Below are 72,089 nucleotides of genomic sequence, written 5' to 3' on the forward strand. Positions count from 1 at the left end.
CCCTTACAGTTACGGGTCCATTTGGTTCCATTTGTACACTCTCAGAGTTATGGGGGTTGTGGAAACCATTGTGCTAGACTAAATGGAACAGAGCCTTCATTAGTATCATTGGTAACACCTGTGAAGGAAGTGATAATATGGCTGCTGTGCATAGAGCCTATTAGGAAAGGTTGTGCTTTGGGGTGGATATAGTAGCAAATAAATATTTGATAGTTCAACTTGGATGAAATTGCACTAAAAGTGGCAAAGGTACCATATACGACCTACACATATTATGTGTAGTTCTTTAAAGCTTTATTGATGCCACATCTCTGCTGCTGTTCAAAAGTGTAGTATGAAGGAAATGATGATTAGTACTAGCCATATTGAAGTATAATAGAGTGCACAGACAAGTGGGAAAGGGAGATAATACTGTAACATTGATCAAGTGTTACATAATAAAATACACTCTAAAAGGGCTGGATGGACACGCCCACAATGACATCGCTCCATGAATTACCAGAAGAGAGACAGAGATGATTCCCAGAAAAAAGGTCATTTTTAAACTTGGCAAGAGTAAGAAACATTCTTCTGCATACTTAAATACAAGACTTGTGTAACAGGTGTGTCGAAGAGAAGTCACTTGAGAAAACACGTTCAAAAGAGAAACTGTGGCTGTGATTGTAAGGAAGTAGTTGTAGCTTTGTATCTGAAGTTGAAACCTGTTCAACTTTTTTGTCGTAGCAGCAAAGTCTGATGTGTCTTTGTATCTGCATGTCGCTTGGCTTCCAACTGAAAAATAATGGCCTGTATCTTTGTATAGATCTGCCAGTGCGAACGCAGCATAACAGGCCCTCCCTCAGATCAATGTAGCTTGTTTTGTATATTCCCAGAGAATCATCAGATATGGAAGTGGTCTGCACTGCATGTACTGTAGGCAATGGTGTAAAGTAACTAAGTACATTTACTCAAGTACTGTACTTAAGTAAACGTTTGAGGTATTTTTTACTTTACTGGAGTATTTCCAATTTCAGTACTTTTACTACTACTCCACTACACCTCAGAAGCAAATATTATACTTTTACTCCACTACAAGTATTTGAAAACTTACTAGTTCTTTTGTATTTTGATAATTATTACAAAACATACATTACCAACTTCAGTCCTATTTACTTTTCGGCCACTTGAAAATGGCCGATCTACAAGCTCACAATGTGTCGCATCGCAACCCATTGTGAGCTTGTAGATCTTTCTACTCTTGGTACTTTAAGTAGGCTACATTTGATACCAATACTTTTGTGCTTTTACTCAAGTAAATATTGAATTCCTGGATTTCTACATTGCAGTATTGATACTTTTTCTTAAGTAAAATGTTTGAGTACTTTTTCCACCACTGACTGTATGTGTATGTGTATGTGTATGTGTGTGTGTGTGTATACAGTTTTAGAGTAGGCGGGCTCTAGACCGGATTGGTAGCAGTTAAAAATGGAATGGAATCCACGACTGCGTACAGTCTGGTGATGCAAGGCGAGAGGAAACCACAGCCATTTTTAAATAATGTAAGCATGGTCACGTCACGTGGCTAGCTATGAGGCAGCAACAGTTTAGAGGGATTACATCATTCAGAACAGGGTGCCAAACGACATTAAAAGAAACAACCAGATGACTGAACTAGTATTTTTACATTTTGTTCCTCCTACCTGACTTTGAATTGATATTTATTTGACAAAAAAAGTCTAAAAAAAGTGTTTCTAAAAGTTATCAAGGATAACACAAAAAGTGAATTGTTTTATTAAGGTCCTGATCTTCATGTCTAGTGCAGGGGTCTTCAACAGGGGGTCCAGGACCCCTTGGGGGTCCTCAGAGTTACTACAGGGGTCCGCCAAATCTTTGTGTGATATGATTATTTTTTTGACCTTAACCACTTGAACCCTACCATCCTTTTTCTGAGGAGAACTTTAGCCAAAAATAGCCGATCTACAAGCTCTCAACGCCTCGCACTGCTGCGAGGCGTTGAGAGCTTGTAGGAGCTTGTAGGACAAAGAGGTATAGGTGTAGAGGGGAAAAAAGCAGACCAAGTAAACAAAAAAAGTTTAATCTGAAACACAATTTTATACAATATAGTGGGGGTCCCTGCTTCATCTCTCTCTCAGCTAGGGGGTCCTTGGCCTGAAAACGTTGAAGACCCCCATGGTCTAGTGAGATACAGTGCTTTTGTTTTCTCAGAATGGCTCAGGGTTCAAATACCAGGTCCAGGCAGGTGGTTGAGCCAGGGTGCCAAGAAATGCACTCCCTTAAGTGTGTATGAGGAGGATACACGTGCCTAGGACACTACCTATATAACACATGTGACTGTCTGTGTTTGGGCCAGGACAGGGGTTCTCAACCTGTGGTCCACATGAATATGGGGGGGGGGGGGTCCCTAGAAAGATGACAGTAAAGTGGCAATTTAAGGACTTGACAATGAGCATTACTGCATTAAAAGCAATCGACAAACTATACTATAAAAAACTGGTCAGACATTGGCCAAATAATATAGGAAAGAGGCAATACAAAATAAAAAAAAAGCTGATCTACAAGCTCACAACATCTGGTCTTGTGATGCGTTGTGAGCTTGTAGATCGGCTATTTTCACAATATAGATTATTTTGGGAGAACCCCTGGTCGAGAGAGAGAGAGAGAGAGAGCGCGAGAGAGAGAGCGAGAGCGAGAGAGAGAGACACACACACACACAGCATGAGGAAAGGAGCAGCTGCATGTATGCCTTCCTCAAAGAGTGGGCCTACATTCACACATAAACAAACACACAGTGGTGGGAAAAGTACACAAATGTAAAAGTATCATTACAACATTGTACAAATACTCTGTTACAAGTAAAAGTCTGTTATTTAAATATAAAGTAAAAGTACAAAAGTTTTGGCATCAAAATATACATAATGTGCCAAAAGTTCAAACGTATAAAATGTATAAAGATCTTTTGAAAATACACGATGCATTGTGAGTTTGTAGACCGGCTATTTTCAAATGGCCCGAAATGTATATAGGGCTGAAGTGGTTAATGTAGCCTATGTTTTGTAATCAAAATCTACAAAGTAACTAATTGTATTGGAGTAAAACGCACAATATTTGCCTCTGAGATATAGTGGAGTATAGTGGAGTAGAAGTAAAAGTACTGAAAATACTTCAGTAAAGTAAAAATATCTCAAAATTGTACTTAAGTACAGTACTTGAGTAAATGTACTTAGTTAATTTACACCACTGCAAACACATACTCCCTCGACGCATTCCAAGGGTCTTTAGTTGTTCCATTCTGCCCTCTGGTGGCTGAGCATGGCATTACGGCAATATTGGTAGGCCTACTCAGTGGTTCTCAACATTTCCAGGCCGCGACACCCCAAAATAATCATATTTGAACCGGGGACCCCCAAAATAATCATATTTGAACCGGGGACCCTCATATTTGAACCGGGGACCCCCAAAATAATCATATTTGAACCGGGGACCCCCAAAATACTCATATTTGAACTGGGTACCTGTAGCGGTCCCGGCTGGCCATTAAAAGGGTGAAGTCTGACTGATGATTTTTTGGTGGTTCTTTATTAAATCAACGTAGAAACTGGCAAAGAAAACATAAAATACATAACATTAATCAATACAATAATCCATAAACATCAAAGCTCAAATGGAACAATATATTTTCCCATAAAACTCATGGGCCTATCACACAAAATTAAACTTACAGAATGCATAAACCATCTTAATAGAAAAATACATGAAAAAGGTACAAACTATAGCAATAACCCTCAGACAATAAAAGCCAACAATAAATCACTCAGATAACAATAAGACCATATAAACAGTGCAACAAAACCATCAAACAGAGACATATACCTTGTTCCCCTTCCAGCTAGGTGCTATTATAAGTTGTAGACAGTGGCATGGTGGGTGGCTTTCATTCGTTCCATAGTTTGTCATTTTAACCTTCCGTCCGTCCGTCACGTCACCCATCCTTCCAGGGTCCATTGGCGTCCGTCCTTAACCCATCCTTCCAGGGTCTATTTGCTTACAAACATTTGCAACACTGCAGTCCTTTTTGCTCCTCTACCACCAAGCCTATTTTATTTGTTTTCTGTCAGACACCTGCAGCCCCATACTGGCCATCAGCACCAGGTGAACTTGATCATCCTAATTGCAGCTGATTCGCTCCTGTGAGCAGGAAACTCTTCAAGTAAAAGCCTCACAGACCTGATGTTTTGGCAGGAAGTCCTTCAAAATAAAAGTATCAGGGACACCACATTTTTGCTCAAGAAACCCCCCTTCGGGTCCGTTACAGTACCCCCAAAATAATCATATTTGAACCGGGGACCCCCAAAATAATCATATTTGAACTGGGTACCCCCAAAATAATCATGTTTGAACTGGGGACCCCCAAAATAATCATATTTGAACTGGGTACCCCCAAAATAATCATATTTGAACTGGGTACCCCCAAAATAATCATGTTTGAACCGGGGACCCCCAAAATAATCATATTTGAACTGGGTACCCCCAAAATAATCATATTTGAACTGGGGACCCCCACACTGACAAACACTTGGAACTGCAGTGAATCACATTTAGTTTGACTTGGTTCTTGGTTAAATATTGTGAAAATAGCAGATCTACAAGCTCGAGGCCTTGTGAGCTTGTAGATCAGCTATCTTCCCAACGTTTGCCTCTTTCTTATAATATTTGACAATTTGGCCAATGTTTGACCAGTTTTTAAAGTACAGTTTGTTGATTACTTTTGATGCAGTAATTGTATTTTTATTTTCTTTCTTTTTTTGTTGTTGAGGTATCAAAAAAGTCTAGGTGGGGAAGGATGACAACATTGCAGAGAACGTCTGACTATGTCCTTGACTTGTCCCCCAATAGGCTCTATTCACAGTAGCCATATTATCACTTCCTTCACAGGTGTTACCAATGATACTAATGAAGGCTCTGTTCCATTCTGGTCAAACAGAGTCAGGGTGCTGATATTGTGCATGTTGGCCCACTGGAAACACTCTGTTACACCAGTGGGTCTACAGTTGGGGTCCAGGGACCCTCATGGGCTTCCAAATGGCCCCTTGCAGGTGTGTAACTCTGAGAGTGGGTCCATTTGGTTCCATTTGTAGACTCTCAGAGTTATGGGGGTCGTGGAAACCACTGTGCTACATGGAACAGAGCCTTCATTAGTATCATTTGTAACACCTGGGAAGGAAGTGATAATATGGCTGCTGTGCATAGAGCCAATAACAGACAGCTTCATCCTGTTAAAACTGTGGGTACATTACTCTCCAGCACTGGTCTCAGGGAGTCTCAACAACCGCTAGCTGGAAAGAAATGTGATCCTTTTGGCGGTCAAACGCAGAAATCTTGGGGGCTTGCCCAAGATTTACTAATATTACTCAGGCTTGGGGACAGGTGTGTTACATCTCCCTATGGATAATAATAGCCTAATAATAATAATAATAATAATAATAATAATAATAATAATAATAATAATAATAATAATAATAATAATAATCTATTAAAAAAAAAAATGCCATAATTTGTTATTGAAGGGCCTTCATTCTAAATGTTTCGATGAATTGAGTACCAAGGACCCCAATGGAAAAAATCCATAGCGCTTTCTTGGGTTTAAGATCCTCGTATTGAACTGTACTTTAAAGGGTAAGACCACTTTGGTAGAGGTTTGGGTTGTGTAGTTACCTTGCCATGATGTAACTCCAAAGATGGGAAAGAAATAAAAAATAATTGCTCCATTGATTAGAAATTGATAATTCAAAATATGCTCCTCATTGACTTACATTGTACGGTAAAACAGCTCTCAAAGTCTCAAAGCATCACCAAACCCAGTACTGTTTGTTTTTTTAATAAAAATGTCAACTTCCTGTTGATTTTACTATTTGAAGATCTGGATCCGGATCCAGTCCAGGTTTTCTACTTATTAAAAATTGCAAAATCAACAGGAAGTTGACATTTTTATTTAAAAAAAAAAACAGTACTGGGTTTGGTGATGTTCTATATTGTCTGAATCAACTTTGTTTGTGTTTGTTTATGTGCTAAAAGAGTGACTTTGAGAGCTGTTTTACCGTACAATGTAAGTCAATGAGGAGCCTATTTTGAATTATCAATTTCTAATCAATGGAGCAATTATTTTTTATTTCTTGCCCACCTTTGGAGTTACATCATGGCAAGGTAACTACACAACCCAAACCTCTAACAAAGTGGTCTTACCTTTTAAGTATTCAATCAATTAATCAATATTCATCTGTCACTGTGGAGATGGCTACAATCTGAAATAATGTGAACATTGGTTCAGTAACAGAGAAGCACAGCCACCAGAATGTCATGCTACACTTAGCAAACTCAGTGTCTCAATAACCGTTGGGTTTAGACGGCAACTCAAAAAGGCCTTTTTGTTTGTCCATATCCATGTTATAGGGTGTCAGCGTATATGGAAGGGGTTTTGGGGGAATTCTTTGAACCTCTATGATTTGAACCAGGCATCCCTATTATGGGTAAACATAATTATGTTGTATTGTTTCCACATTCTGTTTAATACTGGTTTATTCTGGTTTTCAAAACTCTTGGCTCCTGTCCTTCGCAGAGAGAACACATGATAGGTGGCACATGAAGTGAAATAGTGTACTCCCTACAAATAATGTACTCCCAACTTTTTTAAAGGCAAAGTCCATAGACTGCGGTAGCAGAAAAGAATCAATAAAGTACACTGAATGCAGTGTACATTCATACATGCAGTTGAAAGCCATTTGTTCAATGGCAACAATCTACTGTGTTCAACATAATCTAGGTCTAGCTATTTAGGTCATCCAAACTTGATAGCAACTAACTAATTAGTTGAATCCATCTTCTACAAAAAAGAATACTCTCACTATATGTACCCGTACATAAGACATAACAATAAAGATCACCTTGAACCTTGAGTTGAAACTTCTCTGAAAAATCTCTGCTACTGCTATCCCCCCTAAACTCTCCATCAGCTCCTTCAGCTGAGGATGATGAGAAACAGAGTGTGAAGGGATTGTCACTAGATGGCAACCTTAGAAAGGAGCGACTTGGACGACAGGCCAGTAGCCACCAGGCTCCATATAACATATAATAAAGTAACTCCATTACTGACTATTGACATTTTGACAAGGATTCTGAGCATTTCACACATTACACTGACATATGCTTGTGAGGATAACTGCCGATGGACTGAATATATTCATACATATATTCACTGTTGATCAAATGTTGATAGACTGTACATAGCTACATACTGTATTCATTCAGAGACTCATTGTTGATAAGACTGTTGACTAAAGATTAGTTCTAGATGGCAAGTGACACGTCATACCATGGGGGGTATGCTTAATGAATAAATTATGCTTAATGAGGATTCAACAACACTTGAACCTTGGCATCACTATTCTGGGAGGAATATGATGAGTTATGAGCTTGTATGAGCTCGGCTATTTTTGGCAAACACATTTGGTGCAGAGGGAAAAAAGAACAGACAGAGCCTCAGCCAACCCCAATCCTGCAAGTATTAGTTAACTAAGTGTAGACGGTTTACTTTAAGTGGTTAAAGAAGGGGATATCATGTTTCAGGGACAACTGGGAGTGGATCGTTAAGCAAATTAATAGCAATTTTGGGGGCTCGAAAGAACACAGTGAGACAATTCTGTTAGCTCCTTTTTTTCTCTTCTCTTGCTCTTTTTTTCATCTCTTCATCCCCTGGAGATCTCACCTTATCAAAGTCCCCTTTTCCTCTGGAAATTCGCCCGTCCTCAGATATTCCTAATGTTCTCTCCTAGTTCTCGCTGAAATACTGTACATACAAGTCTAGGAGAGGAAGTAAGAATGGGGGAATTCCATCACCAACTTACCGTGTGACGTGCGTGTGCGTGTGTGTGTAATATTGATGAACATTTGGGTCAGGTTTTACACAATAAATCCACAAACTCTTCATGTACAAAAACAGACACGTTTTAATTAAATATTTCAAGAAAATCACAAAAAATTAGGCAAACAATTTCTGTTCCATTTCTATTGCATTTGAAAGACTGTATTATCCACAGCCATTATAGCATTAGACTAAATTTGTAGTTATAATTATTTCCTTATTTTATATCATTCACACATGGCATTTCACATAATAAAGTGCTTTTTTTCTCTTTTAAGATAACCTCTCGTAACACCATCTAACACACTGAAACATCACCTTCAGGGCACTGGTACTCTTCTCTAGACACATGCAAGCATGCATGCTCAAACACACTCACGCACGTCGCGTACGCGCACACACACACACACACACACACACACACACGGGCAGTGTTCTGCACTGTAGTTCACATACAGTGCATTCTAGCTCTGTGCTTATTAAACCCTATTAAAAGACCAATCAGCGATTGTTTTTAAAATATAAATTAGGGTTATATTCACCTACTGTACATTCTGATGAGTTTGATTTATGGATGAAAATGTGTTATTTGTTTTCTTAACCCATCATAAATTAAAATATAGGTCTGTTTTACTCCAACGTTTACAACGTACGTAAACGAAACCCATGACAATAGTTTAAAAAATCTGTATCTGTTGTCTATCATGTTACTTCTTTTACCATGAGCTGAGTCAATCACATACAGGATAACATGTCTCCACGAGTATTTAACATTTTTGGCGGTGGAGGGCTACCCATTTGTTTACAACGGTATCACTGATTGGGATTTTAATGATATGAAGATTAAAATAAGGTACAGATTCAGCTTAAGTCAATTTGTCATCATTTTGTTCAGTTAATCTATTTAGTCATTTTTAATTGCATGTCTGTCATGTATTTGAGGCCAGAAGATTCCAAAAACACACTTTTATTTCCGACTTTGAGAGAGACACGTTGTGTCTATCTCTCAATCACTCACTCACACACACACACACACAAACAAATACACACACACTAATTTGTGTGTTTTCACAGCTCTTCGTGCATTGCTTGCATTATCTCCAGTGATCTGTGCATCTCTGACAATGAGCAATACTGTACATACCAGTCAATCCATCTTTGTGTGCAGTCTGTACATTTCAAAAACCTTTACACCAGTGGTTCCCAATCTGTGGGCCAGGGTCCACGGGTGGTTCGTGAGGGTATAGCAAGTGCGCCCCAAAATAATTGTCTAACGCTAACATTTTATCATAATCTAACATTAATATGAAGAAAAAAAAACATTTATGCAAAAAATAGACATGGTATTTTTTCTTTAACCCATTAAGACCTGAGGCCACAGTTTTTCGTGGCCTCAGGTTAAAAATCATTTCACGATTTTTCAAAAATAGCAGATCTACAAGCTCATAGCGCGGCACTCGGTGCCGCGCTATGAGCTTGTATATCTGCTATTTTTGAATAGCCAAAGAAATCTAAAGTGACACAGATGCGTTCCAGGTCTTAATGGGTTAAAACCTTGATCTATTTTTTCTTCATAGTGATATCAATAAATAAGAAATTAAAGTATACTACATCGTTTCCATTGATCCAAGCTGGAACACATTTGATTGATTGATCATTCAAATAAACATGCTCTGGAAATCTATGCAGCCCACCCATCTGTACACTTAAAATGCGCTCGACACCCTGACCGCCCGCACAAATGCCGTCAAGATTTCCAAGTGGGCCCTGATCCAGAAAAGGTTGGGAACCACTGCTTTACACACACATTAAAAAGACAAGAATTAACCACATTGTTCATGCTGCTGATGTGCAGCAGTGTTAAGTATAACCCACAATTAGATTACTTAATCAAATGTCACACACAGACATTTTGAGACATTCATGAAAGCACTTTCAGTTAAAACACAGTTTTAGAATCTAGCCGGCTATTGCTTGCTTTACGTTTAATCGCGCGAAGGTGTTGCTTGCCAAAAAATAACCTACATATCTACAGGTACATGCTAGCAACGCATTGTTATCTTGTAGATCGGTTCTTCTTGGCAAGTGACACCGTTGTAAGACGGAGTATAGATTAGGCATTACGCACCAACGGATTCCCTCTAGCACACGTTATACGTCATGCTGGGGGACTCGCCTTTCAGTCTCGCTGCCCTCAGGTTCTGATAATTACTTTATTTTGAGTGTTTCCCACTTAAGTTGATAGTTGGTGCTTTCCTGGCATCCCAATCTTGTCCTTTAATGAAAAAAAAAAGAAAAATATCAAGATTTATCAAGGTTAGGCGTAGCGGTCCAGGCACCTAGGCTCTAAAGCAGCCTGACAGCGCGTCGCAGGTTCGAGTCCCAATCCCAACGGCCTTTGCAGCATGTCACTCACCATCTCTCTCCCCAGTTCTTGTCAGACTACTATCCTTTCAATAAAGGCATAAAAAACACGAAAAAAAAGAAAGAATTATTTTTGTCAGCATTGTGAGCTTGTAGATCGGCTACTTTCAAAATCATTTTGAAATGTTTTGTGATTAAGAGGTGAAATGCATGTGGTTCAGTGATAGCAACTTAACCCTGTATCATAATCCACCACAATGACATAATAAAGGACCACTCCCACCCCTTCGTCTTTAGATTATGCAAACATTATTAGTTAAGCTTACCCTGGCCCTCAATGATAAACCTACTTTAGACTTTGCTGAGGAAAGGTGAAATCAAGCAGGTTTGGGGCATATACATAAACATTTGACACCCCTTTAGATTTTTTTAATGGACAAAATTAGGCTGGAGCAGAGAGAAGCAATGATTTCTGATTACATCACCACAACAGCACTGATTATTGAAAAAGGCAAAACCGCAACAACAAAAATCAAAAAGCATGTCCATTTTGGCCATGCAGTTCTCTTCATAGACCAGTGGTTCTCAAAGTGGGGTCCAGGGACCCTCAGGGTTCGTTGAGGGGGTTCCAAACGGACCCTATGGACCCTTAAAGGTCCGTAACCCCCCCCCCCACCCCCCATTATTGGGTTCAGCCTCCGACACTCGGCTTCGATCAGAAGCTGAGAAACATAAGCCTGTGAAGGAGGACTGACAGTTGGCAGTTGACATCCGAAGAGCTGGGATGGAGCTTGACGTTTTTGATTGACAGTTCGCCGGCATTCTCCCTCTATGACTGTGCTGTCCTATAGCAGCTTCGATAGGCAGGTCACATGTTCAGAGCGCTGTCCAGTGATTAGGTCTTGCTGTTTTGAGGGACAGGCACTTGAACTCCTTTTTGACCTGTTGCTGTGGACACAGGAGAAGCATGTCAGTGGGAATCGCCGATACAGGACTTTAGCGATTAACTCAGAAATGGAATTGCCCAAAAGGACCCGTAAGGTATCGTGAAAAAAAAGAAAAGACCGTCTCACCCAATCGGTACTTCTCCTTGGCCTCTGCCCTCTCCTTGGCATCAAAGTACCAGACAGTGATGGCATAGCTGTGAAGACACAAGGAAGACATAGGTATAACATGAACGTGAATGAATGAATGTAATAGTGTGTCAGTGTTGAGATGCATGCTAAAGGGGTAGGTCTGCTCAACTCATGTCAGAAAAGCAGATGTGTCGGTCAGGCAGCAGAGGGTTAATGTGGATGGTTTCCTTCTCGTCTCTCCGGAGGGGCTGCGTTGTTTATTCCTGTCTCTCGTGCACCCCCACCACCACACCCCACCCCCCCAGTTCAGCACGAGTCTTGCAATCGAACCTTCCTCCCCCATCGCCGAAACCGCCTCCGCCCGCCTACCCCCCCCCCCCCCCAGGAAACACGTATTTCCTGTCTCAAGCCCCGCCTTGCCCCCCAGCAGTCGGTCCGAGGGGAGAAGGAGAGGAGGAGGGAGTTCACGCTCCCAAACGCAGCATCACTGCAACTCGCCGTCTTTGTTATTTTCTATTTTTTATTTGATTCTATTGCTGCCCATGCCTGTCAAAGAAGCTCCCAAGTACAAGAATTCCACTGCCTATAATGTTGCTACCTGCTGTATTGAATGTGACAATTAACACCCTTGAACTTTGTGCCCTTTAAAATAGCACAGTGGTTCTCAAGCCTTTTCATTTCAAGGACCTAAACATAAGTGCTGATTTAGGAGTGAAATAGCAGGCTTTAGGAGTGAAACGGAGGATAAAAAGTGTTTATTTCATTCTTGTTTCACAACATTACTGCCATGCTATATGCTACAGAAACTCTTCCTGTGATGTGCAGTGCAGTGGAGAGGATGGTGGATTCACAATGCTCTGTAACGACAGGAAGTGTGAGTGAACGGGTGTGTGCTGTGCATGCACGTACAACACTTTCACAAAGCTGACAAAGACCGGTCTCAACCACTTATATAACCCTACATACTATATTGACTGGCGTAACCCAGGGCTTTATCCTTTTTTACCATTTTCCCTCTCTCTGCACCAAATCTCTTTAAAAAATAGCAAGTGTTTAGTGTGTAAACGTCTTATTATTTTTTTTATTAGACCTTTATTTATACAGGTGCAGTCCCATTGAGATACGAGATCTATTTTATGAGGGAGCCCTGTTTAGGGTAGCAGCAGTACAAAACGTTGCTTGCAACTGACACAAGTAAGTCTGTCTGAACGCATTGCTCTGTCTAAAAGTATACAACTATGTTTGGTATGTGGGATTTTTACATGCACCAGAGACAGCGAGGAAGTTTCATCAGGACAGAGTAACATGTGCAGAGGTTCATGCCATCTCCCCAGATAATTTCCCTGCTAAACAGACCATTAGGAGTTGCCAGTGCAGTGACAAGGACACAATTCCCAGCAGGTTTCCCACTCATGAACACTGGGTTTGGTTCCCAGCAGTGGTTTTATTTTATTGATTGAATACTGTATTAGAAAACAGTATGAGGTACTAATACTACTAACTCGGCTAAAAGCACAACACAAAAAAAAGAGTAAATTCAAACCTTTGGTCCCGCATGCATGTGTAAGCCTGTCACGATTATTACTTATTTGAGATAATCACACTTGTTTTGCATAATTATCAGACTTGTTTCCGTGTTGACAAAATGTTCATACATTTTTTAAACATTAAAAAAAAAATGCCTTTTTTATGTTGAAAATACCATGTTATTAGATATCATATATATGGCCAATTTTGGCCACAGTACACTATTTGATTATGGGTACCGGTCATTGTCAGTCATTTCTTATATTGTATATTTATTTGTCATATCTGCCCTGTGCAATTATTGTTTACAAAGCCTAAAAGCCAAACAAATGTAATTTGTATTTATATGTTACAAAGTTCAATGCCAAAAACGCTATAGGCTCTATGCACAGCAGCCATATTGGGAATGAATTGGGCCCCTTCCTTACTTCCTTCACAGGTGTTACTTACCAATGATAGTAATTAAGGCTCTGTTCCATTTAGTGTGGCATAGTGGTTGTCTTATTTTCAAGGACCCCCATAACTCTCAGAGTTAGACACCCACCATAAGGGGCCATTTGGGAACCAAAATGGAGTGTTTCTAGTGAGCCAACATGCACGATATCAGCACCCTGACCAGAATGGAACAGAGCCCTTCATTAGTATCATTGGTAACACCTGTGAAGGAAGTAAGAAGAGGCCCAATTTCTTTCCAATATGGCTGCTGTGCATAAAGCCTATTAAATCGTTAATTGCAATTATTTGCGTGACAATTAATCCTCAAGTAACACGTCAGCCCCATGCATGTGTGGGAGTGTTTGTAAACATGGTACATGTGTGTATTATAGCTACTGACCGAGTGGCGAAGGCTGGCTTGACCTCATGTGGGTTTCTGCGGTCAGACCAGAAGATAAGCAGCCGGTCAAACAGCGGCTCAATATTCGCCACTACATTTTTGCCTTCAGGATAGATCTGCAGGAGGCCTCCTTGCTCCTAAACACACAGAGACACACAACAGATATGGGAGTAACCCATTAAGACAGGAGGCCCATTCTACAAATGCCTTCTAAACCAGTAGTTCTCAAACTTTCAACTTTCATCTAAAATGACACGGATGCATTCCCGGTTTTAATGGGTTAACAAATCTCACGACTGAAAACGTTTTTTTTTGGCCGCCCCAAACTGTGATTTGTTAAACAGCGTGAAAGGAGTAAACAATTAGCACAATATGTAGAATTATGATGTTTAGGTATTATCATTCTTAACATTCTTAATGTTCTTGTTGTTCTACATACAGCCAACCAGTTGGAGATATTGCAGATTGACACCATTAGGGTTTTATGGAAGATGTTTCTGAACATCAATTAACTATTTAAGCAATAGATGTATTCTGACCCTTTCTAATACTCTTTAATGTTATAAAAATGACAGAAATCTGTTGTGGCTACTGAGAACTTGAATCCATTCACACACACACACACACACACACACACACACACACACAGGGGACATGTCAGGGTCTCTGACATACAGTAGTGGGGAGTCCTTTTCACACTCGACAACATAAACATTCTGAATGGGTCCAAGTTTATTTCCTGTTGCGGTGTTTGTGAATATCAGTAGCTGAAAGGAAATAAACTTGTATCCAAGCTGTCCCCTAGTAATGCAATTCCCCAGACACGTTCTATTGACTTATGGTGTTCTAGAAATATATCGTTGCTGTTGGCCAGAAACCTTGAATCTCCATATTTCAACTTTGTATGTGTTTTCATAAATGAATGCCCTATGTAGACGCGCAACAGCGTCGCACAAAAGTAGCAGAAATAGACGATCTACAAGCTCTTTGCGAGTGAGCTTGTAGATCTGCTACTTTTCTAGCTTTGATAAATGTTGAAAGTGAAAGTCAAAGTGATTAATTCTGTCTGTGGGTTTAATAAATATAGAACCAATGAAAAGTATTAACGAGAGCCAACGTCCATTGGTTCTTTGTTACACTTCCTGAAAAGTAGACGTTTTTGACATACAAAGGTTTCCACCTGACAGCAAAGATATCCAACATAAATGTTTTAGTTTAGGTTCACAGCTTAGTTATGCGTATGATAAATGTTCATATTTGTATACGTGTCCACAGAGAACTGTCCCATAAACGTGAGTCAGAGTGAAATGTGTGTATATGTATGTACCTCGACATTCCAGTCCTTGTTGAGATAGTAGATGCAGGTGATGCAGCGGCCATCGCCGTTGGGGTTGTCAACGTGACGAACGTACCCTGTCCCGTTGCCCGGGTAACACGCCACCATAGCCTGTAAGGAGGAAGGTTACAGTAGTCACTTTGCTGAACGAGAGACATGACAGCAGCCGCTCTTTAACCCATTAAGACCCGGAAAGCATCTGTCATTTTAGATTTGAACATCCTATTTTCAACTGGGTATAACAAGAGAACGGGAGGTCACTATGACATTTTTTTTTCACGGAAGCACAGTGATTTCCTCCGTGATTAGCAACCATCAGGGGGTCGATCATTCTGGAGATAAATATTCTGTGGTTCTTGAAAAGTCTTAAAAATTCTGGCAGAAGCTACTTGCCAGCATTAGAGAGCCCCTGGCAGTGAATGTGTTAAGAATGCAGCTGCTTAAGTTCTAAATAGAGTCTGACTGATGTATCATTTTTACTGATTCTTTGTGTATCATATTTCAATTCTCTCGTAAGTGAAAATAAACAAACAAACAAACAATTATACGACTTTATCGACGACATGTGTTTAGTGTTTCAAGTGGTTAAATGGCCTTAAGCCTTATGTAAACCACCTGGAACTGCCTTGGGTATGAAATGTGTTGCACAAATAAATATGCCTAGCCTTCCAACAGATAATCTCCTGTACAAAGCATTGTCTGGTGAGAAACGCTGCAGAGTAAAATGTATTTAGCCAATCATCATAAATTATTATGTTGACACCTTTCTTCTCCCAGTTTGGTCGTTATGCCAATTAATCCTCCCCACAAAATTCCCCAAACTTAATTTAACCCTGAGATGGTAAAATTGGACCACGTGCACCGGTGTCACACACCAAATAATTACAGATCTACAAACTGTGTGACACATTGTGAGCTTGTAGATCGTCTATTTTCCGGTCCTTGACACCCAACTAAGCAACTAAGTATAAATCAGGCATAAGGGTGTAAACTAAAAAGTGACCAAATGTACCAGTAAGTATGTACTGTATCCAGTGGTGGAAAAAGTACTCAAATGGTTTACTTAAGTAAAAGTATCAATACTGCAATGTAGAAATACTCCGTTACAAGTAAAAGTCCGGAATTCAAAATGTACATGTATAAAAGTACAAAAGTATTGATATCAAAATGTACTTAAAGTACCAAAAGTAGAAAGTACTCATTATGCAGAATGTCCCGTTTCACAACTTTTCAAATGTATAAAAACATCTTTTGAAAATAGCAGATCTACAAGCTCACAATGCGTCGCATCGCGACGCATTGTGAGCTTGTAGATCGTCTATTTTCAAAAGGCCGAAATGTATATAGGGCTGAAGTGGTTAATGTATGTTTTGTAACAATAATCAAAATCTACAAAGTAACAAGTAACTAAAGTTTTCAAGTAATTGTAGTGGAGTAAAAGCATAACATTTGCCTCTGAGATGCAGTGGCGGAGTAGAAGTAAAAGTATTGAAAATTGGTTCAAGTAAAGTAAATAAATACCTCAAAATTGTACTTAAGTACAGTACTTGAGCAAATGTACTTAGTTACTTTACACCACTGACTGTATCTAAATTCAGGGTCACACCCACACACTCAAACAGAAGCATGTGATTCTGAGTGGTGAAGCTATGCACTACTCGGCTGACACAGAGAGGGAGTGGGGTATGAAGAGAAATAGTATGTTAGAGGTCAGTCTGTTAAAACAATGGTCTCCTGCTGGTATTTCCCCTGTGTGACTTCTCTGTGCTAAGGTCTGTGGAGCAGGGGAGCATTCTCTATGGAGACGGAGGGAACCATTCCTTTTAAAAAATATATATTTTGGGTCTGTCAGGGACCGAGTTGGTCGGAAGGAGAGACACAGGGAAAACTTTGTTGGTTTTAAAAAATTGTTCTCTTTTTTTATTTCTTTTCTTTTTTTGTTGTTGCAAATTCATGTTTTAACAAAACAAATGTGCTCAACACAAAGGAAATTAAACTAAATAACAAAACAAACTGGGACTTAACAACACAACTGAACTGAAAACTTAACTAACTAGAATGACACAGGAGGTGGACATATATAGGGACGGGTCAGACCACTGTTAATACAAAAGGGGGAAAAGACAAAGACTACAATTGAAACACACACTCAAAACCCCTGCCCCACCCCATGGTACAGAGGGACTGTGGTGCAGTCCAATTTCTCCAATTAGCTGTAGATCTGGAGCAGCTGATCCCCATTGCTTTGGCCAGCCCATCATGCCCATGTATGTTAGTCAGCACCTCCCACAAAACTGGTAACTCAAAGAAACTCAGTCAAATCAAATGCAAATAAACTCATAGAAAAACAAACAATAAATTATGTAATTTCAACTTGTTAATAATGTCCAGCTTAAAATACACACTAAATATATAAACCAAAAGGAAGAGTTACCATACATTATAGTCTATGTGTGGCTGCTGAGTCAGCCATCACAGGGTCCTTTCTGCCTTTATTGATAGTACAGTAGGTAGACAGGAAACAGGGAGAGAGATGGGGAGAGGCACGCAGCAAAGGTCGTCGGGAACGGGATTCAAACTCATTAGAGCCTATATGTGGTATGCGCCTGGACCGCTAGGCCAGTGGGCGCCCCCCGGAACCATTCTTATTAGAGTCCCATGCTCTACCTAGTGGGGCTAAGGAATTAACCCTTTAAGACCAGGAACGCATCTGTGTCATTTTAAGATTTCTTTGGGCTATTCAAAAATAGCAGATTTACAAGCATGAGCTTGTAGATCTGCTATTTTTTAGAAAAATCGTGAAAATGTGTGCAAATCTTTAGTTTGAATATATATATACTTTTTTTAAAGCGAAAGTTTTTAACTCAAATCTTTGCTTCTGGGGATTTTACAAATGTCTTCTAAATCCTAAAGTACTTTTTTTCCGAAAGTTTGATTTTTTAAAATATATTTTTTTACTTATGTTGCTATATTATCAATGGTTTTCAAACTTGTCAAGGACCCCCAAAATAATATGTATTTGACCGCGGACCCCCTCCCATGTAAAAATATTTTGTTTTCCGGGGACCCCCAGAAGCAAAGATTTGAGTTAAAAATGTATACAGATTTGCACAAATTTTCAGGATTTAAAAAAAAATAGCAGATCTACAAGCTCATAGCGCGGCACTCGGTGCTGCGCTATGAGCTTGTAGATCTGCTATTTTTGAATAGCCAAAGAAATCTTAAAATGACACAGATGCGTTCCCTTCCCGGCCTTAAAGGGTTAAGACACCTATTGAGACATTTTTGTGTGCTTAAAGGACGACTTCACCACTTTTCAACATATCTTCATATAATAGGTCCTCACTAATGCTCATGATAAAATTATAAAAAAAAAATCTACTTGGTCTGTGTCTCATAGGAGGGCTGTGGACAGTCCAGAAACCCGTCTACCAGTGACATCATCGTTAGGCAGGATTTTTTCCCCCAAAAAGATTTAAAAAAAATTATTCTGATTTATATTAAGGCGAGAACAATGGGATATATTATTGCATTGCAACTTTTCAGGAATACAAAGCCTGCCGTTTCTATTAGCTTGGATTCCCCATCGATGATGTCACTGGTAGACAGGTTTCTGAACTGTCTACAGCCCTCCACTGAGACACAGACTGATTAGATTTTGTTTTATCATTTTATCATGAGCATTAGTGAGGACCTATTATATGAAGATATGTTGAAAAGTGGTGAAGTCGTCCTTTAATACCAGGATTATCATACGTACATGACGTATGACACCTTATGTGGACCTTGCTTTTTTGACAGAAATTATTTTTCAGTAGCCTACAGTACTTGCGTCAGGGAGATCAAATCAAATGAGATTCTACACTGACTGCAGATTAGCCAATTTAGTCAAGTCGATTTCAATATTTTTCTTCAATCTACTATGCAGCCGTATTGAAGATCACAAAATCAAACCATACATAAAGCCATATTAAAGCATCCATGAACTCAAAATCAACTATGGGCAAGGCTGCTACAGTTATGTGCACTAAGGCAGAAACACAACGCAGAAGCGTAGACCAGTATTCATCATCTTTATGACATAAACCATAAGCCTTCACGTCCCTGCTATGCCTCATCTAGCTGTCTCTGTATATTTCTCTTTAGCCAAACAGAAAAGATCCATGGCTTGATCTGACTGAGAATCACGCCATCACTCTAGGCTGATGGACTTTTGTAGTTGATGATAGCAGGCAGCGTGTAGAGTAATAACTTCTTCTATCTCTCGAGGCTGACTGCGACAGACGACGCTGTCAATGACCCGAGCTCCATCACCCTGTGGCGGAAATGACACTTACAATATCTCCGGCCCTGTCTCACTTCAGCTCGTCTCTGGGACACCATCTTTCCAGGTTAACGAGAGAGACATAATACGCGTGGAAGCTCTAGGGACGAGTTCTGCACTGCTAGAATATTGATTTAACTTGCCAGATCCTATCATTCATACTGTGGTTTACTACATCATGAGACAATAGTCTCCAAAAGAGTCTCCCCAAGAGACAAGAGTCTCCACGTGAATGTCGACGCTTTGTTTCAGTCGGAAAGACGTCATTTTTACGGAGAAGCTCTGTATGGGCAGCGCCATCTACAGTAGGGTGTGTGAGTCTGTCTGTTGGCCTGCCCGGGGTTAATATCGTAAATTGCTGGGCCAATCAGCAGCAACATTCTTGTACAAACTGCCAGTATGTCCCTGAATTGTTTTCCCAATCAGGCTGAAAGCTGGCCCGAATATGGAGGTGACAGTACTAACGTCATGGATGAATAACATCATAGGTTGGCCACATTAAGTCAGAGATCCACATGAAACCGGAAACAGGGCAGAGCATGAGGACTTCCCGCTGGCCCTGCCGGTCAATGTGGATGAATATAAAAATGAAGGCCAGCTGACTGAGTGTAGCGAGTTTGTGTCTGAGAAGATGACTTGTCTTTGGCTCTGGACAGTCAGAGCTGAGCAAGATCTGATAAAGATAGAAACTATGCTGTACAAAAAACAATAACTGACTGTGCCCTGCCAAGCCAAAGTGCAGTACAGGGGAAAAAAATCACTGAAAAATTGGTTTAAAAGTGATTCAACTGGTCAGCCAAATGAGATAGCGGCATGTAAGTGATATTACAATAAATGTACATCTGTTCTTGAGGTAATTGTTCATCCCCCAAAATCACGAAGGTTAATTAGACCTTTGGGAATACACAAATAAGTGGGTGTGTCCAAAAACGTAGTTTCTGCACTTTGGCTTGGCAGGGCACATTCTGTTATTAGACCCCATCTTGTTATTGTAGGACTCCTCAACAAAGTATAAATCAGGGCTGGTTGAGATTGATATTAATTCAAAGTTATGCCTTGATTACGCTTGAGTAAACTTGTGGATATGAATCAACTATCCAGATATATTTTAACATGGCTGCCTTGTGTGTACTCTGTGTACACACACAAAACAATTTAAATTTACGGAATAAAGTGTACATCTAATGTGTCTTTGAGGGGTCAGTCAGTGTGTGTCACTCCTCATTTAGAGCCAAGTGGACTTGAGTGGTGTTGTGATGTGTGACTGCAGTCACTCAGCCACTATTGTCACCTCTCATTACTGACAAACGCTCACAGCCTGAGCTCATTAACCTCGGAACCCCTGTCTCTAGTAAGGGCTCAAAATGGCATTCAGAGCTGCTGTGCACCGAGGGAGCACACACACAGAAACAAACACACACACACACACACACACAACACACAAAAGCTTGTGCGCATACACCCACAGTCTTGTGTACAGACATCTGCGAATATAGAAACCGAGTTGATAATGTTGCCAATACCTGTAACAACCAATGACCTGCTACTAGCTCCATAAAGAACCTCTCACTCCGCTATACAGCTCAGAGATGAGGTTCTATGTCGTTCTCATCCAGGATCGGTGGAACGTCCGCCAAGGCTCCGCTGTTTACGCTTTTGTATACATCGTATCCCAAAACTAATGGTAGATTCCAAACCGCACGGATGTTTAAGGTTTGGTCGGCTGCATAATATTTTAGGTCGGCAGCGAAACTACCCGTTTAAATCGATTATTTAGTCAGCCTGTGGCCATGTTTCCCATTGTAGCCAAACCGGGAGCAGTACTGGCAGCGGACGTAGGGGGGTTTTCCGGGTTGAATGGGAAACATGGCCACAGGCTGACTAAATAAGCGATTTAAACGGGTAGTTTCGCTGCCGACCTAAAATATTATGCAGCCGACCAAACCTTAAACATCCGTGCGGTTTGGAATCTACCATTAGTTTTGGGATACGATGTATACAAAAGGGTAAACAGCGAAGCCTTGGCGGACGTTCCACCGATCCTGGATGAGAACGACATAGAACCTCATCTCGGAGCTGTATAGCGGAGTGAGAGGTTCTTTATCGAGCTAACCTGCTACTAACAACTTCCCAGGTCATTCAGTGCATTTGGGCAAAACAGGTACATGCAGGCCCTTGGTCGTCTCCCCCATGTATTGTTTTCTGGTGTGAATATGTGGGCCCTTATAGGGCATCGCAGTTGCAGCCACTTCCGGGTTCCACTGCAAAATACTCAATGCATTTTTCCCATTGACATTTCCAAAAATATTTATATCAATTAATTTAAGCCTAGAATCAAGCCATCCAGGGTCCTGGTGAATCATGACCATTAAACATTTTTTTCTGTGATTTATTTTATTTTATATTTAATTATATGACATACTATATTTAATAAATACCCTTTGTTTTGCCGTTTTCAAAAATTATTTTTCACAGAATCAAACGTTTTATGGTCATGATTCACCAGGACCCTGGATGATTCTAGGCTTAAATTAATTGATATAAATATTTTTGGAAATGTCAATGGGAAAAATGCATTGAGTATTTTGCAGTGGAACCAGGAAGTGGGCGGGAACTGCGATGCCCTATACTGTATATTAAATGGGGCTTTTCCACTTACATGATACCGGCTCAACTCGACTATTAGAATGCAGAACCTCGCAAACTGCTGGAGCGATAGGCACCAAATTTCTTGAGCACACCACACTGCCACTGCCACTGCCAGTAGGCCAAGGAAATACCTCCATGTATTTTTTCCCACATATGTTTTATGTCAACACTGGAATATTGAATTCTGATACTATAATGATGACATAGTCATCATAACACTTTATGCAGGAAAGAAATAAGCAGTGTGGACCACAGTATGGTCTCAACATATTACGATAAATAGAAAAACTATCACAAGAAATTAGAAAAGTGTTGGCCAAAATTGCGTAATGCCAGCTAAAATCCATATTTTACGATGAATAGATTTGGAAAGTGCCCGAGGCTGTAAACAATTAGTTGATTTGTTGGGTATGAGGTGTTATGAGGGGCGGCAGTGGCTCAGGGGTAGAGTGAACTGGAAACCGCAAGGTTCCCAATTCGATCCCGGGCTGGGGTGCTCCCCCAGAGTTGGTGTCGAAGTGTCCTTGAGCAATTGACACTGAACCCCTATTTGCTCCCGATGAGCAGGTTGGTGCCTTGCATGGTTTCCTCCACCATCGGTGGGCCAATGGCACAATCAATGTAAAGCGCTTTGGATAAAAGCGCTATATAAATGCACCATTTACCATTTATATTTTTGTATATGTTTGGCTTCTCCTGAGCAGTGGGACACCATTAGCATTCTGAGAGATATAGTGTGGCATCAAAGTTCAAATACGATACTTCGGAAACGTGTGAAAACACCTTACAGGGAAGCACATTTTTGTCACCGTTGACAGGGATCGCAATGGAAATCACTGCACTGCTATTTACACTGCTGTTGCTTAGCAACGCAGTAGGTAGAATGAACAACGCAGAACCACATTTGAAGCATTAACAGGGATTCGAAAAGAGCAAGTCAGAGTTTTAGCAGCTTCAGCCAAAAACATGTCCTTGAACAACCTCTGCAATCTCAATCTATCCCGTCACTACTGCATGAAAATAAGAAAGGACAATACTATTATGAACATATCAACATAATATATTTACCCTAAAATAGAAGTGCTATCATAGTGTTGATTTGTGTCCATGAAAGTCTTTCACTTCGTCCAATGGTGAAATAATTAACTCATTTTGTAGTCAAAGAAAAAAAGGTAGTTGTATGTATTTCACATTAAAAGGACAGAGTGTGACATCTGATAAACCCTGGGGCGGATAATTTATAAGCCCAAGGGCTGAGCACAGCAGTAGCTGACCAATCAGAGCAAACTAAAGTGACCGTCCACCAGAGTCTATAGTTTTTGGCCCTCTCCTTCCATTCTTCCCTCTGCACCAAATATCTTTGCCAAAAATAGCCGAGGAGAGCTTGAAGATCTTCTATTTTCACCAACTTTTGCCCAGAATATAGGTTCATGTGGTTAAGTTACCCTCATATTACATAGGCTCTATTGCTGACACTGAGAGTCGCTGGTTCAACTCCCAGGACTGGTCGGACCATTTGCTGTATGTCATGGTCATCCACTACTCTCTCTCCCCATTTCCTGTACTGTCACTATCAATAAAGGCTCAGAAAAGCCCCCAAAAATAAGGAGTAGACCGGGACATCGGTCGATAGGAGACCCAGTAGAGGAGACTGGAGGCCGGTCATCAAATTATTGCCTTAGGAATGCGACAAAAACTAAAAAATCTCCATGAATTCAAGGCTTCATGGGGTGTGTAATAGGCGCTATGCACAGCAGCCATATTGGAAAGAAATTGGGCCTCTTCTTACTTCCTTCACAGGTGTTACCAATGATACTATAATGAAGGCTGGCTCTGTTCCATTCTGGTCAGGGTGCTGATATCGTGCATGTTGGCTCACTAGAAACACTCCATTTTGGTTCCCAAATGGCCCCTTATGGTGGAGGTGTAACTCTTGAGAGTGTACAAATGGAAACAAATGGACCTGTAAGGGTCCATTTGGTTCCATTTGTACACTCTCAGAGTTATGAAAATAAGACAACCGCTATGCCACACTAAATGGAACAGAGCCTTAATTAGTATTATTGGTAACACCTGTGAAGGAAGTAAGGAAGGGGCCCAATTCATTCCCAATATGGCTGCTGTGCATAGAGCCTATAGATAGAAAACAAGTAATTTTTGGGTGAACTACTCCTTTAAAAGAAAAAAAAGAAAAAGTTACCCCCATGACACCAGTCTGTTTGGAAACAGCTGCCAGTCTGCCAACCGCCTGCATTAATGGCTTAATAGGCGTACTGTGTAGATAACGGCACTGCCAAGGTGATGGCCGTGCACACAGAACACACTGTTCTGGACAAGAATGAAAATAAACGGCATTGCTGCACGCATATTCTGATAAGAGGCACTGTGGAGGGGAGGGGGTCAAGATAAGACTGAACAAATACAGGTCCTGCTGCCATGACTGGAGCAAGAGAAGAGTGATGTATGTGTGTGTGTGTGTGTGTGTGTGTGTGTGTGTGTGTGTGTGTGTGTGTGTGTGACAAAGTGACGGAAAGATAGAAAGGTTGTTGGTAGATTCTGTAGCAGCAAGTTCATTTCGCTGTAATCTACAGGTGGCTAAAAGGCTGGCCTGGTATCAGTGCCAAGAATAACAAATTTAAATTCTGTGACGCATACAGAGGTGCATGACGTGGGCTTTAGCTGGGAAACCCGAAATTAACTTTATATTCTGTTGCACCATGCAGGGCAGGGAAATCATCTATTAACCCTTTAAGACCTGAGGCGATTCTTAAAAATGTTTACTAAATTTTTACTAAATTAAATAACATAAATTATACATTTTCTTCGTCAAGTGCATCAAATTCTCTGTTAAACAAACACCCCCACCTATTACTTAAATAATAGAAGAAAACAAATCAAAGAAAAATAAATTACTAATTTCTTCATTTTCATTGGTATAAAACAGTTCACATCAACATAAATACTATCAGTTTTTTGAAAAAAATCTTTAAAAAAAGTCAAGATTTTTCAAAAATAGCAGATCTACAAGCTTGTACAGTATATCTGCTATTTTTGAATAGCTTAAAGAAATCTAAGTGACACGGATGCGTTCCCGGTAGGGTTGTCCGATACTGGCTTTTTTACCGATAACCGATATACCGATATTGTCCAACTCTTAATTACCGATACCGATATCAACCAATGCCGATATAGATGCGGGGATTATTGTGATTAGGGTAAGCTCAAATTTAATATCACACACACCATATACAGTAAGAACTCCTGTAACTTATTTATAAAGCAAAAAAAAAAAAAAATGTTTTTTTTTTTCAAAAAACGATACCGATATTTTCCCGATATAAATTGTTATGCTAATATCGGCCGATAATATCGGGAGGCTGATAATATCGGACATCCCTAGTTCCCGGTCTTAAAAGGTTAAACTACAATTGACCAAGAATTATGGTCAGACCTTTGTCAGGATAGTGCATTCTGCTGCAATCTCTTCCAGATGGAGTTGGGCAAAATTAACCGCAAATATATCTAAACCAATATTTAGAACCAATAACCTACTTCATCTTCGAGAAATCGAGAAGCAAGTTTTATTTTTCTTATACATCAACAAATCGAAAGAGAGAAATTTGAAAATATTTTTTATAAATGGACTACTCTGATTAACCACTAATTGTTTTGGGCATCTCACTACTCAATTAGAGAGCCGGTCCCCTTTGGAACCCACAACTTTTTTATGAACCCCACGGCCACAGGAGTGGGCCAAATTCTCTCCCAACTTGCTACAAAAATCGCTCATGCAAAAGCAGTGGTGGAAAAAGTACTCAAATTCTTTACTTAAGTAAAAGTACCAATACTGCAATATAGAAATACTCTGTTAGGGTACGCTCTCACCAAAAGTTGGCTGGCCGCTGTTAAACGCAGGTTGTGCGCGGCCACAGTTTTTTGCAGCCAGCGGATTCTAAAAAAAACGCTGTGACGCACCTGTCACTCACATTCAAGACCGTCCCCGTAGCCCGCACCGCCACTAGACACTAGACAAAAAAATGTCTTTGCACTTTCACACTTGGGGTTCGTACATCTACATACTCATACACATTCAGATAAAATATAAAGTAGCCTACTTACCCCATGGCCACGGATGTTACAATCATGTACGGGCCCTCATAAGTATCCGTATCTTCCGTATTGTTCAATAAAAAGCATTTTAATCCAATCAGTGGTCATTTTCTCCATATGCTTTCAACTGCGTGACCTTAGCGGTTGAGAGGTGTATTGCACTGTTGGTACATTATAACTCTATGGGAAAATGGCCACCAATTGGATTAAAATGCTTTTTATTGAACAAAACGGAAGATACGGGTACTTCTTAGGGCCCGTACATGATTGTAAAATCCGTGGCCATGGGGTAAGCACTTTATATTTAAAATCTGAATGTGTATGTAGATGTACAAACCCCAAGTGCAAAAGTGAAGACTATTTTTAACTGACAAGGCTATTAAATATATAGTTAGAGTAATATTATTACACTAAATATATTATTACACTAACCTGAAGCCTTTGCGACCGCACTGACTTGTAACCAGGCCAGTTCTTTAATGTCAGTCATATGGAACTCTTTCATGGTCAAATCATAAAGTAGCCTACTGGGTGAGATGCAACAGCTACAACCAGTTGGTCCACTGAGAGCACCATGTTGCTTCTGAGTCTTGGGACGGTCCGCCTTCGACTCACCCGATTGGACAGAGGGGAAAATCAGCTCCTGCCTCCAGCAGTTTTATGCTTCTTTGTGTAGAGCAGATAAACGCAAGGTCTGCGCGACAAGCGGAAAAATCTGCTCTTGCGTGAATCCACGCATTTGCATTGACAAAGCATTGGCAGATTCTGCCCCAGAGGTAAAATAAAAGTGCGGTGGGAGCGCACCCTTACAAGTAAAAGCCCAAAATTAAAAATTTACTTGAGTAAAAGTACAAAAGTATTGGTATCAAAATGTACTTAAAGTACCAAAAGTAAAAGTACTAAATATTTGAAAATAGCCGATTCTACAAGCGCACAACTATGCGATGCGTTGTGAGCTTGTAGATCTGCTATTTTCAAATAGCCTACAGTATGTATAAAATAGGGCTAAAGTGGTTAATGTATGTTTCATTATATCATAATTTATATCTGAAAAGTAACTAGTAACTAAAGTTTTCAAATAATTGTAGTGGAGTAAAAGTACAATATTTGCCTCTGAGATGTAGTGGAGTAGAAGTAAAAGTATTGGAAATTGGAAATACTCAAGTAAAGTACAAATACCTCAAAACTGTACTTAACTCTCTCAGTGCCACGCCCCGAGATATCCCGAGTTTTTCCCGAGTACCCTCGCTGCCAGAACGAGAAATCCCGAGTTTTTACTTTTTACTGTGGTCGCGCTATTCTGTGTATTTTTCATGATCACTTTCACTTCCTGACTCCTTCAGACTCACTGGGTCCCGGTTTCATGACGCAGATTCCGTTTCCGGTTCTCATTTTTTTTCCGCGGTCATTTTCGGCCAGAATGGGGAAAGTCACGGTTTTTCACACGGTATACAAAACGAACGGAGAGCTCCACTTCTATTCTCTTTGGTCTGGGTGACGATCAGTCATCGTAGTCGTGTATAACATCGTATTTTAGCCCGATCACAGATTGTCGAAAACATCACTTCCGTTTTATGAACGGATGTGACGTAGGCCTGTTTGGGAGGGGGCGAGCGAGTCAGCGAGGTAATCAATGTGTCGATTTGCTGCTCTCTACTGGTAGAACTGTCGTAGGTGTTTAAAACTGCAGAAGATCAGCTATTTGAAAATTAAATTACAAAATAGCAACAAAAAAAAAACGAAAATTGCTGGCACTGGGGGAGTACTTTATGAAAATACTCTGGCACTGAGAGAGTTCAGTACAGTACTTAAGTAAATGTACTTAATTACTTTCCACCACTGTGCAAAAGTATATAATCTCATACATTTTATTCTCCACCTTCACATGTGTCTCCACTTCTACTATCTAATAATCATACGGTGTTACATATATTTCAGCTCGCGATTTACTTCCGATTTACTTCCGTTTTAACAGCCACAGCGAGCACCTCTTTGACGCTGGAACCTTCTTTGACGTTGCCTCATCCGTGAAACGGGCAAAAAACAAGCGCTGCCGGCCGTGGTCTATGCAAACGAGCCCAAAGGCACGCCCAAATAAGCCCAAAATCGCTTATGCAAAAGCCAGACCTGGCAACGCAGGCTACGCCAATCATGTGAGAGAGATCTACAAGCTACCGGGCAGAGGCGCTATGTGCCATACACCGTATCTTAGCAACAACGAAGGCGCTAAGCGGGGACGAACTTCTAGTTCTATCAATAAGCAAGCAGAAAGGATTTGATAATGAAGATCTGTATGAAGGTCAAAATGACATAATCATCTCATATCTCAGATTACTGAGTACAATCTTTCTAGTTCTGCTGGTGTATTTATTGTAAGTTGTAATTGTAATCTAATGTCTTTTTCTTTTAAACATAAAGTCAATGACAGAGAATAGAAAATACAGCACAGATTCCAGGTGTTGAAAGATCCATGTGGAATCACTACAGTAGTTACAGTCCATACCTAGCCCCTTTCGGGACCCTGTTTACCTTTTTTGTATTTGGGAAGGTGGTATCCAGGGTCCCTTGACGCTCAAAGCACTCTCTCTCGTAGTCGCGGGTACCACTGTCTCATCTCGGGCTAATAGCTCGTCGCTTGGAAGTTGCAGAGATTTCTCAAAGGTACCAAAAAGAGCAATACTAAACCGCGGTTAATCTGCATTAATGCGCTCGGATCGGCGCTGCCGTTTAACATTTTTAATAATTTAGTAAAGCTTAATTTCCTCTCTCAAACAATGCTCCACTTCCCATGGCCCGCCTCCCCGCGGTGAATGACAAGCTGCGCGTCCTACGCATACCTCTATGGTCCTACGGTACTGCCTCTGATTGGCGAGCTCCTACATGCTTGCATGACAATCACAACGCGGGGAGGCGGGACATGGGAAGTGGAGCAGAGTGTGAGAGAGGAAATTAAGCTTTACTAAATTATAAAAAATGTTAAACGGCAGCGCCGATCCGAGCGCATTAATGCAGATTAACCGCGGTTTAGTATTGCTCTTTTTGGTACCTTTGAGAAATCTCTGCAACTTCCAAGCGACGAGCTATTAGCCCGAGACGAGACAGTGGTACCCGCGACTACGAGAGAGAGTGCTTTGAGCGTCAAGGGACCCTGGATACCGCCTTCCCAAATACAAAAAAGGTAAACAGGGTCCCGAAAGGGGCTAAGTCCATACCATACACTTGATTGATGCAGTCCCATAGCTACTAACAGGTAGGCAAATAAGATAATATACATCAGGTTAGCAATAACAAATAGTTTCCATTTGAGTATAGTGATGAGATAAAAGTCCTGGGGAATTAAACTGAATCCTGATCAATCATGTCCAGTAATCATCAAGTGATTTGTCACTGCTAGCTTATCCATGCTCAGTTCCCTGGCTCCCATCATGGTCTATCATCTATCTACTGTAGCATTACCCCTGGTACTGTAGATATTCTAGATAACAGCTCTTCCTATATGATGGATAATGGGGCTGTGGGGCTTCTGCATCATTGGCTAGGGTACTTAATAACTGTTGTAAAATGTCTTTAGCTAGAGTTCACTGCATGGCTAAATTATACCCCGACACCAGTATGCCGACAAGAGCAGTAGGACCAGACCAGGAATGAAGGTTGAAAGTGGTTTTATTGCCAGTTGGTACAACACATGTGATGATGATGATGATATGGTGTTGATGATGATTTAACTAAAATAGGAGTGAAAGACAGAAACAATCAGTAACTTAAACAAACAGAAAGCATAAACAGATCAGCATAAGTGTCTATCAAACAAATTAAACCAAGGAACATAAGTCTAATAACAGAAAACAAACTTACTTATAATGCATCGGAAGTGCTCACACAGCTGTGATTTCTTGCAGTGAATCTCTAGACAGACTGCTGGTTCAACCTGAGCTTATATAGGCCCACCCCAGCTGAACCAAACTAAGCTCAGATTGGGCCCCGCCCACCACTAAGTGACATGATCAGTTTGTGAACTCCAATAGGCTCTATGCACAGCAGCCATTGGGCCTCTTCTTACTTCCTTCACAGGTGTTACCAATGATACTAATGAAGGCTCTGTTCCATTCTGGTCAAACAGAGTCAGGGTGCTGATATTGTGCATGTTGGCTCACTAGAAATACTAGTGGGTCTCAAAGTGTGGTCCAGGGACCCTCATGGTTCCTTGAGAGGGTGTAACTCTGAGAGTGTACAAATGGAACCAAATGGACCCTCCCGGGTCCATTTGGTTCCATTTGTACATCTCTCAGAGTTATGGGGGTCCTTGAAATTAAAAGGTTTGAGAACCACTGTGCTACACTAAATGGAACAGAGCCTTCATTAGTGTCATTGGTAACACCTGTGAAGGAAGCAAGGAAGGGGCCCAATTTCTGTCCAATATGGCCGCTGTGCGTAGAGCCTATCCACCCACTCTCAACTTGAGAGGGGGTGGATTTTGTACAACTGTACTTCTGTGTGCTCTGTGTGTGTGCGTACGTGCATGCTTGCGTGTGCGTAGAGACAGAGCACACAAAAGAGAAAGTGGTAATATGGTTCTCAGCCTTGATGAGTCAATCCTGCTGATGAAATTATGTATGAGTCACCCAAGAACCCCATAAGGCTAAGAAAAGCTCTCTCCGTGTGTGTCTGCATTTCTGGTAATCTAAAGAGTGCAGAAGTCCCACATTGTATTGTCAGCTGGATTCCGCAACTATGAGCACAATTAATGATTAAGCAATATCACACTCGAGGTCGGCTGTTATACTGGATATCAGCACGTCTGCGATTTGACGTACAAACGCAGCCGAAGGTAATAAAACTAATTGTGGATATGTTTAATTGAGTTACTTTAGTGTGTACAAGCATTGACAACTGCTATACAGTCAACGTCATGCTGGCACACACAAACTGAAACTCACTCACATTTAGCATTATTACCTTTCTTTAGCTGTATTTTTACACATCAAAATGTCTGCTTTGAAAAGGGTCCATTCAGTCGAAGGATAAACATGGTCGTGTTGATAACGTTATATCAAAATAAAATAATATTTTCTTCCTGTAAACCAAAGTATGTGTGCCTACGTACAGGGTTGAAACTTGAAACAGCAAATTTCAACCTTCAACTTCCACTGCAATTCTCCCGGTTTGTTATGACATGCCCACTTTCCAACATTCAAATTGAATTCCTTCAAACATTGAGTCCAGCCTGCCTATCTCGTTCCACTCAGAAATACGCCACTACACGGATGTTTTCTATACTCTCCAAATGCCCGTTTCATGTGGACTTTGACCGTTAGCTGGATTTGGCCTCTGTTCTGACTTGGCATTGTACTGTATATGAGTAATCATTTGAGAATTATGGAAAGTGCTCTGTGGCTTTCAACAACTTCTCTATGGTGCTTTTATGTCTGTCTGTGTCTGTCTGTCTCTGTGTGTGTGTGTGTGTGTGTGTGTGTGTGTGTGTGTGTGTGTGTGTGTGTGTGTGTGTGTGTGTGTGTGTGTGTGTGTGTGTGTGTCAGCACAGTGATTCAGGCACTACTGGTCAGCAACTAAAACCCAACATTGCTGTGGAATGGAATGGAAATGGGCCAAACCGCACAAAATGCCTTTCAGTGTAGATCACCTAAGTCTAAAAGAATCTACGCAGTCTTTCATTTCACCCAATTGATACGATAAGCTGCATTAACACTGAAATTCATCGTGAAAGATGCTGCGGTTAAAAGTAAATGTTATCATGAATCAGAGGGGATCAATGACCGCAGAAAGCAGTGAGTGGATAATGTAGAGCGAGAGAGGAGCTAGGATGCAGCAGACGTTGTCATAAGGACAAGGTGCTGCAGTGAGTCCTCAGATGCCCCGCCTGCAGCTCAGCATTGCTGCTGTGAATTTGCACCACAACAGCATTTTTAGGACCACACTGGACGAAGAAAAGATGGCCGGGCGGGTGTATCCCTGTGACTCGACTTCGGGGCGCATATATTACATATCATAACAATGTGTACAGCAAGATTCATATAATTCACTCTTTAATCATCATTAACATCGGCCTACTGAGGTTAAGAAAAACTGATTAAGAATGCATTCCTTTATATATAGCAAACACTAAATGAATCATGTCAGCCAATGAGAATGAGTTGACACACTCTTCAAGACAAGTCTCCATCCATCGTTTATGCAAATTTAAGTTATTTGACGCTCGTTGCCACTAAGCAAACCCATCTGCCACTGCGGCGTCGTTAGCCTGCCGTTAGCTAGGAATGCCAACACACGCTACTCCAACGTCGAGCCAGAATTCCTTTGTTACGGTTGCCTACTGTCTTTCCCACACAGGTGCAGTTTCAGTGTTTGTGAGTGTGTCGGGCAACCACCGTGTGTGGCAGCAGAACCGAGCCAAGGGGCTGCGGCTGGGGGGGGGGGGGGGGGGGGGGCATCTAAGGACACGCTGCAGCACACATTTGCATTGAGCAACAGCATCTGCAGCGTGGCGTCTCTCCTCCTGTTCTCACACCCCACAGTCCAGCTCCTCTCATCCCACCCCTTAGCCCTACTCTCTGATTTCCGGTATATCCCCTCCCCCTCCTTGTATTGTATCATTCACTGTTCTTCCCGTAACCACACCCCTTTCTCATTGACGCGTAACGTCATGTTGTACACTGTAGACGGTACCGTGGTGTTGTATAAGGCATTGGTTCTCAAAGTGGGGTCCGGGGACCCCCAGGGGTACTTGAGGGGGTTCCAGGGGGTCCCCAGCTAAATGATGGATAGGAACCAAATGGACCCTTATGGGTCTGTAACTCTGAGAGTGTACAAATGGAACCAAATGGGTTCCATTTGTACACTCTCAGAGTTAAATTAACATTGATTTTACAATATGAATTGGGGTCCCAGAGATAGAGATGCCATTAAATGGGGTCCGTAGCCTGAGCCTGCATGTCAAACTGGGGGGGTCCTTGAAATCAAAATGGTTGAGAATCACTGCTAGAGCCGCAAAAAAAATCTTCTCTTATGGGGGTCCCTGGCATATCTTTTTCAAATGGGGGTCCGCAGGCTAATAAGTGTCAATTTGGGGGCCCTTGACATGAAAACGTTTGAGAACCACTGGTATAAGGTACTGTGGAAACTACTGATGAATTCCGTTGGTGAATATGATATGCCAAGCTTATACGTACATTGTACAAACGCTGATCTATGTTTATCATCCCATTAGTACTGACACTTATTTTTGCTCTTGTTTTTGTTCATGCTATTGTCTTTCTTTTTGTTTCTTCTTTACTCATGACCTATGCTGCTATATTGCCTGAAGGAAGGCGAGCAAAAATACGTTTTACTCTTATGTACCTGTGCACAAGGTGCAACAATGTACAACCTTGAATGTCACCATACGTCTTGTCCCCCCCCCCCCCCCACTCCCCCCCCACTCCCCCCACTTCCCATCTCCTTTAAGCCCTGAAGAAGCACCTGGGTCACTTTTTGATTTGAGCTAAAAAGCATTACACTTTGGCTATTTTTGAAAAATCGCGAAAATGTGCGCAAATCTTTTAATATATATTGTTTTAAAGCGAAAATGTTTTACTTGAATCTTTGCTTTTGGGGGTCCCTGGAACATATATTTTTAGATGGGGGTCCGTGGCCAAATACACGTCATTTTGGGGGTCCTTGACATGGAAAAAAGAACCACTGATATTATGGCGACATAATTTTTTTCAAAAAACTGTTGAATCCCCCAGAAGCAAAGATTTGAGTTACAAATGTTCGCTTTTCTAACTCAAATCTCAAGATTTGCAAAAAAAATAACGATTTTTCAAAAATAGCAGATCTACAAGCTCATAGCGCGGCACTCGGTGCCGTGCTATGAGCTTGTATATCTGCTATTTTTGAATAGCCAAAGAGTAAAAAAAATGCTTTTTATCTCAAATCAAAAAGTGACACAGATGCTTCTTCAGGTCTTAATGGGTTAAGTCCAGCATACTACCATGCTGATTCCATAAGACACCAGACTGTGTCTGGGTTTGCAGCGACACGAGCCAGAACTGGGTTGACATTATTGTGGGCACTGCCAGTGCCAGCCCCTCTCTCTCTCTCTCTCTCATACACACTGCAGAGCTCCTCTCTGTATGGGCCCGTTACCAAGGAAACAGTGGGGAAATATTTCATCTGAGAAGCTAGCGAGGGACTGGCGAAGGTGAAGGAGAGAGGAAGAAGAAGAAGAGGGCAGGGGGACACTGGCCAGGACGAACATCTCTAGGAGATAGTGAACAAAAGGAGGAATAGACAGGGAAAGCAATGCAGACAGAAGGAGGAAAGATAAAGGTGTTGTAACCTCATATCTGGCTGCAGTGCACTGCACACTCATCTCTGATTCCCCCTCTCCTCCTTTCCTATGACGCCTTCTCGTCCATCACTCCATCTACGCCTGCTTCGGTACGCTCTTTACAGAGGACGGGTCAGGAGGATAAACTGTGTACGATAACAAACTACAGACCTTTATTGCCTTTTTTCTTTACCCATTAAAACCGGGAAAGCATCTGTGTCATTTTAGATTTTTGCGTTGCCTATTCAAAAATAGCAGATATAAGATACAAGCTTACTTCGTACCGCTTGTACATCTGCTATTTTTGAACATTTTAGAAAAATCTTGAAAGTGTGAGAACTGCTGATTTAGAAGGCATTTGTAGAATTGGCCTCAGGTCTTAATGGATTAAAGTGGGGGGGGGGCAGAAGAACAAGGGCAAGTTGTATTGACTGTGCAAATCGTCTTGCAGGAGCCAGTTGGTAACATCTGGGTCACAACTACTGAAAGGTTATTATAGGACCACCCGCTAAGACAAAAACAAAAGTGTGGCAGACATGAATCCGGACCGATCACGGACGTCCTTAGACCGACCACGGACTTCCGTTACAGCACAGCCAATCAGAGGCTTACCTGAATTTTTCTATGACAAAACCCTGACATGTTGTGTGTGATTCAGATTTCAGACCATCGGTCTGACCACGTGACATTATTGTACAGCTCACTCACAATACTGTATCTATCCACATTGAAACCAACATGCAATCCAAGATGGAACAAGTAATTAGGAGGCAATAAAAAAAGCACATTTTCACCAGCTTAAACGCATAATGTCTTCTCCAGTCTCAGACGAACGCACGCACTGCTGACTGTAACTTTCCTACCCGTCTGTAATTTCACTGCGACAGCATAAAATAGATGAAGTGTGGCCTTCGACCTCCAAGCGCCAAAGGCCACTCAGTTTTAGCAGAGCAAAGGCTGCTGATAGGAGAGTGAGATCTACCAGTCCTTGTTTGAACACAGATGACGGGGTAATACAAACTGATAAGACTGGCACATACACCCATGTGCGTGTGTGTGGCATGGATGTCGGGCACATACACACATGAAGGCAGAGAGAGAGAGAGAGAGAGATAAAGAGAGAACATAGTTGGAAGTTATGGTAGCTCTTCTCAGTGCACCTGAATAGGACTACAGATATTGTTAGTAGACTCAATTCTTAGTAGTCACAGGAACTTTTCAACTAATTGATTAGGTGATATAAGCAACACATCTGTAATATTGTGTTTCACACATACAATCAAGCAAAGACCAACCTTTTCAGGTTGGCGAGGTAGAGAACTGGACATTCTAATGTTGATTTAAATACTTTTTTTATGTATGAGTATGGCCAATAAGAGTATATGGATTTCTTGCTCTGCAATATCTTATGTTACTACTATATGCAACTCAATTTCCTTGTGTGAATATGGTTTTAAACAGAATCTTTCCAATTGTATGTTCTGCTAACATGGATTAAAGATTGAATTATACTAACCACATAACCTAAGTTACAGTGGATGTTACTACTGTGGAAAGAAAATAATGTCAGGATCTCAGGGCCAGAGGTTGACGGAATGTTTAGAAAGCATTGGGTAAAACCATAGATATATATAAAGGCTAGATGACTCACCCGCGCTGCTGGCCAATGGAGTACGACGTCGCCACATGGCGGCCATCTTGGGACGGTCATTCATAACATTATGTCTATGGTGCATATACTTTGAAATAACCATAGCGTGCTCAATTTTCATCCGATTTTCAAACGGTTTGGTGTTTTGTAAACACCAATGATGTAGTTATGATATTATTGTATAAAAAAAAAAAAACATGATTATAATTATAAGTATGCAGTATCATAACTACATCTTTGGTGTTTACAAAACACCAAACCGTTTGAAAATCGGATGAAAATTGAGCACGCTATGGTTATTTCAAGTATATGCACCATAGACATAATGTTATGAGTGACCGTCGCAAGATGGCCGCGGTTGAGCTACGCTTGCGCCGCCCCCTTGAGCCATCTAGCCTTTATATATATCTATGGGTAAAACCATCAAGACAGGCCTGTGATGTTTTACTCAGTCACAAATGATAGGAAAACAGGAAGAAAGAAAACACACTAGGCCATGAAGGCACCATTCAAGAGTCAAGAGTCCAGAAAGATCAACAGATCAACTGAAAAACAAAAAAGATTGGCAGATAGATTGATAGCAACAAAGGGTGTCAAAAATAATAGGAAAAGAAAGAAAAAAGAATAGGAAAAATAATGGGATCGTCAAACAGACACGCAAACAAGTGTGATGAAAAACATTTGATCCCAAAATCATTGTGGAAAAACAAATGTGTTCATGTTATTTGGCTAAATCATTTTAACAGAAAACATGCAGCACTAATCCCCTACATTCCTAGTTCCTACTTCCTACCCTACATTTTTGTATGTCATTTTGTCAACATTGTGCAGTCTATGGATGCAACTATCAATTCTTTATTTACGTAGCGATTACTCATCGATTCCTTTGTCAATTAATCGAATAATCGATTAAGCACTTAAGGTAGGGTAAGTGATATTTTTTGGTCAAAACAAAACGTTTTTTGTTAAAAGGTTAAAGCACTATATTCTGATAGTAATAATTGCTATAGTGTTTGTTCAGTAACAGGGGTCCCCCCCCATCTCTCCAGCTCTTTAATAAACAGAAAATACCTTTTCAGGTAGGTGACAATATTTCAGCCAATCAGGAGAGAGTACCCATTTATCAGCTTCATTTTTAAAGTGTTCCAGTTCCAATTGTGTCTGCTAATGTTTTTGTGTCATCACTTCCATTTTCACTTGTTTAATCTGTATCCTGACTGAGTTCTCTGGACAAGCTGGAGGGACATGGCGACTCCTGTTACTGAAAAAACACTCTATAGCAATGAGTACTATCAGAATATAGAGCTATTTAACACTTATTTTATCTAAAGAAATCACTTACCCTACCTTTAAGCACAACAATGTCATGCAAAAGTACAAATAGTGAACATAGCAGATCTACAAGCTCACAACACGGCTATGAGTTGGAAGCTTGTAGATCGGCCATTTTCACTATTTTTTTATTTCTTTGAGATTTATCGCCATTCGCCTACAATGTCCATTGGTTATTTTATTAACCTATTATTATTATTTTTTATAATATATTAAATGGATTAACTCAATTAACTGTTGCACCCCTAATGCAGTCCAACTGGAGTGGAGACAGATTGATAAAAATGTCAGAGTAGAGCTGGAGATATGGATGGATAACATAAAAAATGATCCCTACTTCAAAGACAGCTGGGCAGAGATTGTCTGTCTGTCTGTTTCTAGCGTTGTTCCATTATGTATGACATTAACCTGGCTCAGATAACCCCGGATCGCATCAGCAGGGTCACTTTACCAACTAGTAACATTACTACACCGCTCTGCAGTGTGTACCGGTACTAAACTACGTTGGCCCATGCAAACAGCTTTATGCTGTGGCATATTCACTTGTCTCATGAAGAGAAAATAACTGCACAAACCGATATGGCAGAAAGCAAATTACAAACACACACGCCATGCGAGCTTCAAGGACGCCTTGTTTGTGTACGGTACGGGCATAGAGATCGAGATAGAACGTCATCTTCAAAGCCACAGAGACAACGATGGCAGAGGAGATACCTACAGCCAGCGAGGTGCCAACGGAGTGGTAGCAATGACAGGGGCAGACTGAGGCAGGCCTGGACTGGGGCAAAGAGCCAAGGCCACAGGAAAGCCAGGTTAGCGTGCAAACTGGTAATTTGTCTTGTTGGTGTGAAGTTGAGGAGGCCGAAACCAATGATATGGGACGTAACAAATACAATCTGGAATCTTAGCCTGTATCAATATGTCAGGTTTTAAGCCAGACTCAATCTGACGATTACACTTCCCACTGACCCCTGCTGTGTGGTGTGTGTGTGTGTGTGTGTGTGTGTGTGTGTGTGTGTGTGTGTGTGTGTGTGTGTGTGTGTGTGTGTGTGTGTGCTTTCCTGTCTACCTGCTTGTCTGATGCTGATGTTGTGAAACACAGAATGGACTGGTATGGAGCAAGACACAGAGACACTGAGAGGAACTGGTGATATCAGACTGACATTAGACACTTTCGTGCCTATATACTGTACCAGCTCTTTGCTTTGCTGCAATCACCCTCCCCCACCTTCCCAGCTGTCTTTCTTCACTTGGTATAAATGTCATCAACAATCACATAAGATACCCCCTCCCCCCCAGCCATCTCACTTTAGCCCTTCTTACGAGCATATTCCCGCATGTTCCTGCAATTCAGGAAGATGCCGTTTCAGTCCTAGGACCTCTACTGCAAGAGCATAGCATTGTTTCTCACCTTAGTGCGACCGTTGATGACGCAGTCCCCCAGCTGTCCATTGGCGGCGCTGTACATGATGGCCTCATCGATATGAGCCATTAGCGCCCCGATGCTCTGGCACCCCGGTTCACGTCCTTCCACCCAGGCAATCTGGTCGCCCCGGATGTTCCGGGAAGGAATACTCTGGCTGACTAGCTGGCCACCTCGGAACTTTCCGGTGCTGTTTAGGATCTCCACCTCCTCGAGAACCCCCTCTCCCAGCTGACAACCCAGGAAGTTCTCCTTCACACATATGCCATAATACTTCAAACAGGGGACAATGTACTGCTGAGCGACGCGCTCCACCGACCAGCCGGATCCCGCGGCAAACTGTAATGGCGGGATGACGCTGGCCTCTACTGGGGATGTCTGGCCGGCTGCAGAAGATGGGCCGAGCGACGCCAGCTTATATCCGATGTGGTGGAGCTCGGTGTTGGGGGGGGCATGCGGTGAGGTAAGAGGCTGAGATACACTATAGTGCAAATTATTGTTGTGGTTCATTTGGTTGCTATGGATAATGCTATTGCCATTGACAGCGAGGGGAGCAACAACCCGGGGCATTCCAGAGTGGTCTGAGGGTTTGTGAAGGATATTGTCCTCTGCAAGCCGCCTCCTTTTGAAATCTGCAGTCGGTGAGTCTCCTGAGCAATAAGCCAGGGCCACAGAACTTCCTAACCCTGACCCCGATAACCCCATAGGACCATTAATAGTCACTGACTCGATTTCCGGATTCTCCCCACCTTTCCGTTTCTGTTGTTGCACCTGTCTGGCCTTCAGCTCGCCGTTGACACTTTTCAGCAACAAATCACATTTGTCAGGAACTCTTCTGTCTCCATTCTCCATCACACATGCTCTGCCGAAACGGGGGTAACCATTCAGCGCCTCCGCGGCTGTCCCTTCCAATGGCGGGGGGTAACCTTTGGGCGTTTGAGTCAAAACGCAACTGTGGCTCCCCTCGATGCTGGAGCATGGAGACACCACTCCGTTACAATGAGGAATTCCCAATTTAGACTGTATCTCTACAGCTCTAATCCCACTGGGAACAGTTTGGGAGGCGAGGTCCGCTAATAATTCAGATGCTGTGGGACTGGCCCCCTGCACTGTGCAGTAGCGGTTCAGTCCCATGCTTTCTCCTTGATACGGCTGAAGCTCACACGTTGTCAGTCTCTCCTGAGAGGCTCTGTGGGAAGAGCTCAGATTTAAAAGGTCCATGTGTTCCCACCTCTCCATTTCATAATGTACGGTGCTGGGTGCTCACGTAGCTCACGTCCTCCTCGCTTCATTTTCTAACCGTGGCACTGAGTCACAGTGAGAGTGCAGCACAACAACTGCTCCCTCTGGGGAAGAGGAGCTCTGACACTGCTTCTGGAAGTTTCACGTCTTGGACTTCTTCCATGGGGTTTTCTTTCATCCATCATTCTGGATTAGACTACCATATACATTCACTCATTATGTCCTGGGTGGCATTGAAGTAAACACAACAGAAAACAAGATGTTAGTCTGATTGATAGCAGACAAGGATAATCAATACACTTTATTGATATTGTGTTGCACCAGAAGCTTTAAAGTAGGCTATATAGTAAATGTGCAGACCACTTCTTGTATCTATGGTCTACTACTGTCAGTAATTAGCCTATATCTGTTTATATTTTCTGAATGGCAATTCTTGAGGTAGGAATTGATGTTTGACTTTCTGTAGGCATGGGTGCATTTAGTAAATGTTTTTATTTTTTGTTTCAAAATTGAAATATGAATCGATTATGCACTGAAACGCCCAGCAGGTCTTGATGATCTCCAATGATTATTGATTCGGCAACAATTTGGGTTGGCATAAAAAAAACTATAAGATCTTGCAAGACCTACACAAATATAATCCTATAAAAAGAAAAGTCCTTGTGTCAGCTAAACTGACACCAGGACTTTTCTTTTTATAGGATTATATTTGTGTATGCATTGCACCCCTGGTGAGCTTGTAGTTCTGTTTTCCCTTCCTACTACAGACCATATAAATAAGACATGAGGTTACCGTAACAACCAGCGGTCTTACCTCGCTACAGCAGAGCCTACGTGACGGGCTGCGGGTACGCATGCATCGCATGTTCCGGGATTGTCTTGATGCCGCTCCTCGTCCCATGCTATTTTTATTTGTTTGTTTTTAACTCGGTTACATAAATATCAGAGAAACCGTTTGCTCTTCGGCGCTAGTAATATTATATAAAAGCAAAGCGTCCAGGGGGTACGGTAACAGTAATAACATTACACACCCCAACAACAACCCAAAAAGTCCGCTTCGTTCCACCGAACGTGCGCCTCCACTGGCAACTCCCCACAGTTCTCTCTCTCTCTCTCTCTCTCTCTCTCTCTCTCTCTCTCTCTCTCTCTCTCTCTCTCAGTGTATCTCTCTCTCTCTCTCTCTCTCTCGCTCTCTCTCTCTCTCTCTCAGTGTATCTCTCTCTCTCTCGCTCTCTCTCTCTCTCTCTCTCTCAGTGCATCTCTCTCTCTCTCTCTCCCTCGAGTTCTACTCTCTCTCTCTCTCTCTCTCTCTCTCTCTCTCTCTCTCTCTCTCTCTCTCTCTCTCTCTCTCTCGCTCTCTCTCTCTCAGTGTATCTCTCTCTCTCTCTCTCTCTCTCTCTCTCTCTCTCTCTCTCTCTCTCTCTTTCTCTCTTTCTTTCTCTCTCTCTCTCTCTCTCTCTCCCTCCCTCTCTCTCTCCCTCCATTCCCTCTGCTGTCAGTTACACGTGCACAGAGGTCACGTGACGTGTTTCTACTACAGCTCATGTGGAGGGCTATAGGAACCACACATACCATAGAAGTATGCCTGCGCTGCCTTTATTCCTTAGCTTAATGTGTTTCAACAGATCATCAGATTAATATTTTTTAATAGTGAAAATGTCTGTGGAACTATTGTCAATAGTTTCTCTCTTGCAGACAGAGGGTCTATTGAGTAATAAAAATGATGTCTTCATCGAAATGTGTGGATTTTGCTGTAGTAGGCTAATGTCAGCATTTGTTTGGGACCAGACAGCAATCTTTGCTTTGACCATCTACAGTACATCAGTGATTCTAACTCTGACTCGAGAGTATACAAATGAAACATTGAAACACATTTTGTTCCATTTGTATACTCTCAGAGTACATTTTGAGGAGCTCCATAACTGTTATGGAGCTCCTCAAAATGTAATTACAGAACCACTGATATATATGTACAGTATTGTTAAGGTTAAGTGAGGTAAAAAAAATGTGGTGGATTATTATGCCCCACTCAGAGGGATTATTACTATTACTATTATTACAGCATGGACATTATGTGATTGGACAGCAGCCAATGTGTACTACTGGCTGGATCAGCAGGGGCTTCTCACACCTCAGGCTCAGCGCACGCACGCACACATGTACGCACTCTCTCTCACACACACACACACACACACACACACACACACACACACACACACACACACACACACACACACACACACACACACACACACACACACACAATGAAATGTTGTTAGTCATACTTATATATTTCCACAGGCAATGCAAAGGGTCAAAGTCACAATGCCCTGCAGCTTTTCTTTGTTTCACCCACAGAGTTTCACTTTTAATGTATTTTTGTGGTTAGGATGAATGTTTTTACAGTAGTTCAGCAATAGGTAACTGGAACAGCCTCTGCAAAATGCATGAAGTCACACACATTTATTTTATACAAGCCTTCCGTCACACTTTAGGGCAGCAAAGCAGCAACATACATTCAGGTTCCAACTTACAAATGTTTTTTACCATATTTTCTCATTCATTCATTCAGTCAGTCAGTCAGTCAGTCAGTCAGTCAGTCACTGACTGGCTGACTAGGCCTATATACTTTATGATGCAACGTGTGAGCTATTTCTGAAATTTTGGAAATTTAGGGATGCCAAGTTGAAAGTGCATCGATGAAGGCTGTAAGAAATTCAGTGAGTGTATTCAGATTCAGAGTGTTCAGATCATGGCTAACAGATTGTGTAAATAGATAACAGATCTGTATTGAACTTTGGTTTGTAGTCTGTGAAATAACAAGGAAGAACACTTATTTGAGGATCAACATGAAGAATGCTACGCAGCGATGGATCATGTTCAGGAAATGTATCATATTTGGTTATTATGTTCCTGGAAATTGTATCATAGCTGCCCCTCAGATTGCTAAAGGTAAAACAAATGATAAAGGCTGCACACACACACTTCCTGTGTAGCTGGATGGAAGATCTTTTTTTGTTGTTTTAGCTGTTTATTGTAGTTATCTTCACATGCATTAATCTCACAACAGTCAGTTAATGGAGGGGAGCATTTATATTAAATGGCAATAAAACATACAGTAATCCACACAGTAATTCCCCAATTACTTCCCTTTCAGTAAGGCTCTAAATGTATACAGTCCACAATCCACTCCATCATATTTGCCATTGCCAATCAGCCATAATCATGATAGCTTATTATTAGAAACAATGTTTCATAGCAGTGTGAAATGTAAGATGCTTGATTGTACACTCTTTAAAAGGATGTGTCATTTTTGACACATCTGTGTGACTAGGTTGGCTCGGTAGTTTTCATTATGTTGCTGGTATCAACAAAAGATGTGATGAAACAAATGGAGGTTATTACAAAGTAAACATAACGTGTTGACATAATGTTGGAAAATCATTCTTTAGTGGGTGTCAGTTGGTACTTTAGGAGCGTTGCTTGGTGCTTTAACAACAGATCAATATTGGTGTTTGAGTTTCTGGAAAAAAAGTTTTTGTTCTGAATTGAAGTTCAACTTGATTACTGTATAACAGGAGTCAGTGAGACATATACACACATGCACGTCACCACAATGTTATTGGTGCACTAATGGAGCCCAGCGAGTAAACAAAATCCATGAAAATAAAATGGTAATGCTGGATCAAGAGATGAAAGGAAATCACTATCATAATTAAAGGAAACAACAGGCTTGTTGTGCACCCATAAATAACTCTTCCTTCACAGCTTCCCATCCGGTGTCCTGCAGTGTTCCTAATGAGGGAGCTTTCCCAATGTTTTTAAGTCCCCTATCAGCTGGAATCTAAGCTTGGCAATGATGATCCAGCCGTCCGTCCGTCCGTCCGTCCGTCCGTCCGTCCGTCCGTCCGTCCGTCTATCACTTGGTCCCAAACCAAAGTACACAATTATCTGAAAAACGACTGGGTGAATTACCATGGAATTTGCGTGCACCTTCATGCTTGCCAGAGGATGAACCCTACTGATTTTGATGGCCTTTTCTCCAGGACCACCCTTAGGCTAAAATGTCCCCTTGCACACAACATCACAAAATCAAATGGTCGGAATGCCATGAAACGAGCTGTGTGCATTCTAGCTCCACGGAGGATGAACCCCACTGCTTTTGGCCTTTCCTCTAGTGCTAGGCCAATTTTGACTCTGGAAGGAGGGTGTTCAGAGGGCCTGGCAGTTTACTAGCATTTTCTTTACTAAAGCTGTCTGACGGCTGAATATCCAGTGCCAAAAAAGAAAAAGTCATATTAGACAGGTAACTCAAAACACCCCACCCAAGCTTCCCTTAAGTTCAATTAATTATATGTGGGTGACTTTGTCTGTTGACTAGCTGACACTTATAACACTTTCTTTTTTTCCAGGAACTGCAAAACAGTGCAGTCACTGCCAAGGTCAGTGCTCCCAATGCAGCTGGACTGGAATCTCCCAGCCTGCACAACACAGACTAGTGCAAATCTGCACGTATACACATCTCCTCCTCCTCCTTCTCCTCCTCCTATCTGTCTCTGTCTCTCTCACTCTCTTCCCTTTCTATATATATATTTATCTCCCTCCCACTCCCTTTCTCAGATGACACCACAGAAAACAATCAGTTAAGGAAGGAACTTTATGTACAGGATCAGCCTGGTTGATTGTCTTTTATGTTTATGTTCTCCTTCCAAGCTATTAAAAGACTAACAAAAACCTTACCTTCAAAATGATGCACATGAGCAACATGTAGTATTTATATTAAAGTATCATTAGTCTGAATATTGTATACACAATCTATGAATCTGGCTATGCCATATACACATACTCTGCATGTTTGTAGCACATATTTAATATTTGCATGCTAGTGTGCAACCTACAGTATGTGCTTACATATTCTGGTCACATTCTATAAGTAGGTCAGGCTGTATCACTAGTATTGTGTGACGAGTGAAGCAAAATTCATGATTCATCGCGACAGTGTTGCTCGTCTCTAATAACCTAGCCAGTATGTTGCATACGTATGCTATATGACTAGATGCCTGACAACATGTGGCTTAGAAGCCCACGTTTTTCTAATGCCCACATGAACCTATAGCGACCCCGGACAACAAAGTATGTAAGTGGTCAAGTGCCCCCCTTTTAATGGCCAGAAGGTTATTGCCCCCCTTTTGACAAAAAGATGCATGTAAACCTAAATTCAGTCATTAGCCAACTAGAAAAGATGCCCACCAATCCGGGTTGCATACCCAGGGCTGTGTTGCAACCTGTTGTAACAAAATGTGTAGGAAAAGTAGGCAAAACTGTGTTTTGCACAGGACGGATGGACGACATTTCATGCAACACGGGCTACTCCCACAAACTTTGGAAACCAACCTTATCCAATCAGGATAGAAATGAAAAATCTGACAGATAGGCCTTTTTCTTGATCATATGACATAGAGATGTGTACAAATTTGCGTCAAGAAAAAAAGTGTACTCCTCGCAGTACAGGTCTCTGCCAGGATGGGTTCGGGTTGCCTACCAAGGGCCAGCATTATCATCATACCCTCAACTACTTTCATCTATTGGCCTATACAACATGTAGTGGATGAGTTCACAGAGCGCAAGGCTCGTCGAGTCCCCTTCAAATAGTGGTGAGTAGGTCTAGAACCTTACATGACATTGAATTTTATACTTTTGTACTTGAACTAAAGGGCCGCCATACCTATTTTTTTTTGTACTTGACTTTAACTTTAACCTTTCCACCTCAATGCCATCGATGAAGATGGGGTTGTGCTCTCTCCTCCTAGCCTCCAGGAGTCCACGATCAGCTCCTTGGTCTTGTTGACGTTGAGGGCGAGGTTGTTCTCCTGACACCAGAGTGCCATGATCTGATCCACTCGTCCCTGTAGGCAGACTCATCATTGTTGCAATTTTTGCGATAGTAGCAATGAAAAATCACACCCAGTGTGAAGTGAGCGGTGTGGTCATCACAGTGATGGAAGCTCACTTAAAAAAAAAAGTTTTTTTTTTTAAGTGCATAGTCCTATTTATAGGTTATTAATTTCATCATGTGTCTCGCTAGCCAATCACAGTGCTGAATAGAGTCAGCCAATAGAGTCAGCCAATCACAGTACAGCTAGGGGTGTACTAATGTAGAGGGGTGTGCTATTATGAGCCAATCACAGTACAGCGAAGGGTGTACTAATGAGGTGTCCCAACCCCACTTATAGGAGCCGCTACACCGCTCAAAAACTGCTCAACTGGAAGAAACGTCAGGCAGGACCAGGCTCTAGGACGGACGGCCATCTGCCTCGACCATGTCCAGGGGCGGGGGGGAGTATGTCGACGTTTTAGTATATAGATATATGCTTTATTTGTCCTTGCGGAAATCCATTTAGCACAAGGACAATTATGAAGGACAAACTCACATTTGTCTTAACAGGCTTAACAGTAACAGTGGCTTTACAATATATTATGTAATAGGCTGAAGGCACCAAGACAGAGAGCATGCTAACCTTTTAATGCAGCAGTAGACATCCTGAGAAACAAGAGAGGTTATATGAACATCTGCCATGTCCACATTTTGCACAGTATTTAAATCAATATTGATCAAGTGAGTGTGTTAGTTACATAGATACCTGCATGGAATCAGCCAATTACACAACGCATAGGCTTTCTGTATGATTTCACCTATTGTTTTTATGATTGCCTGTGACTACGTGCAGACACGCGCCCGTGGGTGTGTGCTTAGGGTAAATAACATCCTTGTACAGTGTATTTATAGGATGTTAAGTTGTTAAAATGCTGTATATCACAGCAGGGGGTGTGGCGATGGCGTGTGTAGGTATGACACCCCCTTATCTTCAGGATATGAGCCAATCCCACGCCCTTTAACGCTCGCTTATGATCAGCTAATACAGGAAGTCTTTTCGTTCCTTCCTTAAAACACCCTGGCCAACGCTCCACGTGTCCTAGGCTGTGTCTCAGGTCCTTATCCTGCTCTGTTCCAGCTCCTCTATCCTCACCCCTACAAGGTTATGTAAAGACGGAATGGACATCTACAGTATATGAAGGTGTATATGTTGCAATATTTGAGAGCTTGTAGATCTGATGTGAGCACTCAAACTCACTGAAATTTGAAACATTAATCCACACTGGCCACAGTTACATGGACCATCATGTATTCATTCAGAATGAATTCATTCCGAATGAACTCATTCTGAATAGAGGAATCTGATCCACTCACCTGTTTACATGGGACCTGAATAAAAGTATTCCTCGTTTACATGACCAAAGCATTCATTCCGAATACAACTGTCCATGTAACAGCAGCCAGTGTAATCCACACACGTAATCTTGAGAAATAAAACTTTAAGTCACAGAACAAAAATACAAACTTGCAGATTGACAGTTGCACAACAAGTATTGTTTATTCTTTGTGACTTCAAATATCAATTGACATGTGTAAATAAATGAGTTTCCGTGTCTGAAAACTCAACTCTTCAGACTCCATCTGACCCTTTAGCACCATTCTATTTTGATAGATCCTAGTTGTTGACCTGTTTTTGTTATTTAGATTACTTTTGCTTGACCATAAATGTTAAGAATGTTATTTTAGTCTGACAATCCCTGAGGCGTGGTGGGAAAAAGTCTATGTTTTTTTTATTGGTCCAAAATATTGTCTATATACATACATTCATGAAACCACCTAATGACCCACTGTCAGGTTATTATTGAAATGTAATCTATAGGCCTAGTGCACGTAATTGAACTTTGTTGCTTGGGTCACTGTGTGTGTGTACTGTACATGGATTTGTGGCAGGCTATCATTCCTATTACCATCTGGCTGATATTTTAATACGCAGAATTATGATATAATGACTTTATATAAATCAAAAGGGCATGTTCTGAATATTTGCAACCATAATACTCAAGTAAAGTCAGTTACTCTCCAGATTATCATCTATTCTATCAGGAGGTAGAAGTGATAAACATCTTCCAAATTAGCTCTCAGTTCTGCAGGAACTGGTGCTGTGGGAGACTATTCGTGGGAGCTAGCTCACCGTTACTTTCTGCTCCCGCATCCTTCTTCAGAATGTCCACATTATTTTGATGTGGGACACCTTTGTGATCAATGCCATATCAATGTAGTATCAATGTAGGCTCCCACAGCACTGGTTACCATGAGCTGGGAGCTCATTTGGCAGATGTTTTTCTCTTTTACCTCCTGAAAGATGATAATCTGGAGAGTAACTGGCTTTACTTGAGTACATATAATTGGTTGCAAATATTCAGAACATGCCTTTTTGCAAGCCTCTCTCATTATAACATAAGTCTATTTATTAAGATATCAGCCAGATGGCCATAGGAATGAAAGCCATACTTGTTCTTCCAAAAGATTATGTACTCAAGTATTATGTACATAATAAAGTGACCTTATTCTGAAAAATGCTCAAAGGTCAGCAAAGAAGGTCAGCAGTTGGAACTGTGTTATCAACCTATTGAATGACCTAAAACCACATTTTGAAGAACTCAATACCCGAAGCATAACCCACGCACACTCCTTTTGGACTTTTATTGGCCAGCAATTGGTTAATTATGCTAATGAATGATACGAATAACGAATTGATCAGCACTCAACTCTTAGCAACAAAGTTTAATTTCATACACTAGGCCTATAGATTACATTTCAATAATAAAGGCTAATAGAAATCAACATTTCTGGGACCAAGACATTTCCAGTAATCTATTTTTGTAATAGAGATATGATCACAAATACCCCCCTGTAAAAAAAAAAGGATTGCTCAATGCTGACAGCGGGTCAGCAGGCGGTTTCATGAATGTATATATAGACACTATTTTGGACCAATTGAAAAGACCACATTTCCCACTTCAGCCAAAAAAGTCCCCTTGGCTGCCAGACTATGTAGATACTGTAGGGCATCCTAGTTACTTTGAAACTCTAAATTGTTTTCTTTGCACTTTACTCGTGTGACAATTTACCCAGTCATTTACTCTGCTCTTGCACTTTGTAAGAGCAAGATAAGAGTGTCTGCTAAATGATTAAATTGATCTATGTGTAGGTGGTGTCATGATCTGCTCCTCTGATCCCTCCAGCCCAAATTTGTCATCAGCCCCTGTTTTCCAGGCCATGGACACTGTCACCATCTGTCACCACATTTATTCCTCTGCTCTCTCTCTCTCTCTCTCTCTCTCTCTCTCTCTCTCTCTCTCTCTCTCTCTCTCTCTCTCTCTCTCTCTCTCTCTCTCTCTCTCTCTCTCTCTCTCTCTCTCTCTCTCTCTCTCTCTCTCTCTCTCTCTCTCTCTCTCTCTCTCTCTCTCTCTCTCTCTCTCTCTCTCTTCAGCATGTTCACTGTCTTAGGGGTTTTGTAGTTCAGTGTTAGTGTGTTTCATTCATTACCAGGTGTTTCTTGTTGTAATGAACCCAGGTGTCTCCTGTTTGTAATCTTCCCCATGTTTTCCGATCATAATTTTAGCTTCCATGTTTGTTACAATGTCAGCACAGCTGTCACCTTCTGTCCTAAGTTTTTGTTTTGCTCCTGCATTACAAAAAAAAACAAAAAACATCCTGGTTTGGTTTTTGCACCGCCACCAGCCTTTTAGCCTGTTCTTCTGTGTTTGGTTCCTAATCCTATTCCTACACACCCGTGAGCGGTGGGGTGCGTAGGTGCAAGTGTGTGGTAAAATTATATACAGGCACACCATCTCCTTCTATTGTTACGCAGACAATACACAATTATGGGTGCATTTCGCCTTTCCGACATGTCGCCGTTAACGAACCCTATACCTAACCCTAACCCTAACCCTAACCGCACGTGGAAGCCACTAGTCGGAGTGGCAAGATTTTTTTTTTTTTTTTTTGGGGGGTTGGTTTCTTTTTCTTTTTTTCAGGAGGACAGGAGATGAAAATGATGGTTTTACAAAAACTATGCCACCGAAGCACCCAACCCGTATTTTCCCAGGGACCCTCTCATGCCTCTAAGTAACTGCCTCTGGCTACTTCCGCCACAATGGGAGTTGGGGAATGTTGTGGCAAGCCAATGAGGTGTTCTTCTTAGAGGTGAAATCAGTAGTCAGTGATGTTCTAATCAGGCCCACCCCAATGAAGTCCTAGTGAGCTTGATTTGTTTGGTAAAGTTATATGGATAACTCCTTGATGGACTATTACACATTCGCAGCATGACCCCGGACTCAGGACCCGTCATCGAAATGTTAATAATCCATCATACCAGACAATGTCTATCTGTGTAGTGCCTCACCATTCACTCCTTTACATTTTCTAAACCATTCACCACTATACCTACCTTGCCCTTCCGCAAGGGTCCACCAACAGACAGGGTATAACATACAGTATATACTGTAACAACTATGTCGTAAACACGTTATTACATAGTTATTACATAATGTCCATACTGTTATAACTATAGTGTTAACATAGTGTAACAACTATATCACAACCATGTTATTACATACTGTACATACTGTAATAACTGTTGTTTTAACATACTGTAACAACTATGTCGTAACCATGTTATTACATAGTCATTACATACTGTACATACTGTAATAACTATTGTTTTAACATACTGTAACAACTATGTCGTAACCATGTTATTACATAGTTATTACATATTGTATATACTGTAATAACTATAGTGTTAACATACTGTTATAACTATGTCGTAACCATGTTATTACATAGTTATTACATACTCTACATACTGTAATAACTATTGTTTTTACATACTCTAAAAACTATGTCGTAACCATTACATACTGTACATACTGTAATAACTACAGTGTTAACATACTGTTACAACTATGTCGTAACCATGTTGGTGTTAACATAGTGTAACAACTATGTCATAACCATGTTATTACATAGTTATTACATACTGTACATACTGTAATAACTATTGTTTTAACATACTGTAACAAGTTTGTCGTAACCATATTATTACATAGTTATTACATACTGTACATACTGTAATAACTATAGTGTTAACATACTGTTACAACTATGTCGTAACCATGTTGGTGTTAACATAGTGTAACAACTATGTCATAACCATGTTATTACATAGTTATTACATACTGTACATACTGTAATAATAACTATTGTTTTAACATACTGTAACAAGTTTGTCGTAACCATATTATTACATAGTTATTACATACTGTACATACTGTAATAACAATAGTTTTAACATACTGTACCATTCTTATAATGAGATTATGGATGATATTTTGGTATGCGGTCCAGGTGGGACTCAGGATGACTGGACTTACCTGCCATGCACAGTCCCCAGTGAACACTTCTCACAAAGTTCACTGGCATTTCTATTTCATGTTATAGTTTGTAAACATGCCCAAAAACCTAAACCTTAAAGAAAGGTAAAATGGTTAACCCTAATTGGGAATCTTTTTCCCCCCCTCCCTCTAGGAAAGGGGAAACAACCAAAAAGAACTTAGGGCAAAGATTTAGAATGTAGTCTAAAGGAATACTTAATTAAACAGAATGTGAAATTATATGGACCTTAAAATTAAAGAGTAGCAGGATCCCAAAAAGACTTTCTTTCAAAAGTAAGATGGCGAGAGCAAAAATTCCTTGCTCTGCCTTTTTCTGAAAGGATGACCTTTCTAAAAAGGCTTAGCACTGAAGTGCGACCCTAACCATTCCCTAACCCTAACCCTAACCCTAACCGCACGCGGAAGCCACTAGTCGGAGTGGCGAGATGTCGGAATGGAAGGAGCACCCCCACAATTATATATTCCGGTGAAGTCCAACAACCCCACAAACTTATCCCATTTAGTTAAGTGAACAAGAAGTGAATGGAGCAGCAAATCTTCAGATAATGATATCTTGGGTTCTGAACGTTAAAAAAAAATAATAATATTTTTTCAAAAACACGTCATTGGCACGTTGCGCCATTGCGGTAAAACACGTGAAACACGTCAATGGCACTCAATGAGTTGTCACTGTCTACTGTAGCTAGAAGATATTAAAGACTGGGGCCCTCATTTATCAACGCGTGCAGCCCAAATAATGGGCGTACGGCGAGATCACCGCACCTTTCGGCATTTATCAATATATCCTGACGTGGGCTTCATTCTACGGTACGCTGAAATCTCACGTCTGGTCGGGACCAGTTGTTGACGTTGGCTGCACCCGTTTATTCCATCCTAGACCTGCGGATCAGCATTGTCTGACTGTCTGACAGGCATCTGGACACATAATCCACTCATAAATGTATATCTACACTAATAAATAATCCCTGTGAAACTGAAAATATAACATTTTCAAGTCATTTAAACAAACTGCTTTTGCTTTAACAGTCATCCAGATAAGATTGTAGATCCGGCTACATTGAAAATAGCAGATATACAAGCTCACAAGCCAGCGTCACATCGCAACGCGTTGTGAGCTTGTAGATCTGCTATTTTCAAAATATACAGCGCTTCTGCGAGGGCACTCTCGGGTGTTTAGACTGGTGCAACGGCGCTGTTGTTATATTTTCATGGCCACCGGGAGATCAGACATTTAACCCATGGTCCAACACACACCAGCCTTCATTCATTAATGTTCTTTGCAGGCTATCTCTCATTAATGCGGAGCGGGACGGGACTCGCCCGTCCGACGGTCCGAGTCTCACTGGGAAATGGGAATAGCCTACATGACTGCTTTATTTTAGTGTAACTCGAACGCGCACTGCTCGGTATGGATTAAATAAATTAATATCCAAACGTAGGCCTATTCCATTCATGGCGATGTGATTGGTATCATAATATGTCATTCATGTAGGCTACAAGCCTACGTACCGCTACGGTACGGATTACATGAAAAACACAGCTGGGCGGGCGGGCGGGTGTGTGTGTGTGTGCGTGCGTGTGTGTGTGAGTGTGAGTGAGTGAGAGAGAGAGGTGCGTGTGCGTGTGTGGCGAGGCGAGCGAGGGAAACTCTTTCTTATTGGCTTATTTGTCTTCCTTGGTCGTATTCTGGTTCTTCAATCTTCATGTCGTAAAATCGGGGCGTTTTGAGAATATTTAAGGGCGTGTTATTTAAATGACGCTCGGTTTCAGACGTGAGATTTATCAAAGCTCCGACCTGATGTACGCTAGGATCGGCTGTATAGGATCCTTTGATAAATGTGACTTCGACGTTGGTGTACGGCCGAATATATGGAAAAATATACGCCGGTTTATACGCTGCGTTGATAAATGAGGGCCTGGATGTCTAAAAAAAATTGTATAACTGGTGCAAATCCCTTGCATTATAAAATTGGTCCTTTATCTAGCAATGTCAGGTCTACTACACCAAATGTCTAATGCCAACATGACGATACCATAACATACCATACCATACCATACCATACGATAATACTTTGTCAGTTCACACTGAAATTTGTCTTGCGACCCAGCAGCCATGTATGCAACACATAAACAGTACACACATTTGACATGACACAAAAAACAAAACAAAAAATACATACATAAAGACATATAAAGACAAGAGCAATGTCCACCACTCAGCCTACCCCTGGCCTAAACTTCTGATTAAGCCTCAATGTCGTCTGATGGACAAAGGACCTCTTCAGTTGTACCTTATTGTATGTTGGAACACTGTATCTCCTTCCTGAAGGCAGCAACCTATATTCTCCATACAAAACATGGCTAGTGTTTGAAGTGATATTCCTTGCCAACCTTAGCATACTGTTATTATACGTAGATGTATAGAGCTTCTGAAGTGATTGTCCAACAATCTTTGAACAAATGTTCAGTTGTTGCAGCAGTTGTGACTTTAAGGCTACAGACAGACATCCATACCAGGTGGTACAGTACTGAAGAACACTCATAAGACTCTATGACGCATTGTGAGTCATAGAGTCAAAATTACATTTTTGAATTATTAACCCCTTATGAGCCTGTGTGCAGCGGCAGCCGCAGGACCCTGCTAGTTGTTCCTGAGTCGATGCTGGAGACAAAGGGTGACCATGTCTTTTCTGTCACGGCTCCTTGACTCTGGAACGACCTGTATGAGGAGCTCAGGCTTGATAAACCAGTGGCATTGGGTCCCATTTTAGTTTTTAGTCTTTGGTATGACCCGGCCAGGAAATCGAACCCCGTCCTGAGCGACCTCCCTATTTCAGGGCGGACACTCTAACCACAAGGCCACTTAAAACATAATTTTATTAAAAGGCTTTTCCATCATTTAAAAATGTGAAACTTTATTGTTTTCTTTCTCTTAATGACTTATTTCTCACTGCAATTATTGCATTTAACAGTCTTGTTTGTTTATGATTTCAATATTGCCCACTCGGCACCTATTGAACACCTGTCCCCCCTTGAAGGGGTCCCCTCTTTTGTCATCCTTAGTTCTCAAGGTTTCTTCCTTTTTTCCTGTCAAGGGTTTATTTTCTTGGGAGTTTTTCCTTGCCCGATTGAGGGTGTAAGGACGATAGGTCTTGTTTGTTTTCTTTGTTAATCACTTCTTTGAAGGCCTTTCTATAATTAAAAATCACACCCTGTGTGAAGGTAGCGGCGCCTTTGATACATTTTGTCATCGATATGTGTTTATAATGTGTTTATAGCCATGTGTCACGTGAAGCTTGACCAATCACTTTGTTGACGGGTCTGACCAATCAGAACGTTGACGGTGAACACGGACAAAGTCAGGTATAGAGCAGGATCCGCGCCGCTAAAAATTGTATTGTTTGATTCTCTTCTTTTTTTGTGGGCTTTTTCTGCCTTTACAGTTGACTGACAGGAAGTGGGGAGAGAGAGATGGGGAGTGACACGTTGCAAAGGTCGCCGGGAACGGGATTCGAAGCCGTGGCACGCTGTCAGGCTGCAGCCTAGGTGCCCGGACTGCTAGGTCAGTCGTCCAGGCCTTGTTTGATTCTCTTAATGTTTTTATTTCATACTACACATTTTATACACATTTCTTATTTTGTGTAAAACATTGTAACTTTGTTTTTATAATTGTTCTATAAGTAAACTTTATTATTATTGTTAATATTTTAAGTAACACAGCTATGTGAATAGCAGGAAAAGTACTTTTATAGAACCTGTGTTCCGCCTGTCACATGCACAATAATCATTCTCCTCCCTTCTAATAACCACGAATACACACACGCACACGCACACACACACACACGTACAGCTCTGTGTGTGTGCGTGTGCGTGCGTGTGTGTGTGTGTGTGTATGCCTGTGCCTGTGTGTGCGTGACATCATTTTCCCATTGTGTGGAGGATAATGGCGTGAGAGAGACCAGTGGGTCAGCTGCTCATCAGATCAAAGGTTTGGACACACCCCTGCACACACACACAGACACACACACACACACACACACACACACACACACACACACACACACACACACACGCACATGCGAGCGAGCGTGCGTGTGCAAAAGTACAAACATTTCTGAGGCTCGTGTCCAGCTCTCCATGCTGATAACACCAAACAATCAGGTATGATAGGTGTGGTCTTCTTGGGTCCCTGAGGGCCTGGGAGACAAAAGCCCCCCTGCAAATTGGAACTGGCTTCACTGAGGACAGAGGACACACACACACACACACACACACACACACACACACACACACACACACACACACACACACACACACACACACACACACACACACACACACACACACACACACACACACACACACACACACACACACCACGAGAGACTTTGCACATTATAGTCTAGTTAATACTCTGTGCACAAGCACAGCCAGCAGACAGAAACCCCACAGGAATAAACCATATTATAAGGATGTTTCCTTATAATATGGTTTAAAAGACTGCTATATCTATAACTAGAAAGTGTCAACCCAAAACCAGAGCGAAATGGAATGCTATTTGGCTCTAAATAATATCATAGCATTGTGACCGGTCCAAAAATAAGGAAAGCTTTGACTAGGTATACAGACTCAGTGAACACAGCCTTGCAATAGAGACAGGCCGCCACAGGCAGACCTGGCAAAGAGAAGACAGACTGTGCAAATGTAGTGAAACAAAGACATTAAAAACGCATCATTCCCACAGATGACAAACACTCAGGGTTTTGAAAACATGACCAATGACACAAAAACATACCACAACACTGTGCAAACACAGCAGCAAAGATGTGTTAGCTAGCTGTTGTGACAGGAGAAGGATGACCGATGGAATACAACCACCTTAAAGGAGTAGTTCACCAAAAAGAAGGACTTCTTTTCTATAATCTTCGTCGCATTCCTAAACCAATAATTTGATGACCGGCGGAGTCTCCGGTAGACCTGTAGGGGACTCTTTGAGTCTCCTACTGACTGATGACCCGGTCATCAAATTATTGCCTTAGGAATGTGACAAAAACATCTCCATTAATTCAAGGCATGGGGTGCGTAAATGATAGAAAGTAAGTCATCTTTTGGTTGAACTACTCCTTTAAGGACTACTAATACTTGTGTATCCCTGCACTTTGTACGGAGCTGACCTTGGACACAGATGTAAGTGAAAAGTTCTGCTTTTTGTATAGCTACTATTTGAAAAATTGCTGCTCATTGTCCCCATGGATTTTGAAATATATGCCTACTCTGTAGGCAAATGAACGTGTAAGACAGTTTTTCCAAGTTAGAATATGACACAGCTCTGTTTACACACTGCTGTACTCCTTCAATTGTACATTAACCTTTTTAATTGTTTTCATTTTGACACTTGCTTTGGCCATTTAAACGTTTGTTTTCTCTTGCAAAATAAAGCTCATCTGAATTGAATTGAACTGGAATTTACTTATAGTCTAGTGTCCTAGCGCCCCCAGGTGACTTAAACATGTCATCACATGCTGTGCTCCAGAAAGTATTTCAGGCACATCAAAAAAGCAAAACGGCTGTCATCACAGCAGTGGTAATCAACCTGTGACAATTGTTTGTTTGTTTTTTGGGGGGGGGGTCCCTAGATGAAAGTGAAGTGACAATAGGCTCTATACACAGCAGCCATATTATGAAGACATTCACAGGTGTTACCAATGATACTAATGAAGGCTCTGTTCCATTCTGGTCAAGGGTGTCAGTCAGGGTGCTGATATTGTGCATGTTGGCCCACTGGAAACACTCTGTTACACCAGTGGGTCTACAGTTGGGGTCCAGGGACCCTCATGGGCTTCCAAATGGCCCCTTACAGGTGTGTAACTCTGAGAGTGTACAAATGGAACCAAATGGACCCGTAAGGGTCCATTTGGTTCCATTTGTACACTCTCAGAGTTATGGGGGTCGTGGAAACTACTGTGCTACACTAAATGGAACAGGGCCTTCATTAGTATCATAGACCCCTTAACAGACAACGTCACGCTGGTTGCAAGCGTCATACTGCGCAAGCGTCAGACCCATTCTGTCAGGTCTCGCTAGAGCACGCAGCACTAGCCAACACACAAGAGGGGGTTGGGGTGTGCTGAAACTAGCGCACCCTGAAACAACAGGTTGAGAATTGATTGCATGAAACAATCACCTGTGCATCCAGTCTCAATGTTGGTAAACAAATAATTGGTCTATTGGTATATTGTGAAGGAAGTGATAATATGGCTGCTGTGCATAGAGCCTATTTAAAAATGTAATACCTAAAAAAAAAAGTAAAAAAAAAAAAAATAATAATAATAATAATAATAATAATATATATATATATATATATATATATATATATATATATATATATATATATATATATATATATATATATATATATATATATATATATATATATATATATATATATATATGATAAAAGACCATTACTGCATACAAAATAATCAACAAACTATACTATAAAGACTGGTCAAACATTGGCCATAATTGTCAAATAATATAAGAAAGAGGCAAAACTTGTGAAAATAACCGATCTGCATGCTCACAACGCCTCGCAATCTGCTATTGTCACAATCTGAAAAGGTTACAGGATAGAGCCACATTGATTGACTATATTAAAAAATTATTATGCATATTATTAATCACACATAATAAATAAATCACATCTACTTAAAACTACTGACTCTTGTTTTTCTCTTTCTTTCTCTTTTCTTAACTAGTATTATCATTACCAATAGGCTACCTACTGCTACATTGTCTGAAGGAAGCCTAACAACAATAAATTGTACCTGTATTATTCTTTTTTAACTGTATGGGCACAAGATGTAACCCTGAACCCTGTAACCCTGAACCCTATATAGCCTGGGCTCGAACCACAGGGGGCGCTATAACATCCGCGTTACCTTTTTTAGAGAACACCGGATGCCCTCTTCTCTAAACAAGTCCTCTTCCTGGTGTCGTCGTTGGCCGCGGTGTGAAGGTTCATGTTGTGGTTGTTTTCACTACATGTGATGTGATGATGAGGACGATGATGGCGGCCTGGAGTTTGTTTACCAAGAGGCGTTTTGTGCCTCAGGTCGCGACTCAGTTGATAAGAGTGGTGCGGATGCCGCAGTACGTCGTTGGGGGTCCGCCGGTGTGGAGGGGGGTCCACGGGTCCGCACGGAGCCGGGTCGGGGAGAAGCAGCCATGGGGGAAGAGCAGTCCCCAGCAGCAGCAGCAGCACCACCGGCTGGATGAGCTGGACAAGGCGGATGCCCTGGTGAGGTTCATCTTAAAAGTACAAATAATAAAAGCCTCATGTTAATATGAGAGTATACATTATTTGACCCCAAGATCCATAGCCGCAAGCTCTAGATTCTATTTTGAATATCTGACTGGAATCTAGTGTTGCACTTGCAATACCGACCCTTGACAGCCCATACGTCCAAACAGAAAAGTCCAGTATCTGATTGTATTAAACCATTGGTTCTCACGGGTCCTTGAGGGAGTTCCACGGGGTCCCCAGCTAAATGATAGATTAGGCACCAAATGGAACCTTATGGGTCTGTAACTCTGAGAGTGTACAAATGGAACCAAATGGACCCTAACGGGTCCATTTGGTTCCATTTGACAGATTTTACAATATAAATTGCGGTCCAAGTGATAGAAATGGCATTAAATGGGGGTCTGTAGCCCTAGTGCATGTCAAACTGGGGGTCATTGAAATTAAAATGGTTGAGAATCACTGCTAGAGCCGTAAAAATCTTCTCTTATGGGGGTCCCTGGCATATCTTTTCAAATGGGGGTCCGCAGCATAATAAAGTGTCAATTTGGCGGTCCTTGACATGAAAAAGTTTGAGAACCACTGCTCTAGATTCTATTTTTTATATCTGACTGGAATCTAGTGTTGCACTTGCAATACCAACCCTTGACAGCCCATACGTCCAAACAGAAAAGTCCAGTATCTGATTCTATTAAACGAGTTTAAACTCACCAACATTGCAGCTGTAAGGAAAGCTTGAATTATCCTCTTAATATCTGCAAAGTATTTTGTTTCATGAAAATCCAACCTTAGACATTATGAGCTACTTTATGCTTTACTCATAAGCTTAAAAAACTCAGACAGATCTTTCCAGGTCCAGTCATTAGGCAGTGGCACGTATCCGCTACTGGTACCTGGTTTACAGTGTTGGGAAGTAACTAAAGTAATATGTAACTTAAAGTAATATTATTACCTTTTCCCAGTAACTAGTAAAGTAACTAATTACTTTCACGTTTTGAGTAATAATATTACCTTTACTTTTTTTCAAAAAGTAATGTATTACTTTTTTTTCACGAGCCTCGGTGGTACTCTGGGTTTGAGTGTGTTTATTCGATCCTGTGTTGTTTTTGGTCCATTGATATAATGGTAGACTGGTTGGGATCGAGTTGCTATGCAGGCTGCTTGCTGATCAGGTCTAGAGCGGATACGGAAACGTTGAAATAGCTCTCAAAGTCACTCTTTTAGCACGTAAACGGACGCAAACAAAGTTGATTCAGACAATATAGAACATCACCAAACCCAGTACTGTTTTTTTTTAATAAAAATGTTAACTTCCTGTTGATTTTGCTATTTTTATTTAGAAGAAAACACGGACTGGATCTGCGGTAAAATAAACAGGAAGTTGACATTTTTATAAAAAGTACTGGGTTTGGTGATGTTCTATATGCTCTGAATCAGCTTTGTTTGTGTTTGTTTATGTGCTAAAAGAGTGACTTTGAGATCTGTTTCACCGTACAATGTTAGTCAATGAGGAGCATATTTTGAATTATCAATTTCTAATCAATGGAGCAATTATTTTTGATTTGTTGTCCACCTTTGGAGTTACACCATGGCAAGGTAAATACACAACCCAAACCTCTACCAAAGTGGTCTTGCCCTTTAAATATATTTAAAATACTTGTTTCCATTGAGGTCCTTAGTATTCAATTCATAGTCGTCAAATGGTTTTCATTTAGTCTGTAAGTTATGAATTCATACACAGTAAAAGTCTTAGTGTTAATATAATTCAAATGAGTGTACAATGAGGATTTTACAATGTAGGCTGCAGAAAAGAGAAAAAAAACAACTACTAATGTTGAAAATGCAAAGTCAGACTTTTGGGGAGAAAGGATGCAATTACTGGGGGCGAGAAAAAAAAAGTAACTAAAGTAATAAGTAACTAAGTACTTTTGGCAGGGAGTAATAAGTAAAGTAACTACATTACTTTTTAAACAAGTAATATGTAATAAGTAATATATTACTATGTTTAAGTAACTATCCCAACACTGCTGGTTTAACAAGGTTTGAATACCTGTCTGGCAGTGTCTTTATTAGAGTGTTAATGTCAAAGGGCATTTGGGAAACCCAGCTCTTATCCTGTTAAGTCAAAATCTGGTTGTAAAAAATGTTCAATAGTAGAATTTGTTGGTTGGTAGGTGTGATCACCGTGGTGCGTAAATGACGCGCTTCTTTCTTTTGTGGTTTTTATTTTTCCCACTGTGCAGGGGGTTACAGCATTTGCAGTTTAATTGTGTGTGGTTTTCTGTATATCAAAACAAAATACAGAACAAGGAGAGAAGTTACCCACATGTATTCAAAGTAACATAAACATAATTTCATTATACTGCACATCAAAAACATATCCAAACTCAAAAACAAACTCACTTAGAATGGACGCACACACTGTAGCCTCTGCTGCTGCTCTCTGTACCAGACCTGACACACTGGCCAAACACTTGCTTTTAAAGGTGCATGGGATTGCAAATCATCAAATCAACAGCAGGTGCAACTAGTTGGCCAATTAACTGCTGTGCACTCAGCACACGTTGAAGTGGAAACAAAGGGTCCATTTTAGAGGAAAAAACATAAACAATAATACTAAACTTAGAGTTTGGGGAATCTTCTTAACACTGGTTTCAAAATCATTCATTGGCATGGAAGAATGTTCTTTTCTAATGGTTCTCTGCAGTGATGTTTCTGGGTGTACTGGCACCCTAGGCCAGTGGTTCTCAAAGTGGGGTCTGGGGACCCCCAGGGGTCCTTGAGGGGGTACCAGGGGGTCCCCAGCTAAATTGCTTAGCATCAAAACATGTTTAACCACTTTAAACCTATTGTATACGTCAGCATACAACAATGGACAGCAGGCATCTTGATGAGAGTGCCTGTTGTGAATGTGTACAGTGTGGATAATTATATCATAATGATGAGTGACAGAATTATATTCTGATTTAATTTGAGTAAAGAGGTGTCCAATGATAACGTACTAGAATAGAATAAAAATGTTTTAAATGTGTTGAAGTAAAAGTGAAAGTTGTGATGAGTAGGCGTGTGTGTGTGTGTGTGTTCCTACAGTTTGATATGAGGCAGAGGTCTGGGTGAGAACACACACACACTTTCTCAAGTAAAGTATAGAGGTATACCTTATTGACAGAAAGTAGCTCATAACATGTCTATGGTGGACATGTATGAAACAAAAACTTTGCAGATAGGCTGTAACCACCCAAAATAATCATATTTAAGCTGCCCCCCCCCCCCCCCCCCGCCAGACATACAAAATAACTGGTCAATAATTTTACCAGAAACCCAAATGACAAGCCCTAATTGTAATGTGCCATAGTGTCTATGCCAGTGTGCTACACATTTTAAAACTATAGACTAGTATTCCTGCATAAACACTAGTGCCACAAACATTGAGCCACTCAGTGTATATACATATACACATATATATTTTATACATATATATATATATATATATATATATATATATATATCTTTATCCGGAAACGGATATGCTGCCAGTGTCAACCCTGTGTTAACTCTTTTCCTGCCATTGACGAGATTTCTCGTTTTTCTCCGCATGGCTCAGTCAGCCGTCGACGAGATTGGACGAGATTTTTTTTTTTGCTTTTTACATTTTTTGTTTATCACAAAGGAAGCAGGAGATAACGCGATTCGAAGATTTTCTGCTCCATTCACTTCAATGTTAAAAAATAAACAGAGACAAAATTCACATTTTACCTATTTTTGCAATGTTATTCTATGGCAGGGAAGGGGTAGATTGTGTATATACTCTGGCAGTTGATAGGCTCTATGCATAGCAGCCATATTGGACAGAAATTGGGCCCCTTCCTTGGTTCCTTCACAGGTGTTACCAATGACACTAATGAAGGCTCTGTTCCATTTAGTGTAGCACAGTGGTTTTCAAACTTTTTAATTTCAAGGACCCCCATAACTCAGAGTTACACCCTCTCAATGAACCATGAGGGTCCCTGGACCACACTTTGAGACCCACTAGTATTTCTAGTGAGCCAACATGCACAGTATCAGCACCCTGACTCTGTTTGACCAGAATGGGACAGAGCCTTCATTAGTATCATTGGTAACACCTGTGAAGGAAGTCAGATGAGGCCCATTTTTTCTCCAAAATGGCTGCTGTGCATAGAGCCTATTCACACTGCCCCACTCATTTGTTGGGGTTCACATTCAAACCAGCAAACCTGGAGCATGGTTGGACGGTGGACGATATGAATGCATGTTTTTGTCTGGGTTTTCAAATTGCTCCACAATGGACGAGCTAAACTCGTTTTCTGTTTGACACGGTACTGTAGTTAGTTTCAAGAGTTGTGGTTTCCGTTAAGGTGAACAAGCATTCGATGTTGATGAGAAAGTCTTAGACCATGCCGTAGGTGGTGTAATGTAAGGTATGCCAGTGGAACAATGAAAATATTAAGGCAGCTATTAGCTAACATTACTTCTAGCAGTCCGGCGTCAGTCTGTCTTTACCTGATGCAATCATGTACGGGTACCAATACGACAAATCTCCTGCAACGTATTAATGAGCATGTTATCCCGACACTTACGAGTCACCAAAATCATTCAAACAAATTCTTTATAAAATATAATGTGAATATTTAGAATAGATATTTACACATTATAACCAAAATACAGAATGTACCACGGACATGGACATGTCTTGCCACTAGGGGTGTGCCGATATATCGTCCCACGATATATCGCGATACGTTTTCGTGACGATATGTATCGTTTTGGAAAAAAAAAATATCGTTTTGAAAAAAAAAATTTTTTTTTTTTTTTTTTTTTTTTTTTCTTTTTTTTTTTTACAATCATTATAATCAGGCATGCAAACAGCCCCGAGGTGAAAAGGGTGACAACATGTTTTTTTTGGGGGGGTCAGGTGTCACACTATTGCCCTATTTGGATTGAAAACGGCTATTGTAGCTGAAAAGCTACAAGTTTGCATGTCTGAATAATGCAAAAACAGAATTATTTGTTTGCATTTACTTTTTTACACCCCCATATATTTTCATAATAAAAAAAGTGCGTATCGTATCGTATCGAAATCGTATCGAAGTTGTGAGCCAAATATCGTATCGTATCGTTTGGTGAAATTAGTGTATCGGCACACCCCTACTTGCCACTGACACGTTTGTCCGTGTACGGACATGTTGATGAACCCTGCCCCCCACCCTGACAAGCACTTGGAATTGTAGGAGTTGAGGCATTATATTTTGACTTTGTTTCATAAAAATCCACTGTTGTCATGTTATTATGAGCTACTTTCTGTCAATAAACTTGGTGCAGCCATGATTTTTCTGTGTTTGAGTATGGAAGCACTCAACTTCCTGAATATGTGCAATTTTGAAACAGATGGTAGGCAGGATGTCGAGTGATTAATTACAACACAAAACGAATGGCTGCACGTGAGAATGTATTGAAAGAAAGTGGTTTCATAATAACATTACAAAGGTGGATTTATATTTTTATGACACAAATTCTTGACAGCGACTAAGAGGATAATCCAAGCTTTCCATACAGCTGCAATATTGGTGAGTTTATCGTTGTGTAATTATACTATTATATCGGATAGGACTTTTCTGTTTCATGAATGGGCTGTCAATGGCGCTTGTTGCAACCTAGATACAGATGGCATCTAAAGTTGCTTGCGGCTTGGACAGGAGCCTCATAAAGCAAATAGCTGAAACCTGACAATGTCATGCAGTTTCCCTCATGTACTTAAATTCCTTTCAGTTTCATTCTTTGCATCTATCGATCACCATTTGTCAACTTTGTATCGTGGCCTAACAGATGAATTGACAGTTTACCCTTCTTATTTTGGCAGATCCTGAGAAAGTCACATGAAACAGGTAACGCAACTGCTCGGCCTCTGTATTCACAGTGGATAAAGCTACAAGCATAAAATAAGGTGTAACCACTTGTAAGATTGGAGTTAATGGCTGGTTTGACACAATGAGATGGCATAAAACAGGAACTTGCTGCCATATGTTCCCTCAGTTTGGGGTTGGCTGAGGGAACAACATACAAGATTGGTATGCTCCCCTACATAGAACAAGATACCTAACTTGATTAACAACTTGATTCAGACTACTGGCAGCCTGTTGCAGCCAGGTAGCTTACCTGGATGATACCATTCCCCAGGGATGATTTCTAACAACAGACCAGAGATAGATCTAAACTAGTCTCTCTGTGCCAAACTGTTGACTCACACAATTTCCAAATGCTTCCTTTCGCATTTAGAGATTGTGGAATAGTTGCCTGGCTTGAGAGACTAGATCTAATCCACATAGATATAAATACATACATAACTGTAATGCATATTCCCATAAAACTATCACCATAATACATTCTGTGCAAAACTACTTGGCTACAAAATTGCCCACCTAAATAAATAACATCCGCTACTAAACAGAACATAACTCTACAAGTCAATTCACATTCCTGCAGTGCACACCCCTGCTACGTTGTCCTGCTCTGGACAACAGAAAAACTCCACCTCTAAAAGACATTTGTTTTCAGATGAATAGAAAACTTAAGGCCTTTAACATTCCCACAATTCACCAACTGTGGGAAACATAAGCCATAGTCTCACATAGGCAGACAGTCAGAGATTCACTTAATACAGTGAATGGGCTGCCTTAGACAGCGGAGAAAACCAGCAGTAGCCAACCTACACCCACTGCTTGGAAAAACCTGATACCATCCCATATGAAGCAATGCCTAAAAGTCTTTGCATGGGTTCTGTGATGCTGTTATTATTTATACTATGTATGAATTACACTTCTTAGTGTCACAGGGCAAATTGTACAAAACTTCTCACAAAGCTCACAGCCAGCATGCACACACAATGAACGCACCGTCTATCCTGCCAGACTGTTCAGCTTTGACTGCGACTGTGTGTCTGTGTCATTACAGGCTTCCTGTCGTGGTTCAGGAACGGTCTGCTGGCGACTGGGATTGGAGTCATAGCCTTTGTCCAGAGTGATGTTGGTCGAGAAGCTGGATATGGTATGGCGTTCACGTTTCTGTTTATCTCTGCAAGGACCTGGCTGTAACCACAATTATAATACAACTGTAATACAGCAGAGTTAAAGAGTTGCATTGTAAAACACGCACACATGAGCTGAAGAAACAAATGTTACCGTTAGTATTAGTTGACTCTACTACGTAAGGTCCTGGGGCTGATCTTGTAGTACCTAGTGTATATCAGAGAGCTATGGATGCATGATTAATCGTTCATCATATCTGCATCGTTCGATATTTACTTAAAAATGCAATATTGGCAAAATTGGTGTTGCAATGTTTTAAAGCTGAAAAAAGTTTTTTGTGATGAATGAAGACTGCAGATTCAACCAGTGTTTTCTGGGGAAACTTTCAAAAGGGTCTACCTGTAGAACAAATTAAGTTAAGAAAGATTTTAAGTAAAAATACATTTCCAAAGGGCACTTACAGGTCTGTAACTCTGAGAGTGTCCTGTATGAATGAGTGAGATTCTGGCCCAGTAGGTTCTGTTGGGACAAAACAGTTAACATAGGCTCTATGCACAGCAGCCATATTATCACTTCCTTCCCAGGTGTTACCAATGATACTAATGAAGGCTCTGTTCCATTTAGTGTAGCACAGTGGTTTCCACGACCCCCATAACTCTGAGAGTGTACAAATGGAACCAAATGGACCCTTACGGGTCCATTTGGTTCCATTTGTACACTCTCAGAGTTACACACCTGTAAGGGGCCATTTGGAAGCCCATGAGGGTCCCTGGACCCCAACTGTGGACCCACTGGTGTAACAGAGTGTTTCCAGTGAGCCAACATGCACAACATCAGCACCCTGACTCTGTTTGACCAGAATGGAACAGAGCCTTCATTAGTATCATTGGTAACACCTGTGAATGTCTTCACAATATGGCTGCTGTGAATAGAGCCTATTGGCATTAACTCTTATCTCTCCTTCCACTGTTGTGTTCCTGCCCTCAGCCTTCTTCATCCTGGGAGGCGTGTGCGTGTCGTTTGGCGCTGCGTCATACGTTGGGAGTCTTCTCACCTTGCGGAGGCTCATGCTGCTCTCCGTGCCGGCAGTGCTGCTCCACGCAGCCGTGGTGGGTAGCATCTCCCTCTTCTGGCTGTGTGCGGTATCGCTATATATCGGCCGGCTGGAGGTGGAGATAATCCACGACGACGAGGAGGGGGAGGAGGAGGACGATGAGGAGGAGTGCCGGGAGTGTCGGGAGAGACGCGAGCACCGGGGTTACCGGGGTTCCCATGACGATAGACACGGCAACAAGGGCAATGACAACAAAGGGCAGAACAAGTAGAGCTCTCCCAGAGGGGGAGGGAGGAATGTGTGATGGTGTTTTGTTTTGAGTTGGGGTTTCCGCTTATCTTGGTGGGTGTGTGTGTGTGTGTGTGTGTGTGTGTGTGTGTGTGTGTGTGTGCGTGTGTGCGTGCGTGCGCAATCTTTAAATGATAATAAGACTGCTATTCTTTGTTACTGTATTTTGATGTGTAGTCGGATTATAACAAAGAATAATATCTATATTTTTTTTTGGAAAACCGGTTCAAGTGCTGAAGCCAATTTGAGTTGGAATGAATTCTGTTTATTTTAGTATAAACTGTTTTATACTAAAACTGTTTATTTTAGTTTCACGAAACCCTTTAGTTATACTGTACATCATCAATCAAAACATTGCATCAATCAAAAACACGGATCCATATAAAAATTGTAGTGACATTTTCATTTTTTAACTTTTTACATTCTCACACACATGCGCGCACACACACGCGTGCGCATGTGCACGCAGTTGCCTCCAAATATTTGCAAATATAGGGCGTGCCTGGAAGCTCAGCCAGTTGCATGGACTATATATGCTCCTTGTGAGCGTCAGGACTCGGGTTCAAATCCAACCCCCTCATTTTGTCTCGCATGTCTCCTCTCTCTACCTTGGTTTCCTGTCTCAATGCCGACCTAAAATTAAGCATACAATGCCATAATTACATTATTTTGATAAAACATGCATTTACAGGCATATGAGTATATCACTCTTGGTTGTGTTTACTTTGAAGAGTTCTGTTCCAAATTATTTCTTTGCTTTTTAATTATTCACCCAGAGCTGACATCTGTGGATGCTGTTAATCTGACTACTTGAATTCTTCATAGAAATCTGGGAATGATTTACGCTCACATTGGTATGCTGGTATGATCGTCTTTTTTTTTGTATTCCAAAAATATATTTTCAAAAGCTTATTTTTTTTAAAGAGCAATAGCACTTTGACTTTGTTAGTTTCTTGTTCAAGTTAATCAAGACATTTTGTAGACTTTTGGTGGAAATGTTTTCATAAGAAGCTTGGTAAAATGTTTGCTGTTTTCATAATTTCCTCTTTGTGTGTGTGTGTGTGTGTGGATTTTGTTGTATCTATATATAACCCTGAGCGTCGTTACTTCTTCCCATCAATCTCAAACTGTCACACGGTCATCTTTGCAATTGTTTTACACTGTAAAACAATTCAAATTTTTTTTTTTACAAAAGTATGCAATGTTTTAGCATCGTTATAATTGCGTGGACATTCTTTGTGGACTGGGGTCCTATTGCATTTGGGATTTACTGTATATTTGTATGTACTGTATGCATGGCCCTCAGTGCAGGATCTTGTACATAATAAAATTCTGTGAATATGCACATAAACACGTGTTTGCTTATTTATTTATTTTTGGTAAATTACTGTGGGGAAATCAACTATATGTTTGCACGTACAGGCTGATGCAATACCGGGTGACTCACAGTGATACTGTATTTTTGGATGATGCAAATAACATGCAACAATGTGTTACAGCCTAAAGTAGGAACTGTACTATAGTGTGAGTGTATATGCATACTGTATATACTGTCAGTGCTTTTCAACTTGTGGGCTGGGACCCGCTGGTGGGCCGTGAGAATACTACGAGTGGGCCCCCAAAATAATTGACAAAACACTAATATTCAAATGATAATATAACATTAACACAAAAAGTATAATTTTGATTTAATACCTTGAAAAACTGTTTTCATTGTGATACCAATAAATTGATCCAAGCCAGAACTCGATTGAACATTAAAATAAAATGCATGCAGCCCACCCATCTGACCACTTAACACAGTCAAATGGGTGGGCCGCGAATGCCTTCGAGATTATCGTATATAGTTTTGGATGGTGTACTGTATCAGTCTGAGAATGAATGTGATATGTGAGCTGTATTCTTGAGCAGGTTGCATGTGCTGTGTGTGTGTGTGTGTGTGTGTGTGTGTGTGTGTGTGTGTGTGTGTGTGTGTGTGTGTGTGTGTGTGTGTGTGTGTGTGTGTGTGTGTGTGTGTGTGTGTGTGTGTGTGTGTGTGTGTGTGTGTCGGGGGGGTTGTTGGTGATAACTATCACTGACTGGGTTAGGGCGAGGGTCCCAGGTATATCTCTGTCATCGACAAGGTTGCCGTTTAATCTCACCTCAGAGTCGGCCTCTCCTTCTCTATCTCAATCTTTATCTCTCCTCCAAACTCCTTCCTTCCTTCCTTTCTTCCTTCCTTCCCACCAGTCGTCCTCTCGAAGATTCCCGAGGCGTTTCGGTGCAGTTATGCTTCTCATGCAGGGTGTGTCCTGAATGGGTGCTGCAGTGTGACCAATGCATCCCCTCCTCCTCCTCCTCCTCTTCTTCCACTTCTTCTCCTTGCACCTCCTCCTCGAGTCCTCTCCTCTCCTCCCTCAGATCCTCTTCCACCCCCTCGCCCTCAAGTCCTTTTCTCTCTGGGCTCCTCCTCACGTTCACCCCCCCCCCCCCCCCCCCCCCCACCGCTGCGTGGCTGCGTCTGACTGCACAGGTCTGTTTGGCATGCAGGAGGCTCCCGGGGCCTGGCGCGTCTAAAGGGCAGGGCGCCCAGAGGCAGGAGACGCGCCCTCCCTGACAAACACCATCTACACCCAGACCCCTAGGCAAGCTTTAGCAACCATGACTCCAGTCTGCAGACCAAACTCCAAGCCATGGCCCCCTGGGTCTGGGCACAAACAAAGTGCGCGGGCTTAGACTTTATACTCACTCACACGACGGCGTCTCCTGCCAAACAGCACCGATCTTTCCGGCATTGACACTACAGCATGTATATGAATTAGGCTTACATCCAGCCTTATAGAGCTAGAGCCTCAACCCTGTAGCCAAAAGCCATCATAACCTTCATGTTGTTTTGAGACTAAGGGATGGCTCGTCTGCTCTCAGGTGTTAAATGCCACGAGCACGGATCAGAAAGCCTGCCTAGAGAACGCCATCAACACGGAGGATCAACCTCCCTTCTCTTCCCCGACTGGGGAAAGTTGAGAAGAAGGAAAGGGGCGAGGATAGGAGACAGGCGCGGTGGCGTCGGACAGAGATGGTTGGTTGGTGTGCGTTCAAGGAGAAAAGTGTCGAGCAGAGGAAGATGACGGGAAGCGGAGATGGAAATAGAAAGACAGACCGCAAAAGGAAAAAAAGAGGTGAAGGGATAGAAGATATGGAGAGAGAGAGAGAGAGAGCTGTCTTGGAGCCCCCATTCATCCCTCTCTCTCCATTATTCCTAGCCATATTTTTTCACTCTTTTCAACTGCATTTACATGTGCTCAGGTATTTCCCCCGGGACTGTGACTCCAATTCAAGGGGCAAGATAAGCCGTCAGAGTCACTGACAGAGGGGGCATATGGGTGCGTCATTGACAGGCCCGGGTAGGAGGCGGGGAGGGCAGTTGTGCCACAGCGCACGTTCGCGCCGCACGCGCACGGACACATACACACACACACACACACACACACACACACACACATGCACACACGGACACACACACACGCACGCGTGTACGCACTCACACGCACACACGCACACTCATGCACTCACACACTCACACGCACGCGCACTCACACACACACACACACACACACACAGACACAGACACACACACACACACACACACACACACACACACACACACACACACACACACACACATACATACATTATCACAACTGTGCAAGCCAGTCCTTTGCTATCACTAGGTAAAGGCTATCAGTGGTCGGCAAGGGGTGAAATCGGGAATGTTGAGATAAAGAACCTCAACCACAAGTTTTTTTTCTTCCCTTCTGTCTTTTTTGTCTCTGCACGCACGTGCGCGCACGCACACACACACACACACACACACACACACACACACACACACACTACTGTACCTGCACACGCACGCGTGTAGTACAATATTGAACACAATTGAAAGGAGGGTAAGTGATTTTCTTTGGTTAAAATAAGTGTTATATATTATGATCGTACGTATTGCTAGTATAGAATGTTTGTTCAGTAACAGGAGTCTCTATCTCTCTCCAGCTCTTCATTAAATCAGGGGTCTTCAACAGGGGGTCTGGGACCCCTAGGGGGTCCTCAGAGCTACTATAGGGGGTCCGCCAAATCTTTGTGTGATAGGATTTAGTTGTTTTTACATTAACCACTTGAACCCTAGAATTCCTTTTCTGAGGGGAACGTTAACCGAAAATAGCAGATCTATAAGCTCGCGAGGCGTTGAGAGCTTGTAGATCGGCTATTTTTGGCAAAGAGGCTATAGGTGTAGAGGGAAAAAAAGAGCAGACTAAATAAAAAAAAACTTGAATCTGAAACACAATTTTATACGATATAGAGTAGGGCGTCCCTGCTTCATCTCTCTCTCAGCTAGGGGGTCCTTGGCCTGAAAACGTTGAAGACCCCTGCATTAAATTTAGTTTGACTCGGTTCAATAGATTTATGGAAATGGAAATGAAAATACACATGCATACAACGTGTAGATGCGTTACTTTCACAATTTTTTTGCCTCTTTCTTTTTATAGTTGGTTCATTAGCCTACTTTTGATGCAGTAATGGTTTTATTTTTAATTATTTGCGGATGGGGAAACCACTGGTCTATAGGCTACCATTGATTACTATCAGAATATAGTGCTTTAACGTTTTAACAAAATAACGTTTTGTAATGTAAAATAATAATGACTTTTAGGCTACTGGCTCTTGTGAGTTTGTAGATCGGCTATTTTCGCCGAGCAACACCGTCCATTGTATGGGGCTTAATAGCCTACCTAAATTACACTCCGTCACAGCCAGGGCTGCTGTGTGGCGCTTGCCGACAACAACACCATTGCATCGACACACACTGTACATTTTAAGCCTAATTTATGCTTCAGTCGACAGTCGTGCGACGACGTAGGCCTATGAATCGGTCTCTTTTGGGCCACGCGGTCTCTCCATTGCACGTACACCGGCG

At 41.4% G+C, this 72,089-nt stretch overlaps 2 protein-coding genes across 2 annotated transcripts; one reads left to right on the forward strand and one right to left on the reverse strand.

Annotated features, from left to right (window-relative positions):
• Positions 1–9,462: 9,462 nt before the first annotated feature.
• Positions 9,463–41,219, reverse strand: egln2 (egl-9 family hypoxia-inducible factor 2). The gene is made up of 6 exons (XM_084063842.1): positions 40,928–41,219; positions 38,860–40,336; positions 15,045–15,164; positions 13,718–13,854; positions 11,353–11,420; positions 9,463–11,227 (listed from the first exon to the last, which is right to left on the reverse strand). The coding sequence occupies exons 2-6, from the start codon at positions 40,108–40,110 to the stop codon at positions 11,175–11,177; spliced, it is 1,629 nt and encodes a 542-aa protein (XP_083919968.1). The 5' UTR covers positions 40,111–40,336; positions 40,928–41,219; the 3' UTR covers positions 9,463–11,174.
• A 17,237-nt stretch (positions 41,220–58,456) lies between these two features.
• On the forward strand, positions 58,457–67,118 carry tmem160 (transmembrane protein 160; the record flags this gene model as incomplete). The annotated part of the gene is made up of 4 exons (XM_084063847.1): positions 58,457–58,747; positions 64,629–64,653; positions 65,720–65,812; positions 66,781–67,118. The coding sequence occupies exons 1-4, from the start codon at positions 58,502–58,504 to the stop codon at positions 67,116–67,118; spliced, it is 702 nt and encodes a 233-aa protein (XP_083919973.1). The 5' UTR covers positions 58,457–58,501.
• Between the last annotated feature and the right edge of the window lie 4,971 nt (positions 67,119–72,089).

Source organism: Gymnoscopelus microlampas (assembly GCF_963454915.1).
Source record: "Gymnoscopelus microlampas genome assembly, chromosome: 8".
Taxonomy (NCBI): domain Eukaryota; kingdom Metazoa; phylum Chordata; class Actinopteri; order Myctophiformes; family Myctophidae; genus Gymnoscopelus; species Gymnoscopelus microlampas.

What these genes read in the sequence shown, in the direction of transcription:
- egln2 (XM_084063842.1), bottom strand. Translation starts at nt 40,110, where the DNA reads ATGGAGAGGTGGGAACACATGGACCTTTTAAATCTGAGCTCTTCCCAC. An exon ending in TCATCAACGGTCGCACTAAG is followed by an intron (nt 15,165 to 38,859) that starts GTGAGAAACAAT and finishes TCCTCCTTACAG; the next exon opens with GCTATGGTGGCGTGTTACCC. An exon ending in ACAAGGACTGGAATGTCGAG is followed by an intron (nt 13,855 to 15,044) that starts GTACATACATAT and finishes CTGTGTGTTTAG; the next exon opens with GAGCAAGGAGGCCTCCTGCA.